The sequence below is a fragment of the Prionailurus viverrinus genome, chromosome A2 (assembly GCF_022837055.1).
Source record: "Prionailurus viverrinus isolate Anna chromosome A2, UM_Priviv_1.0, whole genome shotgun sequence".
Classification (NCBI taxonomy): Eukaryota; Metazoa; Chordata; class Mammalia; order Carnivora; family Felidae; genus Prionailurus; species Prionailurus viverrinus.
Genome location: NC_062562.1, coordinates 137,207,872 through 137,279,960, shown reverse-complemented (window position 1 = coordinate 137,279,960; position 72,089 = coordinate 137,207,872). Strand labels below are relative to the sequence as shown.

Here is a 72,089-nt window from a genome sequence, read left to right as displayed (position 1 = left end):
AACACCCAATGGGTACAAAAAGTCTTACTTATCTCCCTCCTTTAATCAACACTGTTGGTCTTTAAGTTTGCTGTAATTAGTTACACAGCGACAGAAAATTAATTTACTGTGGTATATTCAGAGGCCATGGTTCGACCACCATCCTTGGCATGATGACTCAATAAGCTGAGGTTTTTCATTCTGAATTTTGCATGCCTTAGTTCTGTCTTCCCCTTCTCCTCAGTTCTCTCCTTGCCCCAGTACTAACCAGTAACGTTTTCCAAATCCTTCAAGGGCAATTGATGAAGTGGAATTTTTTAATATGCTTATGCTGGTGTATTATTTTTTTTCAAATTCTATTTGTAAATTATATTTTGGAGATCTGATACATAAGATTTTGCTGCCAGAATGGTGGGCATTACCAGACTAACTTTTGTGCAATGAGGCTAACTTGAGGGGAAAAGGTACTGCAGCAGGACCTGCCTTATGTGTAGAGAAGACACCAAGATACATAGCAATTCTCAAATACTAAAATTGCACATCCTATTTTTTAAGTATAGCAGTGAATGGCATGTTGAGAAAACAATATTTTCTGAGTATAGGAGAGTGATTAATAAGTCCTACTAACATGTTTAATACATTAGAGAATTGATTTTATTATATTTGATGGCACTAATAATAAGAAATCCTAGCAGTCAGGCAGGTGATGTGAAAGACGTTTGCCAATTTATAGCATTGCCCTAGCATGTAATTTAGGGACAAGACAGGCAGCCAGGACAGCACTGGGTTTTACGGCTTGGAAAAAGTAGGAATGGGGCCTGCTTTCATAGAACAGGGCTTCTGGAATAAGGCAGAGCCTGGGACAACAGGAACAAAGCAAGAATTAAGGGACAAAAGCTGTCTTTTTGGGAGTAAATTTGGAATAAGCCAGAATAGTAGTTACTAGAGCTGACATCAGAAAATAACATTCAGAGAAATACTTACTGTAAAAGTGCTAAATCTCATAGGTAAAGGATTTGCTGCTGAAATTGCTTTTGACCAAGTTCAGGATTGGTCCTAGAATTTTGGTGGGACTGAATCTTCAAGTTGGCCAGAAGTTTCTACTATAGTAAGAAGAACAGAAATTAAGAGGCTACAAATCAGCTAATGAGGGGTTCCAGAAAATTTTTTGGAAAATTCAGTTATATAAATTGAAATTCTCAAAATTCAATTGAATTAAATCCTTCAAAATTGATTTAAATCAAAATAATGATATTAAGTACAAAATACTTAAAATACTTTCTGTCATCTCAAATAAAATACATTTAAATATCATATTAAATACTTGAAAACTAAAAATACAGTCATGTTCTACTTTCTTATAAAGTAGTCCATTGGGATCACATCCAGAAAAGTGTGTATATAAATGGCTATAAGAACTCTAGGAGAGAATTATATTATCACCCTGATGGTGAAAATTGAAAATACAATAAAATATATCTTAATTATGTTGGAACAAGCTGCAGGTACTGACTGAACCCATTAATAGGATAATTGCAAGTATATAAAAGTGATTAAGAATATTACAAAATCATGTTTATATACACTTTCTTGTATTCTAAGTATTTCACATTTATTAACTTCATTAATTTACACAACATTGTTTTCTAGGGGTTGCTGTACAAGACACAGTTAATTTTGCTTTGGTATTCCACCAATGAATATATAAAGAAAAAAGAAAGCAATGTGAAAATAAAACATAAAATCTCAGGTAAAATACTATTTCAGATAGGAAAAGATGAGAATTGAGTGAGTAGATAACTTTAACATCCAATTTTTACTTCATTGATTTACACGCCAGACAATTCTTAAAAACATGGTGTATTTTCAGTCATTTTAGCATGTACTTTTTCTTTGCAACCATCATTTACACTACAAAAGATCATATATAAAGAAAGAGGGAATAAAAGGAAAATAAGAAAGCTGTGTCGACTATAGTGTAGCATATAGACTATAGTTTAGACACATAGTATGAATGATGTGCTTGTAACGCTCCAGGATCCTTCACAGAATTTAGCTTATATTCAGAAAGAAATCTAATTATCAGGCTGTTAACACCCGTAAGTGAAAGCTCGGCTCACTGTCTAAACCAAGATAACTGAAGTGTCTTCACTGCTTTGGCACTAATTGGTCATTTGGAGCCCAGGGACTTTTCAAGATTGACAGCAAGAAAATGAAAGCTTTTTGCTTAGTCACTGATGTTTAAGTGACAAAAGGCAAGAGCAAAATCAATCTTACTCCTTGGAAAGATTCAGGAATTTCTCCAAAAACTGTTTAGAAACTGTCTCTAAAAATTTCTGTGCTGTTTTACTTGCTGTTCCTAAAATCAAAGAACAAGTCATAGTTGATAATAGATGGAATACCAAGAACAAAAGTATTAATGATTTTTTATATAAATTCAATAGTAATAATATTTTATCTCCTGGGAGTTCTATTTCACATCCAAGCAAAAGAAAAAATGCAGATCTTCATAACAGATGACAGTTTAGAATTATAGCAATTTGAACAGTCTTAAAGTTTCACATGTCAAAATATTGGATGTGTGCTACAGATGTTTAGCTACTGCTCATCAATTGTCTTTCAAAATATAAATGTACAAAAGAAATGCGATGAATTCATTGGAAACTGGACTTTTAATAAATGGAATACAAGTTAGCTTTATTAAGCAAGATTCTTTTCCATGAGCAATTTCTGCAAAGGATTAGATATTAAGAGATATTAAAGCCTTGTATTTTTCTGAGGCACTACTCACACCGAGAACTCTTTGCCTGACATTCTGAAAATAATGGTGGTAACATTACATCAAATTATTCATTCTCACCTAATGTCATCAAACTGGGTCACATATTCATATACCAGTGTCATATCATTCATAAAAATGTCACATTAACTCTCTGCTTTAACTGTTATTTTAACTTCACAAAGAAGGAAGGCAAATGATTGAATTATTTTTCATTTATAAGAAAATATTTCTACAACTGTTTGTAGATACAATTCGGTAGAGACAAAAAAAAGAACAAAACTATATTAGGGTCATCAGGATTCAGAAAAATATTTTAAAGAAATGGTATATTCCTTTCTCTCTTGCATGTTGGGATGTCTTTCTTGGTCTTCTACTTTTCCCACCTGTCTATTTCTATTTCGTAACACTCACTCACGGCTTTCTCTTCATGATACTGTTTTTAAAATTTTGTGCTCAGCCTCCTCTCCTTCCATACCTACTGCTAATTTATGGTCTCAATGATCATTTGCTGGACAGTAAGTTAGATAGAATGATAGATTCCAGGTTTATGTATTAAAGCCAGGCATTTCTAGAAGGCATTCGTACCCTTTTATTTAAACTGCCTCATGGGACAAATCTGTTTGTAAGCTAAGATCAATATCCACACCCAAAAATATTACCCTTCTCTTTCTTCTATGTCTCTTATCTCCATGGACGGACACCCTTATCTATCCAGTTGTGTAAATCAAAATAAACTGGACATCAATATATATTAGTGATATTTTCAAGCATGAATATAATCTTCAATTTTTGGTGGACCCCCTACATGAAAGTAGTTTTTATTACCTATTAATTCAGAATAGATACAGTGAATTCCATAATGCTTAAAAACAGTTTGTATTTTGTCATTAAAGAAATAAAAAAAAACTTTTAAGACTGTGAGTGTGTGTGTGCATGGAGAGGCTATCGTTTATCCAATTTTCATATAACGCCTACTTCACATAATATTCCATGAAATCCCGAAGTCTGTGCTTCACAGATTGAAAAATACTAACTCTTCCTTTTGAAAATAAAATACCTATATATTTTAGACACTCATTATGTCTTGTCTGGCTTACTGGAATAACCTCACGTTCCCTCATTAGACCCATTCTAATACAATTCAATCTGATATTTCCTTCTAAATCACAAATATATTTGATAGCCTCCCCCAGTTAGTCCTTCAAAGGTGTACCATCAAGTATGGACAAATCCAAAAAAATTTTTCGAATGGTATATAAAGTAATTTTGGGTCTGGTATTATCTCACCCATTCCTCTCATATGTACACAATATTGTGCTCGTACCAAGATGCATGTAGTTTCACAGTTTGGCATGTTTTCACTCCTTCCCTTGGGAAGTTGCCCACATTTTGACCTTTAGACACTGTTGAAACATCACCATATGTCAAGCTTTTCCTAAGTAAATATCACTCACTTGATAGCACCTACTAATAGCTAAATATGACACATATCCTGCTCCATTAAGATTGTTTTCTTGTATGTCTGCCATCCAACTAATGTGTGAGCTCCTTAAGAACTGATGCAGCTTTATTTATGTTGGTAATCCTTGTAGCTAGCGATGTAAGAAATATAGGGAGAAGAGAGAAGTGGAGGAAAGTGGAGGAGAGGAGAGGTGACTGAGGTGGAGAGGGGAGGGGAGGGGAGGAGAGGGAGCTAAACATGCTTCCAAACAAGAACCTCTGTCTTCAACTTCAGATATATATAACTATCTGCTTACTTGTAATTTTTACATCAGTGTCTGGCAGATTCTTCACACTAAGCAAATGAACAAACAAACTTCAAAGTACCCCCCACCACCCACCACCCACCCCCGCTTGGTTTTATGTTTTTATCTTATGTTATTTTAATCCAGAATGGCCCACACTAACATTTCTACTACTATCAACAATCTCTCAATCTCCAATTCCTCCGGTCCATGTGTTCTACAAGGCATTTCTTAAACCCAGTAAGATAAACCTTCTATTTCCTCAGAGTTTTCAAGCCACTTTCTTCTTTTTTTTTTTTTTTTTTTTTTTTTTGCTTAGGCCACTTTACATTCTTTGTTAGAAAAGAACTTATTATATTCACCTTCTCTTTTAACTAGATTTTATATATCTAGAGGAGAGATCCTAATCACCTTCCATTTCCACAGTTCCTTCCAGAATGCCACACACAATGTAGACAGCCAAAAGTGCTTGTTAAGCCAGATTCTTTTCAAAATTATTTTCTGTCATGGCCAAAGCTATAAAGTCATCATTCCATTATTTTTCATCTGTATTTATGGACGTGTCTCGGATTGAGAAAAAAAGTCATAAAAGCACAATTAAGAAGTATTTTGAGCCGTCTCTTAGACTGCTTATTCAATATAACATATCAAAAGTAAAGGAAGGTTAAAAAAAGAAAAGAAAATAGAAAAATAATTCTGATCCTGAGCTTATTTTTAGAGTTTATTGCATCCAGGGGAAACAAAAACAGCTTCTTATTTAAAGAACCTAATAAAAGAGTAGATTAAGTAAGTCAGCCTATTATGGAAATGGAGATGAGGCCCAGAGGCTTCTTCACTTTCAGTTAAAAGCTTAATTTCAGGGAAACATTATAACTTCCAATCGCAATACATAAAAACACTCACGAGAATTGTCTTTTCTTAAGCTCCTTCATAATCCCTTTGCACAGACTTTCCTTTCAATGGAGGTTTTGGTGTAAACGACAGTCCATTTGAGCTTCATCTCAGACTCTAACATGTTACAGGCTGCTGTCACAACATAGTGAACAGAACAACTGTGAGCATATATGACTGAGAGCTTTTGGCTGGAGAGAGATTTTACTGAAGAAAATCAGGGACTGCAGCTCTTTGGGGCAAAGAGAAGTATGAAGGTTTGTTTCAAGTACGGACTGTGGCTGAACTCCATGACCTCTTGAGAGATAGAGGCTAGAAAAGAGAATTTTCATTAAGGAGTCTGTGAAATTTAAGCATCACCTCTTTTGACAAAGATTACAAAGTGTGAGGAAAGCAGGAAAAAATAGCTTTCACATAAAACTTCTACACTTCTACATAAAACACAGTACTTACTGATCAAGACCCACAATTTCAGGGACCACAGTTCCTTTTTAACATTAGACATAAGGGTGTAGGCAGGTGGTCAGTGGCAATAAATATGGCTATGGCAGTGCACTACCACAAGTAGCTTCGGAGTCATGGGAAGTCTGTGAGGAAGATTGGAGCAAAGAGCACAGAGAGATGACAGGTGTGAAGTACCAAAAAATATTTTAGGAGTGAGTGAGAATATTGCATGGATCTTCTGCTCTTCAACCTTATGCTGATAGGAAATTTGATTCACTTGTCTTAATATAAGGTAGCAATATCTATATACAGGTTATATTATACAGGTAATATAAACTAACTTTCATTAGAAAAGGTTTCCTTAAAGAATCTTCTTTATAAATTGAAAGTAGTTTGTATACATAAGCAAATAAATATAATGGGAAATACTATCTCCTCCACATGGTTTTTCCCACTATCTTGACAGTGAGCAGTGAGTTATCTATTATGTGTCTTCCCTTTTTCCATGTCCATAAAATAAATATGATAATGCTGACTTCAATTTATAACATTACTAGCAAAGAATATACAATATTGTAATTCTGTCTTTGAGCTCCTTGGATAAAGGTTGTTTCGTGAATCTGGTAATTAAATTTGTGTATATATGTTAAGGTTAGTTAATTCACAACTTAATGAAAATATTCACCATTTCTTTTATTCATTAATTCATACACAATTTTTTAAAAATTTTTTTATACATTTATTTATTTTTGAGAGACAGAGAGAGATAGAGCACAAGTGGGGGAGGGGCAGAGAGAGAAGGAGACACAGAATCCGAAGCAGGCTCCAGGCTCTGAGCTGTCAGCACTGAGCCCGATGCGGGCTCGAACCCACAAACTGCGAGATCATGACCTGAGCTGAAGTCAGACGCTCAAATGACTGAGCCACCCAGGTGCCCCCAATTCATACATAATTTTTGACTGCCTAATTGTCAAGCATTGTACTTCATCAAGGTCAGATATTCTGTTATGCTAAGAAACTACTCTTATTCTTCATATTGTCTAGTAGGAAATAAGTAGTGAGTTCAAAATAAGCCTTTAGTCTCCCCATAATACCTTCTTTGAAGACTTGGAAATCCTCTTAAAGTTACACAGTCTTTTTGCTAGGATGATCCAGGTCCTCTATCTTTTCTTCTTTCTAATGTGGTAGAATCTAAGATAGGACACCAAAAGCTAGCAAGTTATTTTTCCATGAAGTTTAATACTGTTTTCGAGATGATGTTACTAACATTTTTATGATTAATCATGCATTAAACAAATATATTCAAAATTAATGCATATTAAAAATTGATTTTATGTATGATTTCCAAATGTTAGATTTTAAATAGTTTACAAGTATTGAAAATAAATTCAAAGCATGAGAGACTCTTAAAAACTGAGAACAAACTGAGGGTTGATGGGGGGTGGGTGATGGGTATTGAGGGGGACAACTTTTGGGATGAGCACTGGGTGTTGTATGGAAACCAATTTGACAATACATTTCATATATTAAAATAAATTCAAAGTAGTAACAATTAGCAACTACTAAATATTCAATACATTTTGATTTATTTAATGTATTGAAAATATTAGTGAGTCAAAATAAAAAGTTGAAAAAAGGAAAATTGGTTTAAAACATACATCTAAGAACACAGAGAAAATGTAATGGGTAGAAAATGCACACTCTGTTTTTTGTTTTGAATAAAATATTTGACTCAAAATTAAAAGTGGTTTAATACCTAATAAAATGGTGAACTGAGCACAGGCCACCACCCACTATATTGACTCTGAGGAAATTATGAAAGAGCCATAGCGATTTAGGGAACTATTCTTGAAATAAGAGGTGTGGGTGTGTAAGAGAGGTAGTAGTAGCAATCTCCATAAAGGGTATGTAACTGGCAAAGGAAGATTTATGAATTTTCAGTTATTCTATTAATTTATAAAGATAGACATCTTAAAATTACATAAACATCCTTTTTTTAGACCTTGTTATTATTTTTTTATTTTATTAAAATAGCAAAATACCTATAGTTTCCTAATATTTTTCTGTTGTCTGTTTGTGGTAAATACAAATGTGCAGCTCACTGAATGCTCACAAAGTAGACGCGCCTATGTAAACAGCACTTTGATCAAGAAACAAAATATTATCAGTACCCAATAAACTCCCACCATTCCTTACCCTAGTTTCTAACCATATCTTTCCCCAGGAATATCCAGAATTTTGTAATGTCATATGAATTGAATTACACAGTGTGAATTTTGTATATGAACTCTTGTGCTCAAAATTATGTCTGTAATGTTGTGTGTAGTAGTGGTTTATTCATTTTTCTTGCACGTTATTTTGATGCATGCACATGTTGTAACATTTGTTAATTTTTCACTTGCTGTACATCTGGATTGTTTCCCTTTGTAGATTCTAATTAATGACCTTCCTGTGACATTTTTTATCCCTTTCTTTTGGTTAACTTATTTACACAGTCCTGTTGAGTACATCCCAAAGGGGGAACTTCTGGGTCATGGAGCATGCGTAAAGGGGCATGCATGCATACAGCTCACCTGTAGTAAATATTGACAAACAATTTTCCAAACAACTTGTAGCGATGTACATTTATCCAGACACTGAAAGAGTTGCATTTACTCCACAACCTTGACATTTTCTTAAACCCAACACAAAAATTGTTATTTTGACATTCTCTCTCTCTCGCTCTCTCTCTTTTTTTTTTTTTATTTAAGCCATTCTTTAGGGGTTTTTAGTAACATCATTTTATGGCTTTAATTTGCATTTCCCTGATTACTAATGAGTTCAAGGGCCTTTTATACATGTATTGATCATTTTGATGGTCTTTTAATGTCATGTCTGTTCAAATATCTTGTCTGTTTTTTGTAATTGGTATGTAAAAGTTCTTATACAGTCTCCTCATGTGTACTTTATCCAAAGTGCACACTGTAAATGTATCTTCCCACTCGGTGGCTTTCATTTCCCATCTTTTAACGGTGTCTTGCGATGAACAAAAGTTGTTAAGTTTAATGAAATCTAGTACTAAAATCTTTATGGGTTAGCAAGTTCTGTGTTGGATTTAAGACACCTTAGTCCACTCTAAGATCACAAAAACAATGTTTCCTTCCAAAAGCTTTACTGTTTTAACTTCCAAATTTAAATCTATACTCATCTTAAATTTATTGTTTTGTCTAAATGTGGTAGGAGTCAAAACTGATTTTTTTTTTCATATCTAATTGTCTTTGCACCATTCACTGAAAGGATCATCTTTTCCTCACTGCAGTATAGAGCCATGTTTTTCACATCGGGTGACCATAATACGTGTGGTCTTTGTCTGGACATTAGAATCAGTACCAATTTCCCATTTGTCTAATCTTGTATCCCTACCATAGTATTATTTTCTATTATTAGCTTTATAATAGGCTTTAAAATCTTTTAGTTTGGGGGCGCCTGGGTGGCTCAGTCGGTTAAGCATCCGACTTTGGCTCAGGTCACGATCTCACGGTCCGTGAGTTCGAGCCCCGCGTCGGGATCTGGGCTGACAGCTCAGAGCCTGGAGCTTACTTCGATTCTGTGTCTCCCTCTCTCTGCCCCTCCCCCGTTCATGCTCTGTTTCTTTGTCTCAAAAATAAATAAACGTTAAAAAAATTTTTTTAATTAAAAAAAAAATCTTTTAGTTTCTCTTCCACTTTCATCTCCATGTTCGATTGCCTTTAGCATTGCATCTAGTGTTAACTTTTCAACTTTGGCAAAGAAAAAAAAACAGCTAGATTTTTGATTGGGATTGTGTTGAACAGACAATACCAACTCTTCCAATGTGTAGAGCAGAATATTTTTCCATTTGTTTGGGGACATAACACATATTGATAATGCTTTTAAAAGAAAATAGAGTTCTCTCATCAGATTTTCTCCTAGGAATTTGATTTTTCTGATTGTTCTACATAAAAGTTTTTTATTTAATTTTCTATTTGTTTATTTCTGGGTTATAGAAATGTAATTAACTGTGAATGTTATTCTTGTTTCCAGTAAGTGCCTAAATTTTTATAATTCTCGTCTCTCGAATTTGGGGGCATTTAACACAAATAATCATGTTATGTGCAAAAAAAAAAAATGTTTTCTCTTTCCAAACCTTATGTCTTTTATTTCCTTTCTCTGTTTCACTAGGTAGGACCCCAGGAAAATATAAAATTGAAGTGGCAATAGCTGGTATACTTGTTTCACTGCTGTTCTCAGGAGGAAGAATTAACCATGATGTTTACTCTAGAATTTTTGTAGATGTTCTATCAGATTATGGGATGTTTCTTTGCTTAATATACTATACAGTGTTTTGGTAGCACAAATATGTCTCTAATGTTTTCAGATGCTTTTCTAATATCTTATATTTTAAGTGGATCTTTTAGCAGAATATAGATGTGCTTTCTTTTTATGCAGTCCCACAATGCTCATTTTTTAATTGGAGTATCTAATCCATTTAGATTAAAAGTATTTGAGTTTCTACATAGAATTTTATTATTTTCTACTGAATTCATATGTTTATCATTCTTTTTCTCTCTATTAACTTACCTTTATTTAGATTAATCAATATTTTTATTATTCTGTTTCTCCCCCTACCCACCACCAAGCCACTACTTACATGTTCTTTTCACTATTCATTTAGTACTAACTATAGAGATGATAAAATGCCTCCTTGACTTATTACCAGTTCTCAAATAATGCAGTAACTTAGATCACCTTACCTCTCTATCCTCTTCTCTCACAATTTGTGTTATTTTTAACACATAATTAATTGCTACATATGTATTGAAATTTAATGTTTTTGAAAGTCACTATTACTTTATGTCTATTCACACATTGGCTTTTCTTTGACTCTTCATTTTTTCAATATTTTTGCGAGCCTTCCTTCTGTCTGAAGGACTTGTTTTCATGTATTTTATGATACGTATGTAGTTGCACTGAATCATGTCAGTTTCTAATGCCTGACATTGTTTTATTTCCCCTTCCTTTTGGGAGGACGCAGTTGTATAGTTTAAAATCTGAATTAATTGATTAAATCATTACATAGCGTTTCATTATTTTCTGGCTTCCGCTACTTCTGTTGACATGCCACATCTCAAAATCATTGTTTTTCCCGTAAGGAAAATATGCCTCTTTTCTCTGGCTGGTTTTACATTTTTTCTCTGTGTCATTTGACTATAATGTCTAGATATAGTCCCTGTTGTATTTTCATGGATGGGTTTGTAGCACTTCTGAAAGCTGAAGGTTAATATCTTTCATCAGCTTGGATAATTTTGGGCTCTTCCCTATATGAACATATTTTTCTGTGCATTATCTTTCTCTTCTTGACACTGTTTCCCAACTCATTGTCTCTTTCGCGCGCGCGCGTGCTTTCTCTCCTTCTCCTCCCCCATCTCTCTCTTCTTTTCCTTCTCTCTCTCTCTCTCTCTCTCTCTCTCTCTCATACATACATGCACACACAAACACAAACACACGTATTTTTCAGGGGGGGTTCTTTCTGTCTTTGTTTTAGTTTGAATATGTTCTATTAACATATATTCCAGTAATTTCTCTGGTCTCCTACTAGAGCTAAACAGCTGGTAAATCCATCTAAAAGTTTCAATATTTCACTTACTGAATTTTACGGAGAATTTACATTTGGCTTATAATTTACAAAGTTCTGCTATATTTCATTTGTGAAAATATTATGAGTTATTTTGAAGTAGTCAAGGGAGGGAGACAACTATTCCCAATGCTTTGCAGCATCTCTGAAAAAACTCTGAGAGCCATCAGCCACCTAAAACGGAAAAAGGAAAACTGAGCTCATGGAGGCAATAGCACCAATTATAAAGAGGAAAATTGTCAGTAAAGGCCTATTTTGAGAAAATTTCACTGCTTAAACAGCTGGCTCTAAAAGAGCTCTAATAGAGCAATAATAGTCTCCTAGTAAATCTGTAGAACTGAAGAGCAATTACCCCCCAGCTATTATGCCAAATAGTCCTATTAGTGGCTTTATCTGGCTTCTAAGGACACTGTGTTTGACATGGTCAAACACAGTTCAGAGAGTTAAGAGCATAAAGGAAGAAAAAGTCCTCTTTGCTTCCTCACAGATAGATCCATAGAGGACATGGAATTTAATCAGGCCAACTCAGTTGGTGGGATTTTTAGAAAGATGATCTAAAATATATCACATAGTCTCCATCTCTCCAACTGAAGTGAAAGTGGAGCTTCTACCAATAAGTACTTTGACATTTTTTTCTTTTTAAATATTTTTTAATGTTTATTTATTCCTGAGACAGAGACAGAGCATGAGTGGGGGAGAGGCAGAGAGAGAAGGAGACACAGAATCAGAAGCAGGCTCCAGGCTCTGAGCTGTCAGCACAGAGCCCGACGCATGTCTCGAACTCACAAACTGTGAGATCATGACCTGAGCCGAAGCTGGACGCTCAATCGACTGAGCCACCCAAGCGCCCCAACATTTTTTTCTTTTTAGACTTTTGTTAATTTATGTTTTCTTTTTTCCTTTTTTTCTAAATTTTAATCCCAGTTTAGTTCACATATAGTATTATTTTGTTATTTTTTGAATGTTTACTTTTGAAAGAGAAAGAGTGGGGGAGGGGCAGAGAGAGAGAGGGAGACACAGAATCCAAAGCAGGCTCTAGGCTCTGAGCTGTCAGCACAGAGCCCAACATGGGGCTCAAACTCACAAACTGTGAGATGGTGACCTGAGCTGAAGTCGGACACCCAACCAACTGAGCCACCCAGATGTCCCTACATAGAGTGTTATATTAGTTTCATGCATACGATGTAGTGATTCAACAATTGTATACATTACTCAGTGCTCATCATGATGAGTGTACTTTTATTCCTTCACCTTTTCACCCGTTCTACCCTCCCCTCCCCACTGGTAACCGTAAGTTTGTTCTGTACAGTTAAGAGTCTTTCGGGGCGCCTGGGTGGCGCAGTCGGTTAAGCGTCCGACTTCAGCCAGGTCACGATCTCACGGTCTGTGAGTTCGAGCCCCGCGTCGGGCTCTGGGCTGATGGCTCAGAGCCTGGAGCCTGTTTCCGATTCTGTGTCTCCCTCTCTCTCTGCCCCTCCCCCATTCGTGCTCTGTCTCTCTCTGTCCCAAAAATAAAAATAAACATTGAAAAAAAAAATTTTAAAAAGAGTCTTTCAGTTTGTTTCTCTCTCTCTCTTTTTGTTCATTTGTTTTGTTTCTTAAATTCTACATATGAGTGAAATCATATGGTATTTGTCTTTGTCTATTTCCCTTAACCTTATACACACTAGATCCATCCATCCATGTTGTTGCATGTAGCAGGATTTCATTCTTTTTTATGACTGAATAATATTCCAGTGTTCATGTCTCTGTGTTTGTGTGTGTGTGTGTTTGTGTGTGTGCATGTGTGTTGTGCATATTTGTGCACAACACATATATATATGCACAAACCATATCTTTATCCATTCATCTATCAATGGACATTTGGGTTGCTTCCATAATTTGGCTCTTATAAATAATGCTGCAATAAATATAGGGGTGCATATATACTTTTAAATTAGTGCTTTTTGTATTCTTTGGGTAAATAATGAGTAGTAGAATTACTGGATCATATGGTAATTCCATTTTTAATTTTTTGAGGAACCTCCATACTGTTTTCCACAGGGACTGCACTGGTTTATGTTTCTACCAACAGTGCACAAGAGCTCCTTTTTCTCCACATCCTTGTCAACCTTTTTTTCTTGTGTTTTTTATTTTAGCCATTCTGATAGGTATGAGGTGATATCTCACTGTGGTTTTGATTTGAAGTTCTCTGATGAGTGATGCTGAGCATCTTTTCATGTGTATCTTAGCCATCTGGAGGAATGTCTGTTCATGTCTTCTGCGCATTTGTAATTGGATTATTTGGTATTTTGGTGTTGACTTGTATAAGTTCTTTATATATTTTGGCTAACCCTTTATTGGGTATATCATTTGCAAATATATTTTTCCATTCTATAAATTGTCTTTTAGTTTTGTTGATTATTTCCTTTGCTGTGCAGAAGCTTTTTATTTTGATGTAGTTCCAATAGTTTATTTTGCTTTTGTTTCCCTTGCCTCAAGAGCCATATCTAGAAAAATCTCCTACAGCCAATGGCAGAGAAATGTGCTCTCTTCTAGGATTTCTGTGGCTTTGAGGTCACATCTATTAATCTTTAACCTATTTTGAGTTTATTTTTGTCTATGGTGTGAGAGTGTTCTAGTTTCATTCTTTTGCATGTAATTGTCCAGTTTTCCCAACACCATTTGTTGAAGACACTGTCTTTTTGCCATTGCATATTCTTGCTTCTTTGTCGAAGATTAATTGACCATATAATTGTAGGTTTATTTCTGTTCTGTTCATCTGTGTGCCTATGTTTGAGCCAGTACCATACTGTTTTGATCACTGTAGCTTTGTAGTATGTCTTGAAATCTGGTATTGTGATACCACCAGTTTTGTTCTTCTTTTTCAAGATTTCTTTGGATATTTGGGGTCTTTTATGGTTCCATATAAATTTTAGGGTGTTCTAGTTATATGAAAAATGCTTTTGGTATTTAGATAGGGATTGCATTGAGTCTGTAGATTGCTTTGGGTAGTGGGGACATTTTAACAATATTTGTTCTTCCAATCCATGAGCATGGAATATCTTTCCATTTGCTTGTGTCATCTGTAATTTCTTGCATTAATGTTTGATAGTTTGCAAAATATAGATCTTTCACCTCCTTCATTAAGTTTATTGCTAAGTATTTTATTATTTTCAATTGTAATGCGATTGTTTCCTTAATTTCTCTTTCTGCTACTTCATTATTAGTGTATATAAATGCAACAGATTGCTGCATATTGATTTGTATCTTGCAAACTCACTGAATACATTTATCATTTCCAATCATTTTTGGTGGAATCTTTAGGGTTTTCTATATTTAGTATCATGTCATCTGCATATAGTGGAAGTTTTACTTCTTCCTTACCAATATGGATGGATCCCATTTCTTTTTCTTGTCTGATTGCTGTGACTAGGATTTCCAATATTCTGTTGAATAAAAGTGGTGACAGTGGACATCCCTGTCTTCTTTCTGACCTTAGGCATAAGGCTTTCTGCTTTTCTCCATTGAGGATGATGTTAGCTGTGAATTTTTCATACATGGCCTTTATTATGTTGAGGTATGTTCCCTCTAAACTTACTTCGCTGAGGGTTTTTTATCATGAATGGATGTTGTACTTGGTCAAATGCTTTTATTGCATCTGTTGAAATGATCATATGGTTTTTATCCTCTTGTTGATGCAATGTATCACTCTGATTGATTTGCTAAAAATTATTTTTAATATACTTGGAGTAGATCTGCCCCCAACACCCCAATTCATATGCTGAAGTTCTAACTCTCCATGTGACTGTATTTGAAGATAGGGCTTCTTGTAGGTAATGAAGTTTAAATGAGGTCGTAAGGGTGGGGTCTTAATCCAATAGGCTGATGACTTTCTAAGAAGAAAAAGAGCGCTATCTCTCTTTCTCTCCACCATATATGAACACCATGAGAAAGCAGCCATCTGCAAGCCAGGAAGTGATTTCTCACTGGTAACCATCAGCTAGCACCCTGATCTTGGGCTTTCAACCTCCAGAACTGTGAGAAAATAAATTTCTGTTGTTTAAGGTCTATTGATATTTTATTAAAGCCATTTGAGCTGACTAATACACACTCAAGGTTTTGGCATTGTCCTACGTGCATTATGGCCATTATCTCACTTAATCTCATGCTAATGATAAAAGGTAATTATTTTCCTTCCATTATTACCAATAAGAAAATTGATGGTCTGAGAAATATGCCTTGAATTTCTCACAGATTTGTTTGGCTTTGATGATCTCTTCACATCACATAAACAACTCCTCATCAAGTGAAATATTGAGGCTGTAAACAATTAAAAGGCATTGAAAGCAAAAGAGAACATCGCACTAAACCTCCTGGGTAAGGTAGACTTGCATGTTTAGGATGGGTCATTGATTCAATTACATATATCTCCTCAGTGGGGTGCCTGGGTGGCTCAGTTGGTTGAGCATCTGACTCTTCTTTTTTTTTTAATGTTTATTTATTTTTGAGAGAGAGAAAGAGCATGAGTGGGGAAGGGGCAGAGAGAGAGCCAGAGACACAGAATCCGAAGCAGGCTTCAGGCTCTGAGTTGGCATCACAGATCCCGACATGGGGCTTGAACTCATGAACCATGAGATCATGACCTGAGCCAAACTTGGATGCTTAACTGACTGAGCCACCCAGGTATCCTGAGCATCTGACTCTTGATTTCAGCTCAGGTCATGATCTCACAGTTCATGAGCACAGTTCTGTGCTGGGCATAGAGCCTGCTTAAGATTGTCTCTCCTTCTCCCTCTGCTCCTCCACTGCTCTTGAGCCACTCACTGTCTCAAAAAAAAAAAAACACAAAAAACATATATATATATATATATATACATATATATATATATATATATATATGTATATATATATATATAATCTCCATCTATATATTCATTATATGTATATATATCTATATATATATTCATTATATGTATATATATATCCTCATTATATATATGTGTGTGTGTGTATATATATTTATTTTCTCATTATTTAGATTATTTGTATGGCATGGTCTCTTCCATTTCCCCAAAATTATTATATTGTAATATAAATATAAAAACCTAACTATAACATTTTAGTCATCACAATGGAAAAGTTTACCTATACTCCATAGTTTACTATTTTCTAATGAATTGTAAACTTAACTGTGGACAGACAATATTTCACTTTTATTTGTGACATTTCTAATCTGAACTTTAATCCTATGAATATAGAGAAGAATCTTACTAATTAGGAAACCTTTTGTTTTTTTTTTTGTTTGTTTGTTTTTTTTGCACCAAAATGAAGAAAATACGTTTATTTTTACTAAGTGCTTTTTGGGAGACATCATATTGGATAATGGACATATTAGCATGGTATACTATTTGAAGAATATCCTATTTGATATTCCAACTTAGATTTTAAGAGGTGTAGATTATGTAAAATATAGTTCTAGATTGTGCAAAAGATAAAGATTAATAGATTCATGAGTAAAAGACTAGAGAAATTCACTTAAATGGAAAAACATTGACTTGATATTTTGATATGACTATTAAACAGTATATATGACAGTGAACATGTACCTGATCAATTTTACCTCCTTTACTCAAGATCCACATGAGGATATCACTTTCCTAGAAGATCACTCTGCATTCTTTCTTCCATGAAGTTACCGGTACAAATGGATGTACATGACTTTAACTGCTTCTCCCTATAACAGTATGTGCAGAAATAGAATATTAGTCCTAATTCAAAATATTTGAGTTAAATGAAAAATACTTGACAGAAAAAATGAACCATTTGGCAGTTAAGAATTTGTAATATTTTAAAAGCAAGGAAACTGTTAAAGATAGAGTTTATTAAGCACAGAAACAAACTCTTAATGACATCTCATTGATATCCATTTAATTGTTCCTATAACCAGAGGATGTCTCTGTGAGTACACCTTCATTATTCACAAGAAAAAAAAGTGCTTTGTGAAAGCTATCAAAATCAATTACAGTTTGTCCACTTTGGGGGGCCAATGAGGCAGAGAATTAACCTCCAACTAATTTCCAAAGTCATTTACCAGCTGATGGCTTAGTACATTTGCTGCCACAGGCACCAGGCACTTTGGAACATTTGCAAAATGCATGCTGTAGAGTGCAGGAAACGTATCATCTGGGTCATGATAGACTCATGAGCCATGTTTGTTTATTTATTTTATACTCATAAAACCCCCTGAGGTCCAGTAAATACACAATTTAATTTTATTAATAAATATATCTCTAAAGTCAACAAGAAATCCTATGCTCTCTAATGCAAACTAAAAATCTTCCAGTCACTTACTAAATTATCTAAAAGGCACAGTAAAGCTAGAGGAATAACATGAGTTCAGATGAATGTTATGTTGCATTCCTTCTATAATATAAATAAGCAGGAACCACATCCAGACATTATGACCTTTACAAATGATGAAATTTCTGAAAGTAATTGCTTCAAGTAAAAATGAAATCAGTAATGACTTAATTGACACTGTGGTCAACTTACCTTCTAAGTTCTAAGATACTGAAATAGATAATACAAACATATTAACTCTCTAGGGGCACACTCTTTAGTTGTCTAAAGATTTAGTGAAAATCTATTTTATACTTTTACAATGATAACTGTTTATATCATTGGATACTCTGATTTGGACATTACCCTAAAATGTGAAAAATCTTGTACTTTTTATTTAAGTACATATATTTATTACCAATTTGTGGGCAGTAAGCATCACTTTAAATAAAAGCGTTAACTGAATACAAAATAGGTTAGGAAAAAAATGTCTCCAAAGATGTCAGGATAACAGGATGAGAAAATGTAACAGTGTGTTCAGCATCAACATGTCTGAGAAAATCCTCCTGATGCATTCTGCCAGGCAGATAAATTCATCTACATCAACCTCTAAGAAAGATAATCTAATAAAGATGCAGTGTGAAAGGAAATTGATATTTGGTCAGGGGGAAAAGAACAAATGAAGCATTTGTTAGAGTACATTCAGACTATCATTTCCAATACTGACTGATCAAATGAGACTTGAAATATCCACATTTTCAAGAGGCAGAAGACAATAGTGTTTGTTTTGTTCTTCTGCAGAGTCTAACCAGGTACAGTGTTTCCTAATTCAATCTTGATAATATTTATCTCATTAATTCAAAGGCCTTTGACTTATAATTATCATATTATACATATAGAAAGAGCTCTCAAGACAGTCATAATATCAGATAAACAGACTCAGAGGGCTTGTTAATCAAACTTGCAATAACTATAGAGGAAATAGGCAATCTAAGGATTTCTCAGAAATCTAGATATCCCCAAATATCTTCTGCTCTAAAGCATGGAATGCTTGCTATTAAAAGTTTAACAGGTTAGTGAATAACATTATGGACTTAACTCCAGAAAGCAGGCCTTGCAATACCTGAGAGTGATTTTCACCTCATGAGCTCTGGGCCAGGAAGCAGGTGCAGGTCTGGGAAGGGGCTGGAATGGGAAGATGCTGGAGGAAGCTGTGTAATTCTAAAACAAGAGGGACAGGCCAGCAAGATACATTTTATTTTCCTCATGCATTTTCACTGCGTTTTTAAATGTGTTTTAGTTTCCTTTGGACTAGCAGAGTAATTTTAGAACGTAATATCTACCAACACAGCCACAACTGAACTCTGTTATCCACCAATAAGAGTTTGTTAATATGCCATTGTGCTAAGCATTACTGCTGAGGTGTCTTTGATAAGTGCTTTGAAGATTTTGATACTGGGGCCTTCTCAAACCAGGGTAACTAGCAGCTTGCTAGAAGAATCCATGTATAAACTAGAATACAAAATACCTTTACTTTTTCATTTTTATAAGAAATAAAAGTAAATCTTAGTTTTCAATGGACTACTTTGGTGTGTGTTTCCTCGCATATCCCATCAATTCAGGTTCTTAGCTTCTAGCTAGAGGGTTACTCTATGAAACAGCTGTGAAGCATTATTAAGGGAACCAAAACTACAAGAAGACTCATTTAACAGATTTGAAGAGAAAATTTACTATGTGGTATTTAAAATGTGTATGTCCTCATAAATAAAATTGTGCCTTCATATACTTCATACAATGATCTCCCCTTATAAATTATATACACATATAGCCACACACACACACTGTCATTTAATTATTATCAAATCCTAAGTAAATCTAGCACTGTCTAGCTTATTGAAATCCCTTCTCTTTGACAATAATATCATCAGTGAATTAAATCCTGCAAGTGAAGCAGATGGCATAAATAAGCTGCTTATACCAACGCATAGCATGTGCAAAAGGTTAATTGAACTGCCTCATCATGAATTATATATATATATTTTTCCCCAGTCTAGCAGCATTTAGAACAAAATGATGTTTTTCCCCTAGTTTAATTAGTGTGATGACATTAATTATAATCATAACAATTCCAACACTACTAAAAATAAACTGTGAAGAATTTAATGTATTTTTTAAAATCATGTTATTTTACCCCTTAAAGGAGTGTGTTATGTTCATGGTATTGGGAATGGCATTCAAATAGTCGTTAAAAATTGAAGAGTCACCCTAACCTAAAGACGATGATGGCATTCTGCTGGTCAGTGTTCTGTGCAAAAGCCAATGGAGACTGCAGGCTCCAGATGCTTTCTCAAAAATAATTTTCCCAGAAATACATACAGTAATTTCAAAAAGGCACTAAAAAACTAGTGTTACTGTTGGCTGGCTTTGGTTCTCAAACATATGGAAACATTTGTGAAAGAGGTCAATAGGAGGTCATAGCTTGCAAACCTAGATATCTCAGTTGACACAAGCTTGTATCTTTTTTTCTACTTTACCAGTGGCTTCTCTTTTTTTTCTTTTTTCCATTTCATATGTCACTTTAGTGTATTTCAGATTTTGTAAGCTAGCTAATTGTAAAACTCTCATACTAGGGGATAAGGTTTGAACAGTCTATAATATTTGGGGGCAGTGTGCATGTGTGCACATGAATACATGTGTGTGTCATTCCTTAGGCTCATTATAAGCAGTACCTTTGCCTTAAACATATCTATACATTCAGTCTAGTACAAGTACCAGAAAACAGTAAGTGGCTCAAGTATTTTTTCAAAGGAATAAATAGAGACTTTAAATTATTGAAACTTAAGATTTACTGAAATAGTTTACATTTTTGTACTCATAAGTAACTAGGTCACTCATGTGGAAGTCTCTGTGTTTTTATTAACTCACCAAAAGTGTGTTAGTTTGTAATACTATTGACCAACAGTAGCTATATGGTTGATCTCTTTGTCTTCTTAATCCATGTTGTAAAACGATACCAACAACAAAATGGCAAGAATCAGGCATGTGATCCATATTACACGTTTCAATGTGATGTTTCGTCCACAAACATCATATAACCAGGCCTGATTATTATCTGTGATGCCAATGTCAACCCACAAAGAATGAACCCTAAATGAAAGCTTCTAAGAATAAGAGCTTCCCTATAGCATCCATAGATTTTTTAAAAAGCTGTCTTTGAGGATAATTTTAGATATTAGCCTCTATCCATGTAATCGCCATCATATAAAATAAATCCACAATTATTGTCATCAAAACACTTGTCATGTATCATGTTAATTTTTTTCTAATTTGATATTTGGACATATGTTACACCTATGTTGCAAGTTAGAAAAAAGACTAATTTTGTGTTTTTAGTAATGAATTAGGTCTCCTTTTCATTCTTGGTTTTATGTCAGCTGTTGATGATGTTGCCACAACTGAACTCTCAGCACTACTAAGAGATGCCCCCTCCCAGGGCCCCATGTTTTGGAATTCCTCTTTCTGACCTCAGTATATTCTTATGAGCTTGGAAGACAGGCAGAGGGGGGTTAAAATGAGGATCTGTGTCTATTTTTATGCTGATACATAGTATTTTCATTACTATTGCTTTGTAATGTAGTTTGAAATCAGGACACAAGATGTCTCCAGTTTTTTGTTTGTATTTTTGTTTTAGTACAGGCAACACACAGTGTTACATTAGTCTGAGGTATATAGCCTAGTGATTCAGTAAGTTTATACACTATGCTATATTCACTGCAAGTATAACTGTCTGCATACAATGCTATTACAACGTCATTGACAATATTTCTTATGCTATGCTTATTCTCTTGACTTATTCATTCCATAATGGGAAACCTATATCTTCTACTTCACCGATTTTCCTAACTCCCCACACCCCTCCCCTCTGGCCGCCATCAATTTGTTTTGTGTATTTATAGATCTAAGTCTGATTTTTTCTTCTTTTTCCAAGTTTTTTATTTAAACTCCAGCTAGTTGACATACAGTGCAATATTAGTTTTAGTTGTAGAATTTAGTGATTCATCAGTTACGCACAACACTTGGTGCTCATCACAACAATATCCTTACTGTCCATCACCTGTTTAACTCATAACCCCACCTACCCACAGTCCATCCACAACCGTCAGTTGTTCTCTATAGTTAAGACTAAGTTTCTTGGTTTGCCTCTTTCACTCTGCCCGTGTTCATTTTTATTCTGCTTTTTAATTGTTTTTTCATTTATGTTTGTTTTTTTTTAGATTCCACTAACGAACCAAACTATATAGTGTTTGTCTTTCTCAGTCTGATTTATTTTACTTAGCATTATATCCTTGAGATTCATCCATATTTTCTCAAATGGCATGATCTCATCTTTTTTAATGGCTGTATAATATCCCATTGTGTGTGTGTGTGTGTGTGTGTGTGTGTGTGTATATATATATATATATATATATGTATGTATGTATATATATATATTTATACATATATATATATATATAATGTATACACACACTATATACTCATCCATTGTTCTGTTGATTGACACTTCGGTTACTTCCATATCTTGGCAGTTGTAAATAATGCTGCAATAAACATAGGAGTGCATATATCTTTTTAAATTGGTATTCTTGTTTTCTTTGGGTAAATATCCAACAGTGTAATTGTTGGATCTTACGGTATTTCTATTTTTAATATTTTGAAGAAACTCCATACTGTTTTCCACAGTGGCTCTACCAGTTTGCATTCCTAGCAACAGTGCACCATGCACCAGGTTTTTTTTTTCTCCACATCCTCACCAACACTTGTTATTTCTTTTTGAGTTTAGCCATTCTAACAACTATAAAGCAATACCTCATTGTCGTTTTGATTTGCATTTCCCTGATGATGAGTGGTGTTGAGCATCTTTTCATGTGTCTGTCTTTTTCAGGTTCTATCTGTATGTCTTCTTTAGGAAAATATCTGGTCAGGTCCTCTTCCCTTTTTTTATAAATTGGATTGTTTGTTTTTTTGGTGTTGAGTTGTACAAGCTCTTTATATATTTTGGATATTAACTCCTTATCAGATATGTCATTTGCAAATATCCTCTCCTACTCAATAGTTTGCCTTTTTGTATTGTTGATAGTTTGTTTTGCTGTGCCTTTTATTTTGATGTCCAGTTTTGTCTTCTTTCTCAAGATTCTTTTGGCTAGTCAAGGTCTTTTGTCATCTCATACAAATTTTAGCATTGTTTTTTCTGTTTCTGTGAAAAATAGCATTGGGATTTTGACAGGGATTGCATTGTATGTGTAGATGGCTTTGAGTAGTATGGACATTTTAACAGTATTAATTCCTCCATTCCATGTGCATGGAGTATCTTCTCATTTATTTGTGCCTTGAATAACATTTTATTACCTAATTTCTCAAATTTACTATGTTTGTCATTCTTCTAGTGTGTTCAAGCTTAAATAGTCTCTGTCCTGATTGATGATATCGGCTATATTCACCTACTGCTCAAGTTATCATCTTAAAACACAAATGTCTGCAGTGCGTTACATTGCTTAAACGTTTTGGTGGTATACCTTTGATTGGAAAGCAATTGTTAAAACCCTCCTTAATTTGGCCTCTATAGTATCTTTTAGATTTTCCTTGCCTAATTCCAATTTTTCACATAATTGAAAAAACTTTTTTTTTAATGATTACTTTTGAGAAAGACAGAGACAGAGTGTGAGCAGGGAGGGGCAGAAAGAGGGAGACACAGAATCCAAAGCAGGCTCCAGGCTCTGCGCTGTCAACACGGAGCCTGATGTGGGCTTGAATTCACAAACTGCGAGATCGTGACCTGAGCCAAAGTTCAACACTTAACTGAGCTACACAGGTGCTCCCCCAAAAAAGTTTTATTTAACATAAAATAAATCATATCTCTATTCATCCCCTGAAGCAGCTTCAGTGCCTTCTCAATGCACTCAGAGAGATTAAAAAAAAAAAAATTCCAGGGGACTTGGCAAGATGGCGGCTTAGGAGGACGCTGGGCTCACCGCACGTCCTGCTGATCACTTAGATTCCATCTACACCTGCCTAAATAACCCAGAAAACCGCCAGAGGATTAGCAGAACGGAGTCGCCGGAACCAAACGCAGACGAGAGGCCCACGAAGAGGGTAGGAAGGGCGGCGAGGCGGTGCGCGCTCCACGGACTGGCGGGAGGGAGCCGGGGCGGAGGGGCGGCTCGCCGGCCAAGCAGAGCCCCCGAGTCTGGCTTGCAAAAGCGGAGGGGCCTAATGGACTGTGTTCCCACAACAAGCGCAATTTAGCGTCTGGGAGGTCATAAGTTAACAGCTCTGCTCGGAAAGCGGGAAGTCTGGAGGACAAAGGGAGGGAGAGCTGCTGAGCCCCCTGACAACAGAGCTCAGTTTGGTGGGGAACAAAGGCGCTCGCCAGCGCCATCTCCCCCTCCCATCCCCCAGCCGAAATCTCAAAGGGAACCGGTTCCTGCCAGGGAACTTGCTCCCTCCGCGCAAACACCCAACTCTGCGCTTCTGCGGAGCCAAACCTCCGGCAGCGGATCTGACTCCCTCCCGCTGCCACAGGGCCCCTCCTGAAGTGGATCACCTAAGGAGAAGCGATCTAAGCCTGCCCCTCCTGCCCCCGTGCACCTTGCCTACCCACCCCAGCTAATACGCCAGATCCCCAGCATCACAAGCCTGGCAGGGTGCAAGTAGCCCAGACGAGCCACACCACCCCACAGTGAATCCCACCCCTAGGAGAGGGGAAGAGAAGGCACACACCAGTCTGACTGTGGCCCCAGCGGTGGGCTGGGGGCAGACATCAGGTCTGACTGCGGCCCCACCCACCAACTCCAGTTATACACCACAGCACAGGGGAAGTGCCCTGCAGGTCCTCACCACGCCAGGGACTATCCAAAATGACCAAGCGGAAGAATTCCCCTCAGAAGAATCTCCAGGAAATAACAACAGCTAATGAGCTGATCAAAAAGGATTTAAATAATATAACAGAAAGTGAATTTAGAATAATAGTCATAAAATTAATCGCTGGGCTTGAAAATAGTATACAGGACAGCAGAGAATCTCTTGCTACAGAGATCAAGGGCCTAAGGAACAGTCACGAGGAGCTGAAAAACGCTTTAAACGAAATGCATAACAAAATGGAAACCACCACAGCTCGGCTTGAAGAGGCAGAGGAGAGAATAGGTGAACTAGAAGATAAAGTTATGGAAAAAGAGGAAGCTGAGAAAAAGAGAGATAAAAAAAATCCAGGAGTATGAGGGGAAAATTAAAGAACTAAGTGATACACTAAAAAGAAATAATATACGCATAATTGGTATCCCAGAGGAGGAAGAGAGAGGGAAAGGTGCTGAAGGGGTACTTGAAGAAATCATAGCTGAGAACTTCCCTGAACTGGGGAAGGAAAAAGGCATTGAAATCCAAGAGGCACAGAGAACTCCCTTCAGACGTAACTTGAATCGATCTTCTGCACGACATATCATAGTGAAACTGGCAAAATACAAGGATAAAGAGAAAATTCTGAAAGCAGCAAGGGGTAAACGTGCCCTCACATATAAAGGGAGACCTATAAGACTCGTGACTGATCTCTCTTTTGAAACTTGGCAGGCCAGAAAGAATTGGCACGAGATTTTCAGGGTGCTAGACAGAAAAAATATGCAGCCGAGAATCCTTTATCCAGCAAGTCTGTCATTTAGAATAGAAGGAGAGATAAAGGTCTTCCCAAACAAACAAAAACTGAAGGAATTTGTCACCACTAAACCAGCCCTACAAGAGATCCTAAGGGGGACCCTGTGAGACAAAGTCCCAGACATCACTACAAGCATAAAACATACAGACATCACAATGACTCTAAACCCGTATCTTTCTATAATAACACTGAATGTAAATGGATTAAATGCGCCAACCAAAAGACATAGGGTATCCGAATGGATAAAAAACAAGACCCATCTATTTGCTGTCTACAAGAGACTCATTTTAGACCTGAGGACACCTTTAGATTGAGAGTGAGAGGATGGAGAACTATTTATCATGCGACTGGAAGCCAAAAGAAAGCTGGACTAGCCATACTTATATCAGACAAACTAGACTTTAAATTAAAGGCTGTAACAAGAGATGAAGAAGGACATTATATAATAGTTACAGGGTCTATCCATCAGGAAGAGCTAACAATTATAAATGTCTATGCGCCGAATACCGGAGCCCCCAAATATATAAAACAATTACTCATAAACATAAGCAACCGTATTGATAAGAATGTGGTAATTGCAGGGGACTTTAACACCCCACTTACAGAAATGGATAGATCATCTAGACACATGGTCAATAAAGAAACAAGGGCCCTGAATGAGACATTGGATCGGATGGACCTGACAGATATATTTAGAACTCTGCATCCCAAAGCACCAGAATATACTTTCTTCTCGAGTGCACATGGAACATTCTCCAAGATAGATCATATACTGGGTCACAAAACAGCCCTTCATAAGTTTACAAGAATTGAAATTATACCATGCTTACTTTCAGACCACAATGCTATGAAGCTTGAAATCAACCACAGAAAAAAGTCTGGAAAACCTCCAAAAGCATGGAGGTTAAAGAACACCCTACTAACGAATGAGTGGGTCAACCAGGCAATTAGAGAAGAAATTAAAAAATATATGGAAACCAACGAAAATGAAAATACAACAATCCAAACGCTTTGGGACGCAGCAAAGGCAGTCCTGAGAGGAAAATACATTGCAATCCAGGCCTATCTCAAGAAACAAGAAAAATCCCAAATACAAAATCTAACAGCACACCTAAAGGAACTAGAAGCAGAACAGCAAAGGCAGCCTAAACCCAGCAGAAGAAGAGAAATAATAAAGATCAGAGCAGAAATAAACAATATAGAATCTAAAAAAACTGTAGAGCAGATCAACGAAACCAAGAGTTGGTTTTTTGAAAAAATAAAATTGACAAACCTCTAGCCAGGCTTCTCAAAAAGAAAAGGGAGATGACCCAAATAGATACAATCATGAATGAAAATGGAATGATTACAACCAATCCCTCAGAGATACAAACAATTATCAGGGAATACTATGAAAAATTATGTGCCAACAAATTGGACAACCTGGAAGAAATGGACAAATTCCTGAACACCCACACTCTTCCAAAACTCAATCAGGAGGAAATAGAAAGCTTGAACAGACCCATAACCAGCGAAGAAATTGAATCGGTTATCAAAAATCTCCCAACAAATAAGAGTCCAGGACCAGATGGCTTCCCAGGGGAGTTCTACCAGACGTTTAAAGCAGAGATAATACCTATCCTTCTCAAGCTATTCCAAGAAATAGAAAGGGAAGGAAAACTTCCAGACTCATTCTATGAAGCCAGTATGACTTTGATTCCTAAACCAGACAGAGACCCAGTAAAAAAAGAGAACTACAGGCCAATATCCCTGATGAATATGGATGCAAAAATTCTCAATAAGATACTAGCAAATCGAATTAAACGGCATATAAAAAGAATTATTCACCATGATCAAGTGGGATTCATTCCTGGGATGCAGGGCTGGTTCAACATTCGCAAATCAATCAACGTGACACATCACATTAACAAAAAAAAAGAGAAGAACCATATGATCCTGTCAATCGATGCAGAAAAGGCCTTCGACAAAATCCAGCACACTTTCTTAATAAAAACCCTTGAGAAAGTCGGGATAGAAGGAACATACTTAAGATCATAAAAGCCATTTATGAAAAGCCCACAGCTAACATCATCCTCAACGGGGAAAAACTGAGAGCTTTTTCCCTGAGATCAGGAACACGACAAGGATGCCCACTCTCACCGCTGCTGTTTAACATAGTGCTGGAAGTTCTAGCATCAGCAATCAGACAACAAAAGGAAATCAAAGGCATCAAAATTGGCAAAGATGAAGTCAAGCTTTCGCTTTTTGCAGATGACATGATATTATACATGCAAAATCCGATAGACTCCACCAAAAGTCTGCTAGAACTGATACAGGAATTCAGCAAAGTTGCAGGATACAAAATCAATGTACAGAAATCAGTTGCATTCTTATACACTAACAATGAAGCAACAGAAAGACAAATGAAGAAACCGATCCCATTCACAATTGCACCAAGAAGCATAAAATACCTAGGAATAAATCTAACCAAAGATGTAAAGGATCTGTATGCTGAAAACTATAGAAAGCTTATGAAGGAAATTGAAGAAGATTTAAAGAAATGGAAAGACATTCCCTGCTCATGGATTGGAAAAATAAATATTGTCAAAATGTCAGTACTACCCAAAGCTATCTACACATTCAATGCAATCGCAATCAAAATTGCACCAGCATTCTTCTCGAAACTAGAACAAGCAATCCTAAAATTCATATGGAACCACAAAAGGCCCCGAATAGCCAAAAGAATTTTGAAGAAGAAGACCAAAGCGGGAGGCATCACAATCCCAGACTTTAGCCTCTACTACAAAGCTGTCATCATCAAGACAGCATGGTATTGGCACCAAAACAGACACATAGACCAATGGAACAGAATAGAAACCCCAGAACTAGACCCACAAACGTATGGCCAACTCATCTTTGACAAAGCAGAAAAGAACATCCAATGGAAAAAAGACAGTCTCTTTAACAAATGGTGCTGGGAGAACTGGACAGCAACATGCAGAAGGTTGAAACTAGACCACTTTCTCACACCATTCACAAAAATAAACTCAAAATGGATAAAGGACCTAAATGTGAGACAGGAAACCATCAAAACCTTAGAGGAGAAAGCAGGAAAAGACCTCTCTGACCTCAGCCGTAGCAATCTCTTACTCGACACATCCCCAAAGGCAAGGGAATTAAAAGCAAAAGTGAATTACTGGGACCTTATGAGATAAAAAGCTTCTGCACAGCAAAGGAAACAACCAACAAAACTAAAAGGCAACCAACGGAATGGGAAAAGATATTCGCAAATGACACATCGGACAAAGGGCTAGTATCCAAAATCTATAAAGAGCTCACCAAACTCCACACCCGAAAAACAAATAACCCAGTGAAGAAATGGGCAGAAAACATGAATAGACACTTCTCTAAAGAAGACATCCGGATGGCCAACAGGCACATGAAAAGATGTTCAGCGTCGCTCCTTATCAGGGAAATACAAATCAAAACCACACTCAGGTATCACCTCACGCCAGTCAGAGTGGCCAAAATGAACAAATCAGGAGACTATGGATGCTGGAGAGGATGTGGAGAAACGGGAACCCTCTTGCACTGTTGGTGGGAATGCAAATTGGTGCAGCCGCTCTGGAAAGCAGTGTGGAGGTTCCTCAGAAAATTAAAAATAGACCTACCCTATGACCCAGCAATAGCACTGCTAGGAATTCATCCAAGGGATACAGGAGTACTGATGCACAGGGCCACTTGTACCCCAATGTTCATAGCAGCACTCTTAACAATAGCCAAATTATGGAAAGAGCCTAAATGTCCATCAACTGATGAATGGATAAAGAAATTGTGGTTTATATACACAATGGAATATTACGTGGCAATGAGAAAAGATGAAATATGGCCTTTTGTAGCAACGTGGATGGAACTGGAGAGTGTGATGCTAAGTGAAATAAGCCATACAGAGAAAGACAGATACCATATGGTTTCACTCTTATGTGGATCCTGAGAAACTTAACAGGAACCCATGGGGGAGGGGAAAGAAAAAAAAAAAAAAGAGGTTAGAGTGGAAGAGAGCCAAAGCATAAGAGACTCTTAAAAACTGAGAATAAACTGAGGGTTGATGGGGGTGAGAGGGAGGGGAAAGTAGATGATGGGCATTGAAGAGGGCACCTTTTGGGATGAGCACTGGGTGTTGTATGGAAACCAATTTGTCAATAAATTTCATAAAAAAAAAAAAAATCAAAAAACTCCTTCCAACGGCCTCTAAGTCCCTAAATAATGTATCCTCTTCCTGGCATTCTAGTTTTGATCTATACCAGTCTCACTTTTTTCATTACATTCTTATCACACCATTGTTCTTTCAGTTAATTAAAAAGACATGTTCTTTCCCATTTCAAACTCTCTGTAGATGCTGATCCTGGAACATGAATGCTATGTTCCCTCTGTGTCACAGGCTTAATTTCTCTTACTTCAAGTCTCTGTTCTTCTCTGACCAGTCCACTTAACATTAGTTCATTTTCGCCTCCTGGTTCAGCTCCCTCTTTTCTTACTAACATCAATTTTAGTTTTTAAGTATTTCTCTGTTTTATTTATTTATTTTTTTATGTCTACAATTAGCACAAAGCCAAAAGAAAAAGGCAGACCAGCTCTCTGCCTTCTTCATCAACATATTCTCTAATATCGTTCTTTGGAACTCAGCAGCAATCTAACCTTGTGAATGAACAAGCAAATGAACACTAAATGCTCAATAAATATGTGTAAATTGTGTGTCAATCCTAGTTGAATTCCAAGGATATGGCAGCCATAAAGAAAAGTAAAAAATATTTCTAGTGAGGAAAAAAATAGAAAGTAGAAAATCCATTTGTTTTTTATTATACAGTAGTCAGTTTGTTTCCAAAGGGTCATTGATGGATTAAATTGTTTACTGCAGAAGAATATTGAATGGCCCCACTTTGATGTATCAGTTTTACTATAAGGGTAGATTTATAATGTCATATGTCAAATAATGTTTTGTGCCATGAGGATATAATATTTATTTTTCAAATTTTTCTCAATTTTATTTTCCAATTAAATGAAGGTAATGTAGAATACCTGGTTAACAAGAATTTTTCTAAGATTCTGCAATTATTTCAGCAGATAATTAGATATATGGCATAAAAGATTTAAAAATATATAGATGCCTGTACTTATTTATACTTATATCTACATAAAAATATGTGTATATATATGTATATATTTTATATATGTTTAAGATATATATAAATGCACATGTGCATATTTACACACATTTGTAAATATAAATATACACACATACATACACATGTATTTACATATATACATAAAACAGTCATTACTAGTTCAGTTAGTTAAATCTGTGTAGCTATGATTATAGCCACAGTGCATCCCACATCATTATTTTCTTTTCTCTGTGCCATGGTGCACAAATGGTATCACTAACTTTACTCAAATTCAGGAAGAAAATCAGAAAAAATAACTTAGTAGAATTTTCTTTCAACCTGTCTGCCCTTGGAGTGCCGGGTGGCTCAGTCGGTTAAGCCTCCGACTCTTGATTTCAGCTCAGGTCAGTGAGGTGAAGCCCCACCTCAGGCTGCACTGACAGCACGAAGCCTGCTTAGGATTCGCTCTCTCCCTCTCTCTGCCCTTCCCCTGTTTGCACTTGCTCCTGTGCACACACACTTTCGCTCTCTCTCAAAATAAATAAACATCAAAACAAACAAACAAACAAGCACAACAAACCTGCCTCTCCTCAAGACACAAGTGGCCAGCTTATACTGCCAGGTGTTAACTAACAGTTATCTTTATTGCTTTGCATTTGAACCAAGCCTTGAAAGCAAGTATGTTCCTCATAATGTAAGCTTTATGAATAAATCACTCGGTGCTCTGAAATAATATAATTTCTTGCCACCAATAGAATGTTTCAGTAGTCATCTAGGTACTGTTTTCTTTCTTTTACATTTGATACTGTGTTTTTCTTAGGTTTTTCCTTAGTTCTTGGTCAGTGAGTAAAATTAGTCCATTTATTTATTTATTTTAGCATGTTAAGACCTCTTAATTGCTTTAGCATAAAAATATCTTAGTTTAATATTTTCCTTTCTTTTTCCCCTCAAGAAATATGATTTGTAATCTAAAATAGAACTGTAATAATTATATAATATCACTTATAGTATATAGTATACAAACACATTCATCATGTCTTCAAATACAACAGACACAATTATATAGTGTTTGCTATACCATTAAAAATGGTTTATAGTGCTGGAAGATCATAGTGATGGAAAATCATCTTTGTTGTTACTGTAATATCAAGTTCACAAAAAATTCAGAAGTGTTCTGAGTTTCTAGAGCAGTTTAAAACTTCTTTTAAAAAAAGATTTGTTATAGTTTTTTTTTTTTATTATTTTACTTAAATCCAAGTTAGTTAACATGCAGTGTAATAATGGTTTCAGGAGTAGAATTTAGTGATTCATCACTAACATACAACACCCAGTGCTCATCACAACAAGTGCCCTCCTTAATGCCCATCACCCATTTATCCCATCCTCCCACCCACCTCCCCTCCAGCAACCTTTAGTTTGTTCCCTGTATTGTTTTTATTGGAGTAAACTATGCATCACTGAAGGTAATTACCCCACTTTTCTTCTAGATTTTCAGTATATATCCATTACTATTTTATACATAATTTCTAAAAGCTATTTTATTATATTTAATCCTTTTCAAAAGGCAAAAATGTTACCTAATGATATATTTTGTGATAAAGATAACCCCAGCTGGTAAAAAAAATCTTTTGGTGTGAAGTTTTCCATTGGTTAGGCTTTCACTGTCATATTCCTTCTTATTAACATATTATATTCAATTTCTGAACAATAGACTAGTTGCATGTGAATGAATTAAATCATAATATTCTGGTTTTCTTTCCTGACAATTTATCAGTTCATTTCCATAATCAAATCAGTTTTGTTACAGTTAACACATACATTCTGTTAAATACACTTAGTATTTATTGAGCTATCTGGGTTTCATTTAATTCTAACAAAGTACTTTATATAGAGTAAGTACTTTATATGGATTTCATTTGCTTCTAACAAAAATCCTACATGTAGGTGCTACAGTTACCCACAGTGAATACATTTTGAAATTAAGACTTAAAGGTTAAAATCATTTCCATTATCATTCTGGAGTCTGACTTAACTCATGTAGCCCAACTGTATAGATCTATCCTCAGGGAAGAGGAAAAGAACTGCTTGGCATGTCTGAAACTCTGCCTAACTTACTTTCAGTATGTATTTATCTCTGCTATACTGGGATGTGCATACAAAATGACCCCCCATTAGTTCTAGTTTCATTTACTTAATGTTTTCATTTCCCTTTTTCATAAAAATTCACTCCAATTGTCTTAAAAACCCTTTTGCGATTAGCTTCTTTACAGTTCTCACACCAATTTGTACCTGAGGAAGAACTACAAACGAGCAAAAATGAAAACTCAATTAGGAAGCTAATTATCTAGTAATTTCTACCTTAAAGTTGTTCAAGAATATAATTTCCTAGTTTTAATTATTGGTTTTTGCACCATTCCTATTTTTTAAAAATGTATTTTCTTGTTCACCTAAATGGACCAGCTTCTTCTTAAGCATCTCTCGATTTAATATCTACTTTTTTCTTCAGGGTGCCTGTGTGGCTCAGTTGGTTAAGCGTTCGACTTCAGTTCAGGTCATGATCTCACTGTTCGTAGGTTCAAGCCACACATCAGGGTCTGTGTTGACAGCTCAGAGCCTGGAGCCTGCTTCAGATTCTACATCTCCCTCTGTCTCTCTGCTCTTCCCCCACTCACTCTGTGTGTGTGTGTGTGTGTGTGTGTGTGTGTGTGTGTGTGTGTAAAATAAATATTAAAAACAAATATAAAGGAGGAGTCAACATGGCAGAGAATTAGGGGGACCAGAAGTTCCCTCATCCCTCAAACACAGCAGTATTTAGGCCAGAAGTCTTGGAATTCCAGGATTCTGGGCTACAGAGTGACAAAAACATCTCCAGGGGCCCCTGGGGACAACTTGGAGGGCCATATGTGTGTGATTGCGAACTGGGAGAGAGAAAACCGGCAGCATAGACACAGTGTGGAGGGATCCCCTTCTGCGGAGAAACAAAAGGAAGAAAAAGAGGAGATGCTGTGGAAGTGTAGGATTGAATTTGGACAAGAGAAAAACCACAGACTGGGGAATAGAAAAAACAGAGAAAGAACCAATTTCCAACATGATCCTGACTTGTGAGGTTTTCTCTGTACTGGGGCCTGCCAGCCTTTACCCATGCCTGGGGAGGAGGGTAGCCAGTCCCGGGCTCCTAAGTGAGGAGCTCAGAGCCTCAGTTGGAGAGAGCAGTCCTCTCCCTTCAGTGCTGTGGGAAGAAGGCATATAGCCTCCAAGGACAAAAGACCTGCAGGTGCCCGCCAACCAGAAACCCTGTGTCGGCTAGCTGGTGGAGTGGCACTTCCCCTGAACTGGGGCACACGGAGCAGGATCCTTCAAGACATCAGGGTTTGAATCCCAGCCAAGGGCCTGGGAGGTGCGGGAGACTGTAGAGGAACAAAACCTGCCCACTGACACCTGCATGGCACTGTGAGGGCAGCCTCAACAGAGTGGCTTGAGACACCCAGTCCGAGAAGCGGGGAGAGACTGGGCTGGAGCCATTTTTCTCCCCATCACTAACAAGGTGGGACTTCAGGGAACAGACAAAGGGCCCACAGTGGAGGTGGGACCCACCTAAGCAAACCACACCTCTCCACACCTTGTAACTGCACATCTACTGGAGCAAGATTGACACTGACTCAACCAGACACCCCTCCTCCAGACAAGCACACCCACGGTTCTAAGACACCATCAGGTATCAGTCCAGTAGTCTTGCATTTTCTGATTTGATTCTTGATAGATATATATGTATATATCTTTTTCTTCCTCTTATACCTTCCCTTGTCTATTCTGGTTATTCTGGTTTTTGGTTTGTTTAAGAAGACATTTTTATCTATTCTTTTTACACACCTTCTATATCTTCTTCTTTATTTTCCTCTCTCTCTCTCTCTCTCTCTCTCTCTCTCTCTCTGGATTAAGACATACAGGTTCTCTGATTCTCTGCCTGGCCAATTTTTTTTTCTTTTCTTTTCCCCCAACACTGTCATTTCTCTCTTTGTATGGAATAAGGCTTCTTCCACCACCACCCCCCTTTTTATATTTTTTCCAGTGTTACTTCAATGAACAAATCAAACCACACCTGGTGGAAGGCCCAAACCATCACTGCAAGTAGGGAGATATAGGAACCAGAGTCACAACAATAGAAAGAACACAACACACTCCAAAAACACCTCCTGAAGGGCCAGGCCCTGAACAGTGTATGACTTTAATACAGTAGTGCTCGCAGGTGCAGGGCACTTATTCTGTCCCTTATTAAAACACACAGGGACAGAAAACTAGCCAAAATGATGAAATGGAAGAATTTTCCTCAAAAGAAACTCCAGAAGAAATGATGAGAGAATTGCTCAAAACAGATATAAACAATATAACTAAGCAAGAATTTAGAATAGTAATCATAGGATTAATAGCTGAGGTTGAAAAAAGCATAGAAGGCAGCAGAGAATCTATTGCTGCAGAGATTAAGGAACTCAGAAATAGTCACGATGAATTAAGAAATGTTGTAAATGAGGTGCAAAATAAACTAGATGCAGTGACAACAAGGATGGAGGAAGCAAAGGGGAGAACAAGTGAAACAGAAGATAAAAGTATGGGAAAAAATGAAGCCAAGAAAAAGAGAGAGAAGAAAATACTAAAACACGAGGGAAGAATTAGGGAACTATAATATCCATATCATAGGAGTAACAGAAGAATAAGAGAGAGAAAGGGGCAGAAGGTTTACTTGAACAAATTATAGCTGAGAACTTAATTTAGGAAAGGAGGCATATGTCCAAATCCAGGAAGCACAGAGAACTCCCTTCAGATTTAAAAGGAATAGGTCTTCTCTACAGGATATCATAGTGAAACTGTCAAAATACAAAGAGAAAGAGAGAATTCTGAAAGCAGCTAGGGACAAAGGGGCCTTAACCTACAAGGGTAGATACATAAGGGTAGTAGCAGACCTGTCCACTGAAACTTGGCAGGCCAGAAGGTAGTGGCAGGAAATATTCAATGTGCTGAATAGGAAAAATGTGCAGCCAAGAATCCTTTATCCAGCAAGGCTGTCATTCAGAATAGAAGGAGAGATAAAAGCTTTCCCAGACAAACAAAAACTGAAAGAATTCATGACCACTAAACCAGCCCTTCAAGAGACCCTAAGGGAGACTCTGTGAGTGGAACCCTGAAAAGACTACAAAGGACCAGAGACATCACCACAAGCATAAAACCTACAGATAACACAATGACACGACATCCATCTTTCAGTAATAACTCTGAACGTAAATGGGACTAAATGCTCCAATCAAAAGACACAAGGTATCAGAATTGATAAAAAAAAAAAAAAACAAGATCCATCTATATGCTGTCTACAAGAGACTCATTCGAGACCTGAGGACACCTTCAGATTGAAAGTGAGGGGATGGAGAACCATTTGTCATGCTACTGTAAGTCAAAAGAAAGCTAGAGTAGCCATACTTGTATCAGAAAAACTTGATTTTAAACTAAAAGCTGTAACAAGAGATGAAGAAAAGCATTATATAATAATTACAGGGTCTATCCATCAAGAAGAGCTAACAATTATAAATGTTTATGCCCCAACTTGACAAACCCCAAATATATAAATCAATCACAAACATAAGCAATCTTATTGATAAGAATACCGTAATTGCAGGGGACTTTAATACTCCACTTACAACAATGGATAGATCATCTAGGCAGAAAATAAATAAAAACACAATGGCCTTGAATGATACATTGGACCAAATGGACTTGACATATATATTCAGAACTTTTCATCCAAAAGCATCAGAATACACATTCTTCCCAAGTGTACATGGAACATTCTCCAAGATAGATCACATACTAGGTCACAAAACAGCCTTCAATAAATTTTTAAAAAATTGAGATCATACCATGCATGTTTTCATATCACAGTGGTATGAATCTTGAAATCAACCCCTCACACACACACACACAAACTGGAAATCCTCCAAATGCATGGAGGTTAATGAACATCCTACTAAAGAATGGATGGGTAAACCAGAAAATTAAGGAAGAAATTAAAAACTATATGGAAGCAAATGAAAATGAAAACACAACAGTCCAAACCATTTGGGATGCAGCAAAGACAATCATAAGGCGAAAATACATTGCAGTTCAGGCCTATCTCAAGAAACAACAAAAGTCCCAAATACATAATCTAACTTCACACCTAAAGGAACTAGAAGCAGAACAGCAAAGAAACCCCAAAGCCAGCAGAAGAAGAGAAATAATAATGATTAGAGCAGAAATAAACAATATAGAATCCAAAAATAACAGTAGAAAAGAGCAATGAATCTAACAGCTGCTTTTTTGAAAAAATAAAATTGATAAACCCATAGCCAGATTTCTCAGAAAGAAAATATAGAGGACCCAAGTAGATAAAATCACAAATGAAGGAGGAGAGGTCACAACCAACATCACAGAAATACAATTATTGGACAATACTATGAAAATATATGCCAACAAGCAGGACAACCTGGATGAAATGGACGAATTCCTAGAAACCCACAAACTACCAAAACTCAAATGGAAAGAAATAGAAAATTTGAACATATCCATAACCAGTGAAGAAGTTGAACCAATTATCAAAAACCTCCCAACAAATAAGAGTCCAGGACCAGAAGGCTTCCCAGGGGAATTCTACCAGACATTTAAATCAGAGTTAATACCTATCTCCCTGAAGCTGTTACAAAAAAAAAAAAAAAAAATAGAAATGGAAGGAGAGCTTCCAGACACATTGATTCCCAAACTGGAGACCTCACTAAAAAGGAAAATTACAGGCCAATATCCCTGATTAACATGGATGCAAAAATTCTCAACAAGATACTAGCAAATCAAATTCAGTATATTAAAAGAATCATTTACCATGATCAAGTGGGATTCATTCCTGGACTGCAGAGCTGGTTCAATCCCTCAAATCGATTAATGTGATACATCAAATTAATAGAGGAAAGGATAAGAATCATGCGACCCTTTCAATAGATGCTGAAAAAGCATTTGACAAAAATAAAGCATCCTTTCTTTAATAAAAACCCTCAAGAAAATCAGGATAGATGGAACATACCTTAATATCACAAAAGCCATATATGAAAAGCCCAGAGCTAATATAATCCTCAATGGGGAGAAACTGAGACCTTTCCCTCTGATATCAGGAACACGACAGGGATGACCATTCTCACCACTGTTGTTTAACATAGTGTTAGAAGTCTTAGTCTCAGCAGTCAGACAACAAAATGAAATAAAAGACATCCAAATTGGCAAAGAAGTCAAAGTTTCACTTTTTGCAGATGGCATGATACTCTACATGGAAAACCTGAAAGCCTCTACCAAAAAGCTGCTAGACCTGATACATGAATTCAGCAGTCGCAGGATACAAAATCAATGTATAGGAATTGGTTACATTTCTATACACCAACAATGAAGCAACAGAAGAAGAAATCAATCCCATTTACAATTACACCAAGAACCATAAAACACTTAGGAATAAACCTAACCAAAGACATATGCTGAAAACTATAGAAAATTTATGAAAGAAATTGAAGAAGATACAAAGAAATGGAAAAACATTCCATGTTCATGGATTAGAAGAACAAATATTGTTAAAATATCAATACTACCCAAAGCAATCTGCACATTCAATGCAATCCCAATCAAAATTCCACCAGCATTCTTCTCAGAGTTAGAACAAACAATCCTAAAATTTGTATGGAACCACAAAAGACCCTGAATAGCCAAAGTAATGTTGTAAAAGAAAACCAACGTGTAGGCATCCCAATCCTGGACTTTAGCCTCTACTAGAAAGCTGTAATTATCAATACAGTCTGGTATTGGCACAAAAACAGACACATAGACCAATGGAATAGAATAGAGAACCCAGAAATGGACCCACAAGTGTATGGCCAACTAATCTTTGACAAAGCAGGAAAGAGTATCCAGTGGAAAAAAGACAGTCTCTTTAGCAAATGGTGCTGGGAAAATTAGACAGCAATATGCAGAAAAATGAAACTGGACCACTTTCTTACACAATACACAAAAATAAACTCCAAATGGACAAAAGACCTAAATGTGAGACAGGAAACCATCACAACCCTAGAAAAGAAAACAGGCAACAACCTCTTTTATGTCAGCCACAGCAATTTCTTGTTCAACACATCTCAAAAGGCTAGGGAAATAAGAGCAAAAATGAACTATTGGAACCTCATCCATATAAAACTTCTGCACTGCAAAGGAAACAATCAACAAAACTAAAAGGCAACCAACAGAATGGGAGAAGATATTTGCAAATGACATATTGGATAAAGGGTTTGTATCCAGAATCTATAAAGAATTTGCCAACTCAACACCCGAAAAATAAATAATCCAGTGAAGAAATGGGCAGAAGATATGAATGGACACTTTTTGAAAGAAGACATCAAGATGGCCAACAGACACATGAAAAGATGCTCAACATCAAGGAAAAGATGTTCATCATCAGGGAAATACAAATCAAAACCACGCTGAGATTCCACCTCACACGGGTCAGAGTGGCTAAAAGTAACAACTCAGAAAACAGATGTTGACGAGGATGTGGAGAAATGGGAAGCCTCTTGCATTGTTGGTGGGAATGAAAACTGGTGCCGCCACTCTGGAAAACAGTGTGGAGGTTCCTCAAAAAATTAAAAATAGAACTACCCTAATACCTAGCAATAGCACTACTAGGAATTTATCCAAAGCATACAGGAGTCTAACTCACAGGGATACATGTACTCCAATGTTTATAGCAGGCTTTCAACAATAGCCAAATAGTGGAAAGGATTTGGAGAACTAAAAAGGTGGTTTGCTTCAGCCATCATCAAGAGTCTCATAGGCCTTTCATTCATAAAGCAAGTTTCATAGACTGTTATATAGAGTCATATCCAAGTTAAGTTCCATTTCATTTTGCTGACATAAATACTCACGAAGTCAAGGTAGCACTATTTATATATTAACCAATATATATGTAATTAAAGCCACTATAAACTACTTTAAATCTTTAGTATAAGCTATAGTAACACATTTTAAAAACCAATTGAAAAAGTAACAATATTTTAATTACCTAATTCACAGTATTTGAACATACAATTGCTTTATGGAAGTAGTAATGAGATATTGGAAATGACAGGTGCTTGCATTGCAATACAATATTTTATGTAATGCAGTGGTTAACCTGACATATAGTTCTAACAAAACAATAGAGCTATGTTTCACAGGAAAAAAAAATTGTATTGCTTTAATATTTATTAAAAATTTTTAAAAAGGTTTTTTTTAATGCTATCTCTTAGTTATACTCCACATGTGGCTGGTGGTTATCATACTGGATAGTGAAGGACTAGAGTATTCTATGAATTCTAAGGCATTTATCCAATGGCAGCTTTGATATTTCCAATTTGAGCTGCCTTAAGCAACAAAAATGACTCAAGCTCATTAATCTGGCTCTATCAGTATGTTCTATTCTTAGAAATGTCATATATGGCTCTTTAGCTTTTCCATGCATCAAATAATTAATGAAAGAAAAAAAACACAACAAAGCCATTAGTGCAAGTCTTCATTAAAATGTTGTAAATGGGGTGGGGGAGCACCTGGGTGGCTCAGTTGGTTGAGCATTGGACTTCAGCTCAGGTCATGATCTCATAGCTCGGGTTTGTGAGTTTGAGCCCTCCATCAGGCTGTCTGCTGTCAACACAGAACCTACTTCAGATCCTCTGTCTCCCTCTCTCTTTGCCCCTCCCCCTCTCAAAAATAAATAAGCATTGAAAAAAAGCAAAGATAAAATGTTGCTAATGTTCTAAGATCAGTGCTCTGAAGGGAGCAAATAACTCAAAAAATTCATAAGATAGATTGAGGAAAGTCATTTAAAGTTCAGTTTGTTCCAAGAATTAGGCACTATTCACATTTTCAGAAGGTATGAGGAAGCAGGTTGGTCAGATCACGGGACAGAAAGCAGGACTGGGGTCATGTTTTAGCAAACATTGCTTGGACAATTTAGCTTCAGTGAGAGATTAGGGGTGGGGGGGATGAAGTTGGGACTATAAAAGTTACAACTGAAACTTCCTTTGGCTTTGAAGATCTTTCTCAGTCCTTCCCTTAGGCCCTCAATGTCAACAAGGTTAACATATTTAGGCCACGTGTCAGAGTCCAAACCTTCAACACAAGGTCGGGTTTCTGAGTCTGAAGAACTAGTGAGGTTTGTGATCATAAGAGATGAATGAGTCTAGAGCATTCATCAGTTTCTTATATAATCTTTAGTTTTCTATAGTGATTTCAGATATCCTTTGGGACAGTAGCCATGTGAAAGTGTTCAAGATTTTGGAAAGGACACAACATAGGACTATAATGGAAAAATAAGTAGAATCATTAATAACCCATGAAAGTGTCTGCTTAGCCCTCCAACTATTGTTCCTAGTTCTATTAAGAAAAAAATATATACATATATATATATACATATACAAATACAATATACAATACATATATATACATATACAAATACAATATACAAAAATATATACATATACATATACACACACATATATATATATATATCCCAAAACCCAAAATCTATCTGAATTCTTCTTTCTGGATGACCCAGAAAGTCGCACAGAGGCCAGGTCTCCGTTTTCTTTTCGTAAAATAAAACTGTTCTATCATTTATCTTATCAGTCAGATTTTGTCAAAACAGTAAAGATCATCTTTGGAAACCAGGGCATTAGAATTAAAGGAAAAAAAAAATCTTAACTTTCTGTCCTTGAAAATTAGCAATCTAAAATTTTTTTTTAATGTTTATTTACTCTTAGAAACAGAGCGTGAGCAGGGGAGGGGCAGAGAGAGAGAGGGAGACACAGAATCCAAAGCAGGCTCCAGGGCCCTGCACTCTCAGCACAGAGCCCCACGCGGGGCTCAAACCCACAAACCACAAGATCATGACCTGAGCCAAAAATGGATGCCCAACTGACTGAGCCACCCAGGCTCCCTGAAAATTAGCAATCTATGAAACTAAGAGGAAATTTTAAAATACATAATAACTTAAAGAAGAAACGTATGACAATTAGTAGACTCTAGAATTCAGGGTCTTTGTCCTGGAATCTTGGGCCAAAGCTATTTATATCTGGAAATCTTATGCTTTGATGGGAGATTCTTGGGAAACTTCCTCCTGCCTCAACTCTTTTGCTTTGGAGAAATCATGTGAGATTCTCAGCTTTAGATCTCCAAGTAGTGACAACATTCTGTCTTGGCAATGTATATTCTGAAATTGGGAAACATGATCCAGGGATCTATGCCTTGTAACTTTGCAACTGTAACAGCAGTTGATAGTAAGGGATTTGGTTCTGACCACGTTCAAGAACATTTTTATATTGCTGTTGCTTTAAGGAAAACAGAGTTCTGGGCTGAATGTCATGCAGAAATTCCTGTAATTTCTCCTTGGGAAAGCCACCTGTGCCTGTTGGCTGTAAACTTGGAAATACTGCACCAATCAGTTATGGGAGGTGTAATTCCAAATCCCACAGGATGACCAGTGATTTGTCCGTAATATGATAAATTATGATGGGTTTTAGTGGATGAAAATAGAATAGCATAGTTTTTAAAAGCTAAAAGTAATACTTTGGCTATCACTTTTATAGTTCAGATAATTTTACAAGATTTATTCTGAGGGTACTCCATCTTTTTCTTTTGATTTTTAATATCTGGGGAAGTTAAGGGCAATGTATTTATTTATAATACATTTGTATATATGGGGGGAGAGATGCCACATCAGAAAATGCTGAGAATGAACAACTTAAATATTCATAGCTGGTTTATGTAGACATTTGTCAGGTTATTTACTAATACCTTGTTATTATAGATATCAAAACTGGAGTTGGTGTTTGGATATATTTGTACTTCCTAATCTCTATGTTCTGGATGAACAATCCTTCAGATGTCTTCATAAACTCAGATATTTATTATGAGTTGTCATATCTAAGATATTTTAGTGCTTCAGAGTAAACTTAACTGAAAGACAGTAAGGGAGAGTAATATAATGAGTTATATTTTGTGACAGAGAATTACTCATAATTATGCATCAGGTAAGTCTCAAATATATGCACCATAATTAAATTCTGAGTATGTTTTCTTGATATTTTTCATGGGCATTAAATTAGAGATTACACTTAAGTGGGTGATTCTATTTAAATTATTATTTAATTTTTATTTAACTGATGGATGCTGTCCTCTTTAAGATAGAAATAGGACTGGGGCACCTGGGTGGCTCAGTCAGTTAAGCATCCAACTTCGGCTAAGGCATGATCTCATGGTTTGTGAGTTCGAGTCCCACATCGGGCTCTGTGCTGACACCTCAGAGCCTGGAGCCTGCTTCGGATTCTGTCTCCCTCTCTCTCTCTCTGCCCGTCCCCTGCTCGTGCTCTGTCTCTCTCTCTCTCTCAAAACTAAACATTAAAAAAATAAAATAAATAAATGAAATAGGACTGAAAGGACAGTATTATTTTTATTATATGTAAGAACAGAAATATATTCAATTAATACTTTGATGCATCCATATGCTATTGTGACTACTGCATGTCTGCAGCTCTTTGCTCCATTTGTGGTAGATATTCATAGTATATTCAAACATAGTTCTATTCTTTAATATATTTTACATTTTTTTTAAAATCTGTGAACAAAACACAATTAAATTCAAAGCCAAGATTTAACCTATGGAAATGTATACTTTTCATTAAAGGTTGTGAAAATGTAATTATTACTGGTATTCTTTGGTTTCCTTCTTTCATTTTTTTAGAAATAAAGTACAGGACCACATTTAATATTTTAGTGAAGTCTTAGGTGCAATCTATTTGTAATCTTATCCACCTATATCCAAATCCTCTGCTTAATTCCATCTTTCATCTAACTTACAAAATTTCCATTACCTTTATATTCCTAATTCCAAAAATGAGCTCAGGGAAAAGGTGACAATATCTTGAATTCTATTCTATTAATAATAAACTAGCTTATGTTGATATAAAATTTTCATTTAAGAGTCTTTTATTTGATAATCGTGACAACTTTGTGAGAAATAATCATAGCAGAAAACTGAGCTTGACAGAAGAATGACAGAATTTTCCCAAGTTCCAAATCTGTAAGGCCCAAAGTATGAACTGAGGTTTCCTGTTTCAATATATCCCTCATTTCATTTTAGGATGCAGAAATGTTCAGGTGGCAAGATCAGAGGGCAGGACTGAGACAAGTGCATCTAAGTAAGGGTCTCACAGTCTTAGTCACAACAATGCCCAAGCAGTTTTGAATATTTTGGGTCTCCTTCTCCATATGTCTGCACTCACCACTGTTTTCAAGGGGTATCATAATAAAATGCAAGTTAAATGTTCAAGGAAAAGGCAGCACCTCAAACCAATGTCATCTAGATGAAGGCATTGTGGTTCCTATTTTTGGTTTATAAACTAGTTTCCCACAGAGGAGCATGTGGAAGCAATAAGACAACTATCACTAGGGTGAAAGTATAATACTAACTAAATAGATTCAAAGGGATGTCTCTAGTTGGCAGGTATGTTTGCTGAGATACTCAGATCTGATACAGGGTATCACTGGGTGCACTTGGGATGCCTCTTCTGGACTGTCTCCACTTAGGTGAAGCTTTTGCTAATGTTCCCAGGAAAATCACTTCAACCTCCCCCTTCCCAGTCAAACCATGATATTACTTTGTATATATCTCTATTAAATATGTTAGCCTGTAGGGAATCTCACCTTTCTCCCAGTCCTCCTTTGTTCTGCCCCCAAATAGGAGTATGCCTCTCACTTCTTCAAGTACTGTGACCTGCTATTCGTGTGTGCTTTAGCCTCACAGGAGACTTGTTTTTCCTTGAAACCTAGAGCAATGGAAGGCTTGGGAAGATTCAGCATTAGTCTTGTCTGCCTACTGAGATCCTTTCCTTCTGTGCCGTCTCAAAAATGAGAAGCACTGAGACTGATCCTCCTTCTTCAGAGCTCTGGTGTCTAGGACAAAAGCCAAAGACCAGTTCTGTGCAAGGCAAGGGGAAAAATATTTGCTGGCTCTCTTCTTGCAGTTGCATCTTCTTTAAGGATTGTAAGCTCTTCTTGAACAAACCTTTTCTCTCCAACATGGCAGTGAAATATGAAGAGCTAAAGCACAGGTGTATATTTGGAAAGAAATGTCAAAAGAAAACATCTTGCCTAAAACAGCTCACTGTCCTCAGAAGAAGTTTCTGTGTGGTCCAATCACGCCTTGGTTTAAACAGAGGTATAAGCCAAAGCCTCAAGTAGAAATAGTCTAGTTTTCTGTTTATTAACCACATACTTTGTCCATCTCTTTTTTGAGACCCTAAATAAGTAATAAGTGGCTTATTGAGGATAATGTTCAGTGATTAAGAAATCTGAGTCTGGCTTTTATCTTTTGATGTCTTTACTCTCCCATATCAGGTTTGTCATATCATGGTTCCTTTTTCATAAATTTGTCTTCTCCGCTAATGTAAACTCCTTGAAGTCATGGACCATTTTTTATTCACATTCTCTTCCCATGTTATCTTATCACCTAAGCAGGCATTTGATGATTTCTGAACAAAAAGATGAAAGGAATAACAAAAGTACTACAGGACAAGCCACTCAGACAACCTAGAAAGCATTTGAAAGAATAAACTACCACTTGAATGTTCAATTCACATAAAAGCAATTGTTGAAATCACGTGGTTTGTAAAGTATGACATAACAGGCTTAGTGTCAGTTTCTTTCTACTTTTATACTACATAAACACTTCACATAAAATAATTAACTAACTGAAAAGTGTATGTAATATGTGAAAATGAAGTAAATTCCTTATCAGTCTCTGAACGTTTCTTATCCAGCTTACATCTCTCAAGTTTGAGCTGTGGACACAATTTATGGAGTCTTTTTCAGAAAATATTAACAAGGGAGAATAGATCTATACCAGATATTTTATTTTTTAGATATAAGTTACAGGGGTGCCAGATAGTGAGTCTTCTTTTGTCATTCTCTAAAATAATATTGAAAGATACATGCAAGCTTTGTTCTAGGCAAAGTGAAATTTAGGAGATAAAGTGAATATTAAGAAGAGTAGTTCTAACTTATTATGACTTTATCTAGTGGCTTATGAAAGAGGAATTCTGAAGAGCTTTGTAAAAATGAAAAACTCAATGACTTCTCTGATTGTTTACTTCACCTTTTTTCTTTGGGTAACATTGATTGTTTTGGATGTTTGTGCATGGCAGTTTTAATTCATTTAATGAAAATAATATTTATCTCTGGGACATCATCTTCTGTTTAGCATCATGATGTAAACAAAGATTATGAACTTGGCATAAATACAAGTGAGGACTGCAATTTACCCAGAAACAAAACACTACTTTGTCAACCTGAAAAGCAAAGCATTTATTGCAAGCTGTAGGGGAAAAGAGGCTTAACTGTCATAGTATTCATTCACCTAATTTGTATTCAATAACAAATGTCTTTTTTTTTTAATATATTTAATGAAAGTGTCTGCATTGATATTTTAAAACAGAGTCCCTGATTTTCCTCTCATTTGTTATGGCCCTTCAGCTATAAGAGAATCAGTAAACAATGAGGCATAATATTAACATTTTAGATTATGTTTAAAATTATTCAGCTGGCCTAGATCTGTAAGTCTAGGTGGTAATTTTGCAATAATTGTGTTGTTATGTTTCCAGCCTGATAGGTTGTTCTCCCTCTGTGTGATTCAGTTAATAAGTGTTATTTCATGATTTGTTCTTTTGCTCTGGAAGTTCTTGAGTTGGCTCCTGTTACTGCTAAATGCTGATTCAGTTAGACATCGCTATGTTGGATTGGCTCTAAAATGACTTGTTGCAGTTTGGAACAGTGGATGGGACTGTGAGATTGTTGTCATATTAATTTATCTTACACCCTGGCACTTAACCCCAAATAGCAATCTTAATCATGTCCCAAAACAGCATTGGTAGTTTAATTATTTCAATAAAAGATACTTTAGGGGGGGTACCTGGGTGTCTCAGTCAGTTAGGGATCCACCTTCATCTCACGTCATGATCTCATGGTTCGAGTGTGAGTTTTAGCCTCACCTCGGGCTCTCTGCTGTCAGCACAGAGTCCACTTGGGATCCTCTGTCTCCATCTCTCTGCCCCTTCCCCTACTCATGTGCGCACGTGCGCTCTCTCTCACTGTCTCACAAAAATAAATAAACATTAAAAAAAATTAAAACAGATACTTCAGGGCAAGAGGAATTGCACTGCTAATCTACAAAGTCTACTTTGTACTCTTATTAAGGACCTTCTATGTGGGAAATCACTATTTTCTCCTACTTCTTGTTTCTCATTTAGATTTCTAATCTATTTGTGGAAGCTATCTTATTAGCAACTGCCATGTAAGATCAATATTCAAATTTTGAAATTATTTCCTTTATTCTCCAAGTCTTGGTATTCATAAAATGCATAATAACCAAACTCTATATTATCATGTCATAGCTAATTTGTCATTTAATATGGAATAAAAGAAATAAACACCAGCCTTACAATAGACATTATTTATCAAACAGTAACTCCTATTAATGTCCCTTGTTCTAAGGAACTTTAAAGGAAAGCCAGATGCATTAATATCAGGCACAAGAATATTTTCTTTAGGTTAAGAGGCTCAAGCTTCAATTCTCTCAAATCTAACATTCAATGGAAGCATGAGTAGAACTATGTCCCGAACATACTGTTGGTGTTTCTTATCCAGGCTTGGAGTCATAAACAAAAGAAGGAGAAAAAATAAGGGGAGAAAGAGGAGGAGCAGGTAGGGGGAAGAGGAGGAAGGAAAATGAACAGAGATCAGGTGACCACAATGAAAGCTCAACCATCCATCACTTCTAGATAATTACATAATGTGTGTATGCATGCATGTGTGTGTGTGTGTGGTGAGCATGTATACAAGCTCATGTCTGAGTTTGTGTCCATAAGGGCTGTAGTGGAGTATAATGGGGAGATTAAAAATAAGGTATATTATTTCTGATATAACACTTGTGAGAATACTATTTCTGTCTGACTTAGGTGCATGATTCTGACAATAATTTGAAAAAAAAAAGTGTTGAGGCTGCAAACTATAGTTGAAAAAGGGAGCTTAGGATCTGTTCCTGCAATACAAAACTAGGTATGCCTGACTCTTCTTATCGTTACCTAGTTCTATTTAGATACAGCGGACATAACAGCAGTGTGTGTAATGTTGAAATGCATCTGAATACATTTTATGAGGCAACCATTGGGACCATACTTTACCATTCTACACAATTCTTTGCTACCTTGATCTCAGTTGGGATTGCTAACGTTTCATAAATTAGTCTTTTTCAAGTTATAAAAAGAGTATCTTGAAAATATGCATACATGTTTTTGACATTTTTCTAACATAAATACTGTATTATAGAAGTTTTAAAAAAGAAAAAATATATAACCATGAAAATGATCTGTAGTTAAAAAATGCAAAGCTTATCACAAAATTATGTTGACAATCATGTGTTCTCACATTTATAACCAGTTTCTTAATAGGATTTCAAAAACGTTGAAGATTCTCAGGTTTCATAAGTTTCTGCAATTAGTTTATTTTTTATAAATTAAACAATGTTTCAGCAGAGAAAGTGAATCAGTAACCTGGAAGGCTTTTAAAATTATTCTTCTAGGGGCAACTGGGTGGTTCAGTCAGTTGAACAGCTGACTTCAGCTTCAAGTCATGAGCCCAGGTCATGATCTCATGGTTCCTGAGTTCAAGCTCCGCATCAGGCTCTCTGCTGTCAGCACAGAGCCCACTTTGGATCCTGTCCCCCTCTCTCTCTGCCCCTCCCCCACTCATGCTCTCTCTCAAAAATAGGTATTTAAAAATGAAATGAAATAATTCCTCTATATCATATAAATTTGACTTTGAAAGCAAGCATTCAATTCTGTTTCAAGGCTTATTTCAGGTATTTCTAGTTTTTAGAAAATGTTTGAATCTTTTATGTTTTAAAATTAATACAGATACCCAAAAAACAAGAATACTTCATTTACGTTTGGTATGCCAGTTGAAAGCTTAGTGTTTACAGTGCACTTACATATATTAATACAAACCCACACATCTTGCTTACACTACCAAAAAGATAAAAGATGGAAAGAAACTGGGTAATGGCATAAAATACTCAGAAACATTAATGAGACACATTAATAAAATATAAAGGCAGAAGGGCTTAGGAATAATGAAAGAGCCCCTGAATATAGAGATAAGGCCCATGCAAATGTGTTGGACGACAGTTCGGTGGACCTGAAAGTCTCATACTGAGCTGTTCTGTCATCACACTTCTCTTCATTTTTCCCAGCCAGGCTTCTCACTGATCTGCCTCTTTAGTCATGGGCCTAGTTGTTCCTCATTTCCAGCCATGTTCTCTTTGCTTCTACTCCAAAAATAAAAAGAAAGCATATACCTGCTTGTAACAGATTTTCTAAATGTATAATCAAATTCAATGTACCTTTGAGCTCAGTAGAAAAAAAACAGAATACAAATAGAAAACAGAAATTGAAAAAAAGAAAATAATACCTGTATTTGTCTTTTTTCTACTTATCACAAGATTTGCCCGAGTCTGTTATTTCTGGCTCAGTTTCTGTACTTGGTATAGGACAGAAAGCTTGAACTGTTAGCCATGAGTTAACTTCTATCCTAGAATTTTAAGTTACTCTTTTGATGGGCACTTGATGTCTTCCAGCTTTAGTATTCTCATAGGGAAAACAGGGAGAGTAATGTTTCTTATGACACAATGTTAGAAGTTAGTATGTGGCTGTATGCAAAAACACTTGGAAAATATTTGGTTTCTGTAGTGGGTTGAATTGTGTTCCCCCACCCCCACAAAAGATATATTCAAGCTTTAACTTCCAGTACTGGTGAATGTAACCTTATTTGCCAATGTGTAAAGTTAAAGATCTTAAGATAAAGTTATTGTGGATGTAGGGTAGAACCTAAATCCAATGACAGATGTACTTAGAAAAAAAAGGGGGGGGGAAATATGACACATCAGGGGAGAATATCACATAAAGACAGAGGCATAGATTGGAATTATGAATCCCCAAAACAAGGAATGCCAAGGGTTTCTGGCAGCCACTGAAAAATAGAAGAAAGGCATGGAAGGGATTGTCTGTCCAAGCATCCAGAAGGTATTAACACTGTCAACACCTTGACTGTGGACCCGTGGCCTGCAGAACTGTGAGAGAACAAGTTTCTGTTGTCTATGTTGTTCACTTTGTGATTACTTGTTACAACAGCCCTAGAAAACTAATACAGTCTTCAAAATTGATTCTCCATGATTCTCTTGTTTTTCTATGAACATACAAATTTTCAGGGGTGATACTTAGTCAGTGTGCTGCAATATGGCCATATCACTTAAGTGTGGCTGGCATTGATTGGTTTAGTGCTCAACTCTGATAAGTTTTTGCCTGCGCTATAATTGTTATTACATATTTAAAATATCACCTTTCTATGGCATATGAGCAAGAATGTCTCTTAAGGTTTTTTTCCAAGACTAAAATTCTGTGACCTTTAGGCTAGACTCCAGCTACTCTAAGGCAGCCTCATACTACATGCATTAATTAGCTTGGCATACTACATGCATTAATTAGTGTTCTAGGTATTTATGGGAAGAGAAAAATGAGTAAGACATTTCATGTTTTTACAGATTTTAAAGTCTAATTAGAAGGTGAGATATGTCCACTTGAAAGTGTAACAATAAACAGTAGCAAATTATAAATGTCATCCAGGAGGCAGTGACAAAAATCAATTCCTGATTTCATTGTTCATTATGGACATAGACTAAGACCTTGCAATAGGCTATAGATACCAAGATGTACTCATATAATGCATATGGCATTTCCTTTGCAGGTACATATATTGGTAAACATTCTCCCCAAACATATACCTTAGGAAAATTAGGCAAGAGCTGTTGATAGTGAATTTTTGTCTCTAGCTGGATAGTATTTACTAGTAAAGAAATTAATATTTTCTATTCTTGAAAAGTATAATTTTCCCCTAATGAAATCTCTTTATTTATTGACTATTCCTTCTACAGAAATTAAAAATATAATTTTATATTTAAAATATTTTTTGATATTTACTTTTTTTAAATATAAGATTTTAAGGTAAAAATGCATAAAAGAAATAGACATGTTTGCCTGTATGTACAACTTATTGTCTTTCTTTTTGCTTCCCTCTAAGAACTAATTATCTAAACTGTGCTTACTTAAAGATACTTTTGCTTCATAAAGTAAAAGGAAACAAAATCAATGATTTTAAAAGAATACAGCTATTATCTATCCTGAAAAAAGTGGGGGAACAAAAGGACAATTAGCAACTGTCTTACTCAATTTGGGTTGCTATAACAAATTACCTTAGTCTGGGTGGCCTATGCACAACAGGAATTTATTTCTCACAGCTCTAGAGGCTGAAGGCTGAAATCAGGGTTCCAGCATGGTCGGGTTCTCATGAGAGCCCACTTCCCAGTTCCTAGAAGGCTGTTTTCTCATTGTTCTCTCACATGGCAGAGAGGAAAGAAAAGCAAGCTTTTTCTTGACTTTTATAAGAACCCTAATCCCATTCATGAGGACTCTACTCTCATGACCTCGTCTATCCTAATTACTTCCCAAAGGCCCCACCTCCTAATACTAATATCATCCCATTAGTAGGTTTCAACTTATGAATTTGGAGGGATGCAAATATTCAGTCCATAACAGAAAAGCTCTGTGAAATAATTTTTTAAATAAATACTTATTATTTGGTGGAGAATTCTCTAAATGTACAGTAAATACGTCTCTGTATTTTGTCATTTTTAGGCCATGAAAAGTACCTGAGAAATTATGTTTTCAGTTTTTTTAACTGGTAAATATGCTCCAAATAATATGTGCTTCTGATTTCTGTAAAGAACATAACTATTAAAAATTTGTAGTAATCTACTTGACAAACTCTTATTGAAATTCATGTGGAAAGGAAAAAATGCATAGCAAAAAAAATAAGAAAAATACCCTTGTATTATGCTGTGGTCTCAGGTAGGTCTGAGTCCAACTTTTCAGTTCCTTCCACGTGAGACCAATCTAATTTGGCAAAATTAAATTTTAGGCTCTTTAGATAAGAGCCTCTTTATTGGGCACATTAATTATAATGTGAAAATGGTATAAACTATCTCTTTAATTCCATTTACTCCAAAAGTGCTGAGAGGCTGTGCAGCTCATTGATGAAGCTTGCTAGAGTATGGACTCTTTTCCATCTAAAACAGCATCTTTTTATAGATCAAACATTTAAAACAGATTCTAGACATACAATTTTCTGTGTTACCTAGCAGTTATTCATCCACCAGTAATATTCAAGAGCAAGATTTTTCTCAGATGGTGTAGTCTGTGGAAAACAAACAAACAAAACACTGTATAGAGTTGCCCCCCCCGACCTGACCCAGAGGCTCAAGATTTTCACCTTTCATGGAGAAAGAGCAAGGAATAATCTAATGTTCTGGCTGCACCAAATGCTATTCTTTATTATTATCTCTATTTATCTTCCTGAAGGGTCCCCTGCATGAATGCTTCTACTCTTTTTGTTCAGGCCAGTGGTTCTCAGCCATAAACATCATAGTAGAATCACCTCCAGGAACATGTAAGCCTCTCGAGATCCAGGCTATATGCCAAGCCAATTAAAGCAGAATCTTGGGAGTGAGATCCAGGCAACAGTTAAGTTTTAAAATACACAGTTTTTTTTCATTGTGCAGCTGGATTATTTTCCCTATTCTTTTTTTTTTCAAAAAAAATTTTTTTTTATTTATTTTTGAGACAGAGACAGAGCATGAGCAGGGGAGGGGCAGAGAGAGAGGGAGACACAGAATCTGAAGCGGGCTCCAGCACAGAGCTGTCAGCACAGAGCGCAATGCGGGGCTCAAACCCATGGAGTGTGAGATCATGACCTGAGCTGAAGTCACACACTCAACCAACTGAGCCACCCAGGCGCCCCTATTTTCCCTATTCTTGTAAAGTATTCACCATATTCTACAGAGCATATTCACATAAGGCTTTGATTTAAACACAAAGGATCAGATGCAGCAAGAAATAGAGTGCAGGAAGCCATGGAGTTCCAAGAGACATTCTATAATGTGACCTACCCAGGGCCCTTTCTTTTGCACACCCAGGACCACACTGCCTCTCTGACTTGAACCCATCAAGTTCCTTGTGAGAAATCATGCCTTTGGGAGAATTCCTGAAAAGGACCACAGTATTTAAAGCCTTTTAAAGAATCAAGCAAGGCTGATCAAATGGGTGAGGCCAGTTGCAGACCATTCCCTAACATTGCCAGGAGAGTTTCCGATCTTAAAGAGCACATCATAAATTCCACTGCACTTATTTTAACCAGGAATAAAAAAAAAAAAAACAGAAACCTAGGCTTTGCCAGAGATAAAGCTAGAGCTATCTTTGTCAAGCCGTAAACCAACTCTATGTTTACAGCAGCTGAGATTGAACCTGCTGATCTTGGGTTCACTGGATGTGATTCCCTTTGCTTTTCTCACCAAGAATATCATACCATTTGCCTTTTATCTTAGAGAAATTCCCCAAAATTTGAATTCTTCTGAATGCACACTTTTTATATTTTCTAGTACTCTCGTGGCTTTCTTTCTTCTTGCTTTTCTTGCTTTTTATTAACATATTTTACATTCAGTGGAATTTTAGCTTGACTAGAAATGGAATTTTAGGTTGACTCAATCTCTGATATAGAACCAGAATTGCTCCTTTAATATTGGTTTATTTACACTTATTTCTTTAATCATTCTTTTATTGTAAATCATGACCACTAAACATCATGAGATTACATCTACATCAGTCAGTTGATTCAAAATTGCAACATTTAGTAGACCAGCAAGATATGAAATATGTAATCGAATAAAAACAATCTAGCATATAGGTGATAAGTGTCTCATGTTTTGACTTACCTAATTGTTTTTTAATTTCAGTTTGTATAATGTTCTTCTGCAGAAATACATTTCCCTCTGGCTGAAAGTTTTAAATCCGACCTAATTACTTTACTGTTGTTTAGCTTCACAATCAAGACATTTGAGCAGGTTTCTTGACATTAATTACTCTTAAAATCAACAGTTTAGTATGTATAAAGGGGTCTGGGTCTAATTTTCTTCTTTTGTCATCATTTAATGTAATATGTTTAGAAACACAGAGACTATAATATATTAGCCGTAATCTTTGCCCCTTTAGAAATCCTAAGTATCATTTTATTATATAACCTATTTCTTCCTTTTAATCACAATTTTCTATCACCCTGTGGATTAAAGTCTATAGTCTCTGTACCAAAATGTCTCTTTGACAGTACATTTTAAGACATTTTTCCAGTGTGTTTGTCTTCTCAATAGCCACTTGGTTGAAGTAATTTAGCATATCATTTCCTTACCACTAAAGTTATCTTCCTATCAATGACCTATGGGACATTTTATGGGAAAGTTGGAAGTACTATATTGTTGTAAACTTCTCATTAAATTATCTGGTTCACCAAAACTGTATTTAATTAATGCATTTTTAATATTCTGAATGCTTCAATGAATTAGGAAAGTATCAAAGAAAAAGTACTAACCACTAATATTTTATAATTGGCCAAAAATGTAACAACCTAGTTATCACAATCCATGCTTGCTATCATGTTTAATAGAGAAAAAAATCACTATGTAATGCTTATAGAGAAGATATCTGTCTCCTGTGAGTCCATTTTACAAAGATTTTTGAAGAGGTAAGAAATGTTAAACACTTTAGCAGCTTTGTTTTGTGCCAATTCTGAGTGGAATGAAAGCATGAGCCATTTTCAAACCTATGAGTCATCCTTTTATACTATTGGCTTTAAAATTCAAATATTGAAACAATTCATTAGCCTAATAATATTGTAAACTTCTCTTCAAGTTTTCAAACATTAGTTTTTCTCAGCTGATTTCTCTAGCCATGTTTTTTTGAGAAAAATAACCAAATCACTTTATTGCCCTGGTAGCTTAATTTCTGCCATTACTCCTAGGATTAATTTTACGTTCCTCTTTCAAACCTGGACTTTGGAAATGTGACAGTCAGTCTAGTACAATTTATGACTGCAAAAGTGAAGCTGCAATCTTAGTTATTTGTAATTGTGGTTAAAATGTCCATCAGTGAGTAAAACATAATGGAGTTATCAGCTCAAAAAATACATAGGACTTAAAGAACACTTCGTAAAAAGTGCTATGAAAGGGCCTAGATCTTAACAATAAGGTCAGGATTGAGGGAATTCATGTTAAGAGATTAAGTAGAACTGCTCTTGACTTCTTCCTCCGTGGCTGTGTCAATATTCCATCTGCATTGCTTAAGTAGTGAATTAGAGAGCTATAGAAATATAAGATAAAATGATAACCTTCAGTTTTCCCTGGAGACTATATTGACCTTTTTCTAGGCTTTAAGCTCATTTTATTCTTGTTAATGTTTAATTCATATAGCAAATGAACGAAAAGGTAAAGCTTTCAGATTTGTAAAACATCACCGGGCATTGCATAATGAAAAGGAAACCTGACTTGGTTACTTTCTCTGATTTTAATATTGAATTGAGTCCATTTAGGAGCAGCAACCATGGCATTGTCGATCTGTGAAAAGGTGAGGCAAATGTCTTGCCAATTATCTTTGCCATGCCTTTCAGTTCCTAGCTCATATATATGTGTGATCATAATCTCAAATTATTTCCTTCTAATAACTATACCAAGAGAGTGAGATATATTTGAATAGTCAGTTGTTAGAAAAGTATTAAAAATAACTGTGAGAACAAGAAGCACATAATTAACAAGTTGGATTGTGCTCACTGAAAGAGAATCTCTAAGCTTCAGAATATCTTTAAAAGAATAGGCGTAATAGCATGTTCTTATTCAAGGAAGTGAGCAATGACTTTAGGGAAATTTTTGAACTGTGATGAAAATATAAAGATAATTATTTTCTTTCCATAGTTTCATCTGTCTTCCAAATATTATAAATACTAAGAATTTAAATAACTGGGTACATAACAACCTGTCTCTTCTCAAAATGATTGACCACTCTAAAATAGTGTGGGCATGGCAACAGTCAGCCCCATCCATGATGAACTGTCTATGGTACCCATAACCACTGGCTTCTGCTTTAAGAAGTGAGAAAGGGAACCAAATATGTAATCAGAGGTTACTCTGGGTTCAGCTTCTTGTCAGGTATATTAAATGTATTGAGTAATTAATTGCAGAGAAAAAAAAATCTGTGAGATAGAATATTAACCTTCTTTAACAGATGATGACACCGAGTCTCTAAGGCTCCTGTAATTTACAGTAGTGTAAAAGGCAGAATTGAAAGTTATACTAAGTTCTTTTTGTTCCACAGCTATATTGCCCAAAACTTGATCTTGAAATAAAATATTGAATAATTAATTAAATACTAAATGAGTTGCCCTAGGGTAATTACTGAGGATGATTTAGAGGGATAACTCAATTTACAGAAAATCTATTTTCTTTCTTTCTTGCTCACTTTCATGGCTCATCCTAATACTTGATACAGGGATATAAAGATGAAAAGAGAAAAATTACAGTAAATATACAAGAAAACAGCAATGACATCAGTTGGTGTTTCTCCTAACTCTGTTAGGAGAGTTCACAGGTAAAAGATCTTCGGATTATGGATTGAATAAATCTGTAATATTTGGTTTTTACTTACCAGAGAAAACTACAAGAGGGGAGTCACATACATTACTGGAGAGCTCGGCCTTCTGTCCTTGGAAACCGAGGCAGACTCATTCATTTTTGCTCCCTAAGCTGTTCCTTCTGAAATCAGAAAGTGAGTGTGAAGGAGACTAAAAGAGCTGATATTTCTTTAGGACATCATGGGAGATAAATTTCAACAATACTATAATATACAATAATTGTCAGACTCTGCTATTAGCACATTATTATAGTTCCACTTTACAATTAGCAACTGCATGCTTTTCTAGTCTGCTATCATTCATCATCTATCAAAATGCCAACCTGTCTTCCATCTATCTAATCTAGTACCGAATCACCAATGCCTCTGTGTGGCTCCCCGTTCTGATTATTCCCCCACTGTTAGCCACTTTTTGGAATGTCTTAACTGTGCTCTTTGGAAATTCCTTATGTCCTCAACTTCTTGACTGAAAACTTGCCAACACTGGACACAATGGAAACTCGACTCCCCATCTATACACTTCTACCTCTCATGTTAGTGTTCTTGAAAATTTCCTCAGTATCTGAGTGTGTTGTCCCATTAGCCACAGTATTCCACTCCTTTCTTAATTCATAAAGACATGGAATATCTTGTAGAACAGTAGATCAGGTTTGAAAAATGTACTTGGACACAAATTCCATGGGCAGCCATGGGAATCTCAGTAGCGGTCTCTACATCTTTCATCCTTGATTCCCTAATAGTTCTGTAATCTCCCATGTACTTCTGGATGAATTTTTTTGCTTACCAATTCAAGTGACATAACACATGATTATTTCACATTTCCCAAACTGTTACATTATCATTTAAGAGCCTGGCCAATCTGGAATGAATGTAATTTCCTAATTCCCAAAGTAGAAACTTTGATTCAGCTTGAGTGCATGTTCTATGGTCTAATCTCTATGACTGACCAGGATGAGATAGACTGGCATTCTGTACATAAAGTTGTCTAGAGCTATATGAACCAAAGAGAGTGAAAGGCAATCTCCAAGTGGTGAAGCTAGGCATACATCTTTATAGCATAACAGTACTTAATGAGCACAGAGTAGTTATCTAGAATTGTATCTCAGTTTTTCACATATTCTCACTGTTTCTCAAGGGATCATCTACTTCCTACGTCACTGATTAATGAGGCTTTCTCCTCTCCCACACATAAACTCTCTTCCATTGATTTGTATGGATCTTCCATCGATTTGCTTCTTCAACAAGCCAAAAATTTGGACAGGTTACAAACTGAGTTTATGAATTGAGCATCACCCTGATGATATCAAATCTGATGAAATAGCGCAAAAAAAGAAATGCAATAAAATGCCTCTAGTGACTAGAAATGCAAAGTACAAAATAAAACACTAGTCTATTTGAGATTTTTAAATTTCTCCCTTTCCAGAGAGAGAGAGGCAAACAGAGAAACAGGTTTTTAACTATGGAGAATCAACTGATGGTTACCAGAAAGGAGGTGGGTGAGGAGATGGGTTACCTAGGTGATGGGAATTCAGGAGTGTACTTGTAATGAGCACTGGGTGATGTATAGGGTTGAATCACTATATTGAAAACCTGAAATTAATATTATAGTGTATGTTAACTAAAATTTAAATTAAAACAAATAAATTTTTATTTATTTTTTATTTATTGTTTTTTTTTACATTTATTTATTTATTTTTGAGAGAGAGACAGAGCACAAATGGGGGAGGGGCAGAGAGAGACGGAGACACAGAATCCGAAGCAGGCTCCAGGCTCTGAGCTATCAGCACAGAGCCCAATGCAAGGCTTGAACTCACAAACCGTGAGGTCATGACCTGAGCCGAAGTCGGACGTTCAACCAACAGAGTCACCCAGGCGCGTCAAAACTTAAATAAATTTTAAAGAATTTTTAACAAAAAATTTTAAATAAATTTCTCCCTCTCCTTTTCAGGGCTCAAGTATCAGTTTAAATATATAGGCTTCCAATTCTATTGTTTACTAAATTCACACTTTAGCACCAGATCCTAACTTCTCTATCCTATACAAGTCACTACTCAACAATGCCCCTTCACCCCACTCTGCACAACATGTATTTTTTCTTCCATAGTGGATCATTTTATCAGCATAGAGACATATTATTCCTCCTGTCTGAATAAATAAATAAATAAATAAATAAATAACCAGATAAACAAAACTGGAAGTATTTTTAGCCCCACTTCCTTCCACACACTACCCCAGAGCAAAATTCCTCAGAGCAGTTGTTTATAATCATTATTTCTAATTGCTCTCCACTCATTCTCTCTGAAACCACTCTACTAACAATCTTAACAGGGGAAGTGGTGTTCCCCATTCTGCTATCACTGATGGTAAATTCTCAGTTTTCATCCTATCTGTCTATGAGAACTTCTGAAAACAAGGAATGCCTATTCACTTCGTTTCCTTGACACCTCAATCTCATCTTTCCCCTACCCTGCTAATTTTCCTCCTCACCTTCTTTTGTTAGACCTACTCCATTCTCCAAACGCCTATCATAAAGTGTCACTGTTCATTTATTAGCCCTAATTTCTATCTACAGTCCTTTGGTGATTTTATCCTTTCTCAAGGCTTTAAACCCTTTCTTACATGACTACAACTCTAATGACAACTTCTACATGATTACAACTTATTTCTATCCAGGATTGCTCTTAACAAATCAGACTCAGTTATCCAAACCATTTGTACAAAATCTCTACTTTGTATCTATTAGGCAGCTACAATATAACTTATCCAAAATCACTCTTCTGATTTTTACTCTCTCCAGACTAACCAGTTGCTTTTCAAGCTTTCCCCCCCTCAGTTAATTTCACTTCCATTCCTCTAGCTTAAAGCCTTTTGTCTATATGTCTCATGTATGATATTTCACCAAATTCTGTCAGCTCTACTTTCAGAACATTAAAAATCTCATGACTTCTCACCACTTTCTCTTCTCCCAGCCTGGTCGAAGCCTCCAACAACTCTTGCTTAGATTAGAATTGCTTTTGACCATTTTTCTGATTCCACTCATGCCCCCTACTGTTTATTTTTAGTCAAGCAGTAAAAGTGATCATTTTAAAATAAAAATCAGATCATCGCACTTTCCTACTCAAAACTTTCCAGTGGGTTTATGACTTGCTCAGAATAAAAGTCACTGTTATTTTCCAACTCATAGTGATATGCCCCGATTCGAGAGACCCCCGAACACAAACCACCGGAGTCCAGAGTCAAAGCCCAGCGGCAAGGGTCGTTTATTGCAGGTTCCAACCCGTCCTCCGCGCACTCGTTGCCGGTGACGCTAAGAAGCCCCGAGTAAGGATCTTTCAGCCTCTTTTATAGACAGGCACAAACAAGTTAAGGATATTTTTTAGAGGTTACAGAGCTGTTGTTGGTTGACATTTAAATTTGAACGCTCAGCAGAACTTGATTGGTTCCCGCCTTTGTTTCAAACCATTCAGCAGAACTTGATTGGTTCCCGCCTTTATGTCAGACTACAACGGGGCACGCCCTGGCTGGTTTCGGGAAGGGGGGGGGGAGGGGAGGTCTTTTCTTTGCAGTTGTGAGTACACCTGGTAATTTTTCTCTTAGTCTCTCAATAGATAGCCTGTTCACCTGTGACCTTATTTCCTCTTTCTTATTATCAGCATTTCTTATTCCTTGCCCCTGTTTTATTTTTCTCCATATCAGTTTTCAAGTGATACATTATATATTTTACTTATTAATTTTGTTTATTTTCAGTCTTCCTTACTACAGTATATTAATTCCATGAAAACGCCTCTTCTTATGGATCTTGCTTTCTGCTGTATCCCCAGCCCTCAAAGTAGTTGGAACATAGCAAATCTAAAAATATCTGCTGTGTGATGAAAAATATATTGCCTGTGTTTTCTCTGTGTGGAAAGCCTGTGCACTCAGCTAGTTCCCTCCTGTTTTTCTTTCCCTACCATTAGTGACTATTAGAAACTTCAAGTAAGACCCCACTACTTTAGAATTTAGACAGAATTTGGTGAAATTTAGAGCTAATGAGCAAAAATGAGACCATTGTCCCCTCACCTTCCTGTGCTATCCCTTCAGTGTCTCCATGATTAACACCCATGTAAAACTTAGATAAAGAAGTTTTGTGTTAATATTAGAAAGAGATTGGAGGACAAGTTAAAATTCATTAATTCATTTATTAACTTCTTCAACAACCATTCATTATCTTGGAATTTCCTTTAAATCTCAAAGGCATTGCTGTTAGGTATTTTGACTCTGGACAAGTAAATAGTCTCCTTTGAGTTCTATCTGTAACCCATCTCCTTGGCCCTCAGGTTTTATCACCTGTCCCCCAAAACTACTACTATTAAGCATCCCTCCAAATCACCACAGCTCTCCAAAACAACATATTCCTCCATGAATCCACTGCCCACCACCTTCCCAAGTGCCCCATCAAAAGTCCTAAGCATTCATAAGTCTGGAGTAACATCCCCTCAAGAATAGACAGGTATTTTGAAAGACCAATGCATTCAGCATCTTGCAGTGTGTCTTTACTGGGGAAGGGTGATGGAGGCAGAGTGGAGTAGGTGAATTCCTCCTGGTGAGATTTCCTTTATGACATTTTTATCTTTGTAAGCTTTAGGCAACAGATATGTTCAACTATTGCATCTGTTAAATTAAGTATGTGTGCATCTTCAAAAAGAGAAATTAATTTCCAGGGAGACTATAATCTGAATACATGTTAGAAAATAGTTATGTCTTCAATTAGCAAACTTCTTTGTTTCCTTCCAATATCAAAAAATTAGTGTGATACTTAGTGTAATGTCTATCACTATTCAAATAGGCTGTTTTTTAAAAGAACGTGACAAAATAATGTAAAAATGTATTTGGAGGAATTCATAGGTAGACAAAACTAAAATGAGTTTGTAAAAAAAAGAGAAAAATAATTTTTTTCTACCTAATTTTAAAATGTTTTTCAAAAGGATAACGATTAAAACAGTATGCTACTAGTATGCAAAAGAATATTCTGTACTCTGATTCACATTAATATTTGGGAAAGAGACCCTAATATGTAGGACAATCTAGTGTAATAAATATGGAATCTCAAAAGCATGAAAATTAGATATCTAAGTGATTCTGAAATCACTAGTTAGCTATTAAAAGAAAATTGGATTGCAAATTCATGCCTAATACAATTTCCAGATATAAGGATATAAAAGAAAGAAGAAAATTAAACAAAAAACAAAAAACAAAAAAACATTGATCAGACATTGGTGGAAATATGTTCTCAACATGACACAAAAAAACCCAAAAAATTATTTGAAGTACAGTTTCATGGTGAGAAATATATTTCAGAAAACTGATATTTTATATAATGTAATATAAATAAGCAATATACATTTCTTTGTATATAAACAAAAGATACTAGGACTAAAAAGCTGCTGCTGAGAGTTTTATTCTCCCAGATCCTTTTGCTTTAGTTTATTCCTGCACCAGCTCTAAGTTCAAAGGGCACAGTACGAATCTTGGCAGCTTCACATGCTCTGTCTAGTGTTCCTGAGGTGCCATCTGGCACAGGAATCTTGACTACAGACAGCACTTAATGACCATTCTAGCTGACAGCTATTATGGATGCATCTTTGCTACTGGTGTGCGATCCATGTGCAATTCTAACCAGAAGGATGACAGTCACAAATCTCAACAGAGCTTTAGATTGTTTATAATTCCAAAGGCCTTTTAAGAATGTGATATTTAGCAAGAGTAAGCAGATTGGTTAACAAAAGTGGGACATGTCCTCACACATAATGAACTAGTCAATAAAAAAGACCACAGTACAGACAACCACATTCTTGTTCTGAGCTGCTCTGCTGCATGGATTTTTTTTTTTACCAGAAGTTAACAATTCATTTGCTTATAATCCAAATCCAGAAGCCACAATTGCTTTGAACTTCAAACAAAATAAAGACATGTGCCATCTCAGACAAGAAAATATCTAGTACAAATTTCTTACAGAAAGTAAGATTCATATGTGGGGAAAAGAGTAAAAAGGAAATCAAAAGAAAGCTGAAATGAGAGCAAGCAATTTATAGTGCAAATGCATAGTGAGATGCTGAGTATCATAGAAATTATACTTGGATTCTAATTTTTACTAAAATAACTATCCATGACACTACACTCACAGCCAAGGTACATCAGAGAACTTATTGATGACCTGTTTCAGCAGAAATTTAGAAATCTTTTTAGAAGGGAATCATTAAAGCCTCTTTGTAAACGATATCAGAAGGAATATTTTATGTTTTGGGGTACTTCATTTCTATGAAAAAAAAAGGCCTATTTTGTTTCTCGTTTTAAGAAACTAACCCAACTATATCAATAAATCATCTTTATTTGTAGAACTTGCTCCTCAGGAAAAAAAAAAACTGGCAGCTGATAAAAGAGAAATATGACCTTTAGTTCCCACTTTCTATCTACATATTGTACTACAATGCTATATTTAAATATTTATGGAGATAGTAACAAAATGGTACATCGAAATTTTGTATAAATAGCTGACTTTGTTTGCATAAAATATATGGTATAATTTTATATATAAATGATATGGTGACCTATCATTCATTGTTCCATGAAGGGCTTTCCATATACCATGCATGTGCTAGGTGCTAGGCATGCCAGCTGGGGGGAAAAAGTTGACTCTTGCTTCAAGGACATATTGTTCTGGAGATGTGTACTCTGAACATTTCTTAACAACGTAGACTAGATGGATCATTGAATCATCCATCTTCTCTGGTTTTATTACATTTTGACTAGTGCTATGGCTTTATAAGAGAACTGACTGGTGAACCTATAGCTTTGGTCAAAAAATGGGACAAGCCCAGAGCAGATAGATGTTCTGTGGCCAATAAAAGGAATTCTATTTAGGCATATATGGTACCCCAACATTCAGCTTCAACTAGATTAGCTTTATGATACTTTCTAAAGAGAGTCACAAGGAAAGATCTCTTGATAGAACATAATCGGTTCATCTCGCAGGAAGCAATAATCCAAATCATATGAATGCTCCTGCTACCATCATTTAATTTAGAAGCAGTGTACATTGCTAAAAATTCACAAGCAGGCCAAAAGTCTATGGCCACCCTGGGAAATTACTGAGTGTTAAAATGGCTTGCATGAGATGGAACTGGCTCTATCTCTCCATGACCCCTTTCTTCCTGGCCTCTAGTAATATTCTATAAACTCCTAGAGGACAGATATATAATAGATCAAATCATGTCACAACATAATAATTACTAAATGTTAATTATAATGTTGTCTAGAAACATACAGATTCTATATCTTTGCAAAGTCAACCTGTTTAAAAATACTTACCATTTATTATTTAACTCTTCCATATTTCTTTACTTTTATTTCTGTGTTTTCCTCAACTTATCTATCATTTCCATTTTATGTACATATCATGTGTTTGTATGTGTAAATCCTGCGTAATTTCATGTTTGAATTCCAAGTAAATATTAAGGATTTTTTTTTTTGCCAATAGGTATGAAAATTTAAGATTAGGAAAGCTAGTCCCTTAATGGAAAATTATTATAAAAATACTATAGAAATATTTCAAATATATTATAGGTAATTTTGCTTTCTTAAATAATGTATTCTGGGGGCAGCTGGGGTGGCTCATTCGGTTGAGCATCCAACTCTTAATTTCCGCTCAGGTCATGATCTCACAGTTTGTGAGTTCAAGCCCCATGTAGGGCTCTGTGCTGACAGTGCAGAGTCTGCTTGGGATTCTCTCTCTGTCTCTCTCTGTCTCTCTCTGCCCCTCTCCCATTCACTCTCTCTCTCTCAAAAATAAAAAATAAACTTTAAAAATAATAAAAAAGTAAATAAATGCATTCTGAATGCAGTATACCTTTTTATATTACTAAAAATAGTGGCTATTATCTACTCCTCTTCATAAACTGTATGTTTAATATAGGCCATAATAATATGGAGTGCCTGTGCAGCACTGTGTACCAACAACCTCCTAGCCTTTTAGACTGCCATGTTTCTTCCCATGCCAAAAATTTCTTTACAGAACCCCTAAAGTGAGCTGTCTATAACAGGAAATCAATTGCCATTTATTTGTTTAAAACAAGATATTAAAAACTCTTGTTTCTTTAGCATCAACTAAAACATAAAGTCCAAATTTCTTAAGATATACAAGACCTGTAACAGTCTAACTCAAGTCTATCAATTCTTCTTATTTTATAGTAGTCTCTCAATGATGCCTCATACCCTAGGTACATTAGATATCTCATTCACTAAATGGACTTCATTATAATAAATATTTATTGAACATCTTGTTTTAGAAAATGGAAGCAACTCCACTAAACTTTTATTCATGCATCTAGTCACCTACTTTGTTTAGAATGCTCTTTTCCACTACCCCAGGCTGGGAAACACCCATTTGGTTTGTACCACTCTATTATTGTCCAATGACAGGCAAGTCTCAGCTCCCATCACTGAAATACCACAGCACATTTCCAGGCTATTTGATTGTAACTGTTAATTGATAAATCTATATCCTTTTGAGGAAGAGAATCACTCTTCTACCAGATGTAACTCATGTTTTCATATTTGGGGCTTAAGCTGAGGGAAAAGACGATTCTTGTATAATGGGGTTTGAATCTCTGGAAGTGAAATCATTCATAGTGTCCATCAATTGAAGAAATAGCATGTGTTTCAGAATGTAAATCCAAACTAAGAAGACCCCTAAGTAAAACTGAGAAAAAACAAAAGCACAACACTTATCCCCTTGGTAATTATTGTTGCATATTACTAGCAGATTGCTTCTACCTAGGAACTTGTATAGTGGTAATTTCCATGTGGAGATTGGACAGAAACTATGAAGTAAAACAATCCGGATGGTAATTGAATTAATATGGGGCCTTCAAACTCTGAGAAAAAATTAATTATGGAAGACCAAGAATATGTTTTTTAAATAGCTTTTTGAGGTATAAATTATATACCATAAAATATGTACTCATTTTATATGTACACTTCAATGATTTTAGTAACAAAGTTGTACAACCATTACCGCAATCTAGTTTTAGAACTTTAGCATCACCCCCGGAATATCTTTTCTGACCAATTGTGTCCAATCCCTTTCACATCTCTAGTGTCAGGGAACCACTGATTTCTTCTCTGTGTATTGCCTTTTCTGGACATCCCATATGTATGGAATCATAAAATAATCAAGTCCTTTGCTTCTGGCTTCTTTCACTTAGCATAATGTTTTTAAGTTTCATTCCTATTGTAGCATCTATCAGTGAGTTACTCCTTTTTAATTGCTTAATAGTATCTCATTGTATGACTTACCACATTTTTTTTAATGTGACTAGTAGAACATTTTATTTTTATTTATTTATTTTTTTTTTATGAAATTTATTGACAAATTGGTTTCCATACAACACCCAGTGCTCATCCCAAAAGGTGCCCTCCTCAATACCCATCATCCACCCTCCCCTCCCTCCCACCCCCCATCAACCCTCAGTTTGTTCTCAGTTTTTAACAGTCTCTTATGCTTTGGCTCTCTCCCACTCTAGCCTCTTTTTTTTTTTTTTCCTTCCCCTCCCCCATGGGTTCCTGTTAAGTTTCTCAGGATCCACATAAGAGTGAAACCATATGGTATCTGTCTTTCTCTGTATGGCTTATTTCACTTAGCATCACACTCTCCAGTTCCATCCACGTTGCTACAAAAGGCCATATTTCATTTTTTCTCATTGCCACGTAATATTCCATTGTGTATATAAACCACAATTTCTTTATGCATTCATCAGTTGATGGACATTTAGGCTCTTTCCATAATTTGGCTATTGTTGAGAGAGCTGCTATGAACATTGGGGTACAAGTGGCCCTATGCATCAACTCCTGTATCCCTTGGATAAATTCCTAGCAGTGCTATTGCTGGGTCATAGGGTAGGTCTATTTTTAATTTTATGAGGAACCTCCACACTGCTTTCCAGAGCGGCTGCACCAATTTGCATTCCCACCAACAGTGCAAGAGGGTTCCCGTTTCTCCACATCCTCTCCAGCATCTATAGTCTCCTGATTTGTTCATTTTGGCCACTCTGACTGGCGTGAGGTGATACCTGAGTGTGGTTTTGATTTGTATTTCCCTGATAAGGAGCGACGCTGAACATCTTTTCATGTGCCTGTTGGCCATCCGGATGTCTTCTTTAGAGAAGTGTCTATTCATGTTTTCTGCCCATTTCTTCACTGGGTTATTTGTTTTTCGGGTGTGGAGTTTGGTGAGGTCTTTATAGATTTTGGATACTAGCCCTTTGTCCGATATGTCATTTGAGAATATCTTTTCCCATTCCGTTGGTTGTCTTTTAGTTTTGTTGGTTGTTTCCTTTGCTGTGCAGAAGCTTTTTATCTTCATAAGGTCCCAGTAATTCACTTTTGCTTTTAATTCCCTTGCCTTTGGGGATGTGTCGAGTAAGAGATTGCTACGGCAGAGGTCAGAGAGGTCTTTTCCTGCTTTCTCCTCTAAGGTTTTGATGGTTTCCTGTCTCACATTTAGGTCCTTTATCCATTTTGAGTTTATTTTTGTGAATGGTGTGAGAAAGTGGTCTAGTTTCAATCTTCTGCATGTTGCTGTCCAGTTCTCCCAGCACCATTTGTTAAAGAGGCTGTCTTTTTTCCATTGGATGTTCTTTCCTGCTTTGTCAAAGATGAGTTGGCCATACGTCTGTGGGTCTAGTTCTGGGGTTTCTATTCTATTCCATTGGTCTATGTGTCTGTTTTGGTGCCAATACCATGCTGTCTTGATGATGACAGCTTTGTAGTAGAGGCTAAAGTCTGGGATTGTGATGCCTCCTGCTTTGGTCTTCTTCTTCAAAATTCCTTTGGCTATTCGGGGCCTTTTGTGGTTCCATATGAATTTTAGGATTGCTTGTTCTAGTTTCGAGAAGAATGCTGGTGCAATTTTGATTGGGATTGCATTGAATGTGTAGATAGCTTTGGGTAGTACTGACATTTTGACAATATTTATTTTTCCAATCCATGAGCAGGGAATGTCTTTCCATTTCTTTAAATCTTCTTCAATTTCCTTCATAAGCTTTCTATAGTTTTCAGCATACAGATCCTTTACATCTTTGGTTAGATTTATTCCTAGGTATTTTATGCTTCTTGGTGCAATTGTGAATGGGATCAGTTTCTTTATTTGTCTTTCTGTTGCTTCATTGTTAGTGTATAAGAATGCAACTGATTTCTGTACATTGATTTTGTATCCTGCAACTTTGCTGAATTCCTGTATCAGTTCTAGCAGACTTTTGGTGGAGTCTATCGGATTTTCCATGTATAATATCATGTCATCTGCAAAAAGCGAAAGCTTGACTTCATCTTTGCCAATTTTGATGCCTTTGATTTCCTTTTGTTGTCTGATTGCTGATGCTAGAACTTCCAGCACTATGTTAAACAGCAGCGGTGAGAGTGGGCATCCTTGTCGTGTTCCTGATCTCAGGGAAAAAGCTCTCAGTTTTTCCCCGTTGAGGATGATGTTAGCTGTGGGCTTTTCATAAATGGCTTTTATGATCTTTAAGTATGTTCCTTCTATCCCGACTTTCTCAAGGGTTTTTATTAAGAAAGGGTGCTGGATTTTGTCGAAGGCCTTTTCTGCATCGATTGACAGGATCATATGGTTCTTCTCTTTTTTTTTGTTAATGTGATGTATCACGTTGATTGATTTGCGAATGTTGAACCAGCCCTGCATCCCAGGAATGAATCCCACTTGATCATGGTGAATAATTCTTTTTATATGCTGTTGAATTCGGTTTGCTAGTATCTTATTGAGAATTTTTGCATCCATATTCATCAGGGATATTGGCCTGTAGTTCTCTTTTTTTACTGGGTCTCTGTCTGGTTTAGGAATCAAAGTCATACTGGCTTCATAGAATGAGTCTGGAAGTTTTCCTTCCTTTCTATTTCTTGGAATAGCTTGAGAAGGATAGGTATTATCTCTGCTTTAAACGTCTGGTAGAACTCCCCTGGGAAGCCATCTGGTCCTGGACTCTTATTTGTTGGGAGATTTTTGATAACCGATTCAATTTCTTCGCTGGTTATGGGTCTGTTCAAGCTTTCTATTTCCTCCTGATTGAGTTTTGGAAGAGTGTGGGTGTTCAGGAATTTGTCCATTTCTTCCAGGTTGTCCAATTTGTTGGCATATAAGTTTTCATAGTATTCCCTGATAATTGTTTGTATCTCTGAGGGATTGGTTGTAATCATTCCATTTTCATTCATGATGTTATCTATTTGGGTCATCTCCCTTTTCTTTTTGAGAAGCCTGGCTAGAGGTTTGTCAATTTTGTTTATTTTTTCAAAAAACCAACTCTTGGTTTCGTTGATCTGCTCTATAGTTTTTTTAGTTTCTATATTGTTTATTTCTGCTCTGATCTTTATTATTTCTCTTCTTCTGCTGGGTTTAGGCTGCCTTTGCAGTTCTGCTTCTAGTTCCTTTAGGTGTGCTGTTAGATTTTATATTTGGGATTTTTCTTGTTTCTTGAGATAGGCCTGGTTTGCAATGTATTTTCCTCTCAGGACTGCCTTTGCTGCGTCCCAAAGCGTTTGGATTGTTGTATTTTCATTTTCGTTGGTTTCCATATATTTTTTAATTTCTTCTCTAATTGCCTGGTTGACCCACTCATTCGTTAGTAGGGTGTTCTTTAACCTCCATGCTTTTGGAGGTTTTCCAGACTTTTTTCTGTGGTTGATTTCAAGCTTCATAGCATTGTGGTCTGAAAGTAAGCATGGTATAATTTCAATTCTTGTAAACTTATGAAGGGCTGTTTTGTGACCCAGTATATGATCTCTCTTGGAGAATGTTCCATGTGCACTCGAGAAGAAAGTATATTCTGTTGCTTTGGGATGCAGAGTTCTAAATATATCTGTCAGGTCCATCCGATCCAATGTCTCATTCAGGGCCCTTGTTTCTTTATTGACCGTGTGTCTAGATGATCTATCCATTTCTGTAAGTGGGGTGTTAAAGTCCCCTGCAATTACCACATTCTTATCAATACGGTTGCTTATGTTTATGAGTAATTGTTTTATATATTTGGGGGCTCCGGTATTCGGCGCATAGACATTTATAATTGTTAGCTCTTCCTGATGGATAGACCCTGTAACTATTATATAATGTCCTTCTTCATCTCTTGTTACAGCCTTTAATTTAAAGTCTAGTTTGTCTGATATAAGTATGGCTACTCCAGCTTTCTTTTGGCTTCCAGTCGCATGATAAATAGTTCTCCATCCCCTCACTCTCAATCTAAAGGTGTCCTCAGGTCTAAAATGAGTCTCTTGTAGACAGCAAATAGATGGGTCTTGTTTTTTTATCCATTCGGATACCCTATGTCTTTTGGTTGGCGCATTTAATCCATTTACATTCAGTGTTATTATAGAAAGATACGGGTTTAGAGTCATTGTGATGTCTGTATGTTTTCTGCTTGTAGTGATGCCTCTGGGACTTTGTCTCACAGGGTCCCCCTTAGGATCTCTTGTAGGGCTGGTTTAGTGGTGACAAATTCCTTCAGTTTTTGTTTGTTTGGGAAGACCTTTCTCTCTCCTTCTATTCTAAATGACAGACTTGCTGGATAAAGGATTCTCGGCTGCATATTTTTTCTGTCTAGCACCCTGAAAATCTCGTGCCAATTCTTTCTGGCCTGCCAAGTTTCAAAAGAGAGATCAGTCACGAGTCTTATAGGTCTCCCTTTATATGTGAGGGCGCGTTTGCCCCTTGCTGCTTTCAGAATTTTCTCTTTATCCTTGTATTTTGCCAGTTTCACTATGATATGTCGTGCAGAAGATTGATTCAAGTTACGTCTGAAGGGAGTTCTCTGTGCCTCTTGGATTTCAATGCCTTTTTCCTTCCCCAGTTCAGGGAAGTTCTCAGCTATGATTTCTTCAAGTACCCCTTCAGCACCTTTCCCTCTCTCTTCCTCCTCTGGGATACCAATTATGCGTATATTATTTCTTTTTAGTGTATCACTTAGTTCTCTAATTTTCCCCTCATACTCCTGGATTTTTTTATCTCTCTTTTTCTCAGCTTCCTCTTTTTCCATAACTTTATCTTCTAGTTCACCTATACTCTCCTCTGCCTCTTCAAGCCGAGCTGTGGTGGTTTCCATTTTGTTATGCATTTCGTTTAAAGCGTTTTTCAGCTCCTCGTGACTGTTCCTTAGTCCCTTGATCTCTGTAGCAAGAGATTCTCTGCTGTCCTGTATACTGTTTTCAAGCCCAGCAATTAATTTTATGACTATTATTTTAAATTCACTTTCTGTTATATTGTTTAAATCCTTTTTGATCAGCTCATTAGCTGTTGTTATTTCCTGGAGATTCTTCTGAGGGGAATTCTTCTGCTAGGTCATTTTGGATAGTCTCTGGCGTGGTGAGGACCTGCAGGGCACTTCCCCTGTGCTGTGGTGTATAACTGGAGTTGGTGGGTGGGGCCGCAGTCAGACCTGATGTCTGCCCCCAGCCCACCGCTGGGGCCACAGTCAGACTGGTGTGTGCCTTCTCTTCCCCTCTCCTAGGGTCGGGATTCACTGTGGGGTGGTGTGGCTCGTCTGGGCTACTTGCACCCTGCCAGGCTTGTGATGCTGGGGATCTGGCGTATTAGCTGGGGTGGGTAGGCAAGGTGCTCGGGGGCAGAAGGGGCAGGCTTAGATCGCTTCTCCTTAGGTGATCCACTTCAGGAGGGGCCCTGTGGCAGCGGGAGGGAGTCAGATCCGCTGCCGGAGGTTTGGCTCCACAGAAGGGCAGAGTTTGGTGTTTGCGCGGAGAGAGCAAGTTCCCCGGTAGGAACTGGTTCTCTTTGGAATTTTGGCTGGGGGATGTGCGGGGGAGATGGCGCTAGTGAGCGCCTTTGTTTCCCACCAAACTGAGCTCTGTTGTCAGGGGGCTCAGCAGCTCTCCCTCCCTTTGTCTTCCAGCCTTCCCGCTTTCTGAGCAGAGCTGTTAACTTATGACCTCCCAGACGCTAAGTCGCGCTTGTTGTGGGAACACAGTCCGTCAGGCCCCTCCGCTTTTGCCAGCCAGACTCGGGGGCTCTGCTTGGCCGGCGAGCCGCCCCTCCGCCCCGGCTCCCTCCCGCCAGTCCGTGGAGCGCGCACCGCCTCGCTGCCCTTCCTACCCTCTTCTGTGGGCCTCTCGTCTGCGTTTGGCTCAGGCGACTCCGTTCTGCGAATCCTCTGGCGGTTTTCTGGGTTATTTAGGCAGGTGTAGATGGAATCTAAGTGGGACGTGCGGATTCCTGATGGAATCCAGCAGGACGTGCGGTGAGCCCAGCGTCCTCCTAAGCCGCCATCTTGCAATAGTCCTGACTTACCACACTTTGTCTATCCACTCATCGAATGCTGGACATGTGAAATGCTTCCGGCTTGGATGTATTATGAATAATGCTGTTATGAGCATTCATGTATGTGTCTTTGTATGGACATATATTTTTTTTCTTTTTTTTTTTAAATATGAAATTTATTGTCAAATTGGTTTCCATACAACAGGTGCCCTGTATGGACATATATTTTTATTTCTCTCTGATATTCTCTGAGGAGTTAGATTGTTTTTATCTTATGTTAAGTTTATGTTAAACTTTTTTGAAGCAGATAAAATGTTTTCCAAAATGGCTGGAATTTCCACCAGCAATGTAGGGGTTCCTATTTCTCCACAACTTCAACAGCACTTGT

General features: G+C 36.5%; 1 long non-coding RNA gene across 1 annotated transcript; it reads right to left on the bottom strand.

The window, feature by feature from the left end:
• Nucleotides 1-17,084: 17,084 nt before the first annotated feature.
• Nucleotides 17,085-56,496, bottom strand: LOC125148653 (uncharacterized). Its single transcript, XR_007145673.1, has 3 exons — nt 56,410-56,496; nt 18,918-19,015; nt 17,085-17,189 (listed from the first exon to the last, which is right to left on the bottom strand). It is a non-coding gene; the product is annotated as an uncharacterized LOC125148653 (long non-coding RNA).
• Between the last annotated feature and the right edge of the window lie 15,593 nt (nt 56,497-72,089).